This window comes from Mauremys mutica, chromosome 2 (genome assembly GCF_020497125.1).
Source record: "Mauremys mutica isolate MM-2020 ecotype Southern chromosome 2, ASM2049712v1, whole genome shotgun sequence".
Classification (NCBI taxonomy): Eukaryota; Metazoa; Chordata; order Testudines; family Geoemydidae; genus Mauremys; species Mauremys mutica.
The window spans coordinates 97686245-97758333 of record NC_059073.1 but is presented as its reverse complement, the minus strand read 5'-3'; the positions used below and the strand labels follow the sequence as shown (position 1 = coordinate 97758333).

The window sequence follows — 72089 nt, the reverse complement described above, 5'->3', positions numbered from 1 at the left end:
CGGGGAGGGGAGGGCAGTTGGCTTACAGGGAAGTAGAGTGAACCAAGGTAGTGGGTTTTCATCAAGGAGAAAGAAACAGAACTTTCACACCGTAGCCTGGCCAATCATGAAACTGGTTTTCAAAGCTTCAATGATGCACAGCGCTCTCTGCTGTGCACTTCTAACCACCCTGGTATCTGGCTGCGTGTAATCAGCAGCCAGGTGATTTGCCTCAACCTCCCACCCTGCCATAAACATTTCCTTCTTACTCTCACAGACATTGTGGAGCACACAGCAAGCAGTACTAACGATGGGAATATTGGTTTCCCTGAGGTCTAACCAAGTCAGTAAACTGTGCCAGTGAGTTTTTAAACATCCAAAGGCACATTCTACCACCATTCTGCACTTGCTCAGCCTATAGTTGAACTGCTCTTTACTACTGTCCAGGCTTCATGATCCTTGGGAGCAAGGGGTAGGCTGAGGTAAGTATGACCGTACGGTGCTTCTGACTGGGAGAGTAGCCTGAGGCAGAAGCCTCCAGCTGGCATGATATTCCAGGCAGGACTGAATCTCCATTAGATGAAACTTAAAGAAGAGAATGACCTGGAGTCACTCCCATTTTTGTCCAGGTGCCCCGACCAACCTCACCAAGGCCGTCCAGAAGCACCCACGGGACGATGATGACGGCTAGCAGTCAATTTGCACCATCTGCCGTCCGCAAGGCAAGGCAAGGAGATGCTGCTTTGTAGCACTGCAGTACTGCGTCTGCCAGCGGCACCCAGGAGACATACGGTGACAGTGAGCTGAGTGGGCTCCATGCTTGCCGTTGTATGTTGTCTGCATGGGTAACCCAGGAAAAAAGGCGAGAAATGATTTTTTGCCATTGCTTTCACAGAGGGAGGGAGGGAGGCCTGACGACATGTACCCAGAACCACCCTGTCATAAACAGACACTTAAGGGTTAATGCCTCTTTTACCTGCAAAGGGTTAAGAAGTTCACCTAGTCTAGCTGACACCTGACCAGAGGAACCAATGCGGGGACAAGATGTTTCAAGAGGAAGAAGGGACGTTTTCCTTTGTCTCAGTATTAGTTTTAGTTTTGTGTCAGAGTGAAAAGACCCAGGAATCAAACAGGGTAGTGACTTTAAAGAGAGAATAAATTAGTTTATGTTTATTTTCTTTCATGACTTGTCTTGTCCATTAAAGGGATAATCAAATTGGGTCTTCTTTTGTGTAACTAAGGTTTTGCCCAGAGGAACACCCTCTGTGTTTTGAATCTGTTGTCTGTGAGAGTAGCTTGCATGCTAATCTCACAGAGGTATTTCTTTTACCCATTTTCTTTAATTAAAAGCCTTCTTTTTAAGAACCTGATTGGTTTTTTCCTTGTTTTAAGTTCCAAGGGGTTTGGATCGGTGTTCACCAGGAAATTGGTGGAGAAGTCTCTCAAGGTTACCCAGGGAAGGGTTACAGTACTTGGGAGGAAGAGATTTGTGGGGGTGGGGTGGGGAGACAGAGTTTCTCAAATGACTCATAAACAGCTGTTTTAAATGATTTGGGTGGTGGCAGCATACTGATCTAAGCTGGTAATTAAGCTTAGGGGTTCTCATGCAGGTCCCCACATCTGTACCCTAAAGTTCAGAGTGGGGGTGAAACCTATGACATGACGAAAGAAAATAAACATAAACTAATTTATTCCTTCTTTAATATTCACTACCCTGTTTGATTCCTGGGTCTTTTTACTCCTGTACAAAACTGAAACTAACACTGAGACAAAGGAAAACTTCCCTCCTTCCTCTTGAAACATCTTGTCCCCCCCATTGGTTCCTCTGGTCAGGTGTCAGCTAGGCTAGGTGAACTTCTTAACCCTTTACAGGTAAAAGAGGCATTAACCCTTAACCCTCAAAAATGTTTTTGCCCCATCAGGCATTGGGAGCTCAACCCAGAATTCCAATGGGTGGCAGAGACTGAGGGAACTGTGGGATAGCTACCACAGTGCAATGCTCTGAAAGTCGACGCTAGCCTCGGTGCTGTGGATGCACACCACTGACTTAATGCGCTTAGTGGGGACACATACAATCGACTGTATCAAATCGATTTCTAAAAAATCAACTTCTGTTAAATTGACCTAATTTCGTAGTGTAGACATACCCTCAGTGAAGTCAATAGGACCACTCGTGACTGAAGCTGAATGTTCATTTACCAGTATATGGGTCAGGCGGGTAAATTTTTTTTTCTTTCACATGCACATTAGTTGGGTAAACGTGACACGTGATATATTTGCTGCTCAGGCTCAGAGACAGGTTATTTGCTCTGATTACAGTACAACAAATCTAATATTCCTCTGGATTCAGATGTTTGATGGTAAAACATGTGTATTTGAAAAGCTGTCTTATTTTCCTCTGGATAAGGGTCTTGCTTTGGTAATAAAAATGTTAAATCTGAAATATTTCATGAAAATGGACCTATACTCATGTTTGCCATGTTCCAAATGCTTAAAGCCTGCATTTGGAAACATGTTTTTGGAGGGTTTTTTTTTCTTTCAGAAGTATGCTTGTAACTGCGGCATGTTCTTTAAGCTTCACAAGATACAAGTGAGCCATATAGAGTGAAAAATGTAATGCAAATGGAGTAAAGAACATTATTAGTATGTCACCTCTGAGATCTCGATGAATGCTGAACACCTCCTGGGATGTGAGACTTTGTCACTTCATATATCCCCACCCACCTTTGCCATGTTCTTGTCCTTCCTCACCTTATTTCTTCTTGTTCCTATCCCTCTCTTTCTGCCTTCCATCTAATACAAGTCTGGTTTGGCCAGGCAAGGCTGTATTTTCCAACACTGCTGTAAGCTTGTGACTAGAAAGACAGGTAACAGCAATACCCTAAACATCCTGATGCTGGTAGAAGATTGTCAGGTCTCAGAGTAGTCGATAACACTGTGAGCTGAGTCCGTTTCTCCAAAGTGAAGCTGCAAGTGAGAGTCAATGTCAGAGACAGAAGCTGCATTTTCTATCTTTGCTATTTTTTTCCTCTTTCCTTTTGTGCATGTGTTTGTTTTGTTTTGCCTTTTAGGCAACGGAGTTGGTCTTCAGCAACAATAGCTCCAGGTCATTTCAACTACCTACTACTTCTTATCTTTCTGCCCCCCCCCCCCACCAAAACAATTACTTTAAATTTTAAATTTTTATTTTAATACCATTTAAAACTGTTCAATTGGTAGGGAGAAGGGGGTTCTTTAAAAAAAAAAACTTTCACCAGCTAGAGGGAAAGGAAATAAGAATGTTGTTAAAATGAAAATTTCAAATGTTTTTATAGTTTTTCCTTTTCTGTATGTTTAAATAAAAGGTTAAAAATATTTTGAATGGTGTTTATCCCATGGTACTATTCAGGCTCAGGTTTCCATATACCAAATCCTGAGCCTGGTTCAAAAATGTTTAAGGTTCCACAGTGACAGGATCATGTTAACACCTTTGGGCCTATATATTCTATCTAAATTCATACAACAGCAATTATTTCTGTGATATGACCTTACAAGTTACATAATTTTAGAAAGTGGTCCTAAAATGCCATGAACAAGAGCCTCCTCTAGTGTAAATTATAGCATTGCCAATTTTGGTTGGATGTATTCCTGGAGATTTCACCACATGACATAATATTTAATTACAGATTAATTTTTAATTCCTGGAGACTCCAGACCAATCCTGGAGGGTTGGCAGTCATAGCAAATTACTTTCAATGGAGCTACACTAATGAGACACCATGATCTAGTGCACAGGGCCTTAATTCAAGAGATATGGCTATGGCCTGCTGTGTGAACTTCACCTCTTTGTGCTTGTGTTCCTCCTCTTACCTTTTTTCTGTTTTGTCTATTAAAGCCAAGTCTATCCTACCAACTTCTGTTGGCATAGCCACGCTGGTCAGAGGTGTGGAAATTTGTAATCCCTGACCTATGTAGCAAAAGCCTAGCATAGATGCAGTGATACTACCAAGCTGCACTTTTAACTCCTATATCTTTGATTTTTCTCCTGGTTGGGTGGCTAAATACTTGTGCAAAGGATAGCTTTGCCCATCTAGCTGCATCCCCAGTAGGAGTGGTTTGCTGCTAAAATAGAACAGTATTCCTATACCAGCAAGGCACTCCCAGAATAGACATGGCCTTGATTGTAAGTTTGTTGGGGTAGGCAGTTTCTCTTAATGTGTGTTTTGTCGAGAGCATAGCTCAATGAGACCCCAGTCCTGGCTTGAGCCCTTTAGGTACTGCTATAATAAAGAGGATCTGCCCCATTGGGTATATTTATTGTTAATCATAAGTGCTCCAGCCGACTAGGCAGGAACCAGGATTTGTCATGCCAAGGAAGCTTTCTCCTTTTGTTGTTGTGTGTGGGGGCATTCTTTTTTGTGCCTTTCTCCGCAAAGAATATAAAAACAACATAAATCCAAACAGATAAATCATTCTTCTTCTTCTGTTCAGCTTTCATTCTCCAGAGGACTCATGTCACACTTCTCTCCTAAACAGCATGGTTTCCTTTTTGAATTTTTTAAAAGAAAGATCAGATTAAGAGATACCATTATAAAGAACACTCAATGCAGAGATTTTTTTTTCCTTGAAGACTCAGAAATGGTCTTTTGACCTGTTTCTATGGCTTTAAAGCCTTTCTGAATCCTGAATATTATGGGGCCAATTCTGTACACCTAGCTCAGACAAAATTCTTACTGACTTCTGTCCTATACATTAATTTAATTGGAGTTTTACCTGAGCGAAGACTGCAAGATTTAGCCAAAAATAAAGTGGTTGAGCTTTGTAAAAACTCTGCATTCAAACTTTCTTTGTACTGATAACTATCCAGTACACTGTAACTGGCATCCAGGCTTTTTCAATCCATTTGTTTCAACTGGGATGGATCTATGAAGTCGACATTTTTAGGCTGATCATTAGAAGAAAATAGACTTGCTTTCACACTGAATTCAAATAATGTTACATAAAAAATGAATCATTGGGTATGAAATCTCAAGAGATGCCATTCATAGAACTTTATAGAGTTCTATGGCAATAGAATTTACTCAGTATATAGCAAGGGTGGGGAGGGAAGCTCTCAAAGCCTACTTTCAACAAGGCACGGGATTATTTGCTTTCATTTTTAATGTTTTCATTCTGTCTGGAGACTGCTCAGAACCCATTTGATATTATATGATAAAGTAGCTCATATAGTGTGTTTTTATGCAACTCTTTTTGAGAGGGGGGAAAAATGAAATAACTCAGACTCACTAACCAAATTGACCAAATCGGCTATCAGATGTGGTTAACTACATGCTTCAGTAACAGTGTTTGATACTGACTAGTTTGTCAGTGTCTTGGGCAAAGGTAGGGGGAAAAAAACTAACCCAAACTACTCTTGTATTGTTTGAGTAGCCCTCTCACTACTTATGTTCTGCTTTTTTGTATTATTATTTTATTCTATTCTATTCTACCTCTTTCCCTTTCTGGATTCATTCCATTTTTTTCATCTTTTTTCTTGTACTACATCAAGGTGCATATTTTTTCTGAATTATCTCTCATCCCTGTGTTCCTTCTCTTTCCCTTCCCTACATATTCTGTCTCCTCTTCTTTCCTACTGCAACATAGACATGTGCCATGCTCTCACATATCCCATTAATTTCTTTTTTCTCTGCTGCCTGGCTCAACACCTAGCCATGTACTTACTCATACAGCTTATAATTTTTACCAGACCTAATGACCATAGGATTAAGCCTATTAGCCACAGTCTGATACTGAAGATTAGTGCCCTCTTATGCTGTTGTGATAACCAGTGGAGAAGCCTAACAGCTCCTAGGAAAATGGGGTGGGTACTAGGACTCCTACCAAGGTGCTTCCTCTGGATTCTGCCCAGGGCTAGATCAGGCTAATATTAGGATTGCCTATTAAAACTGAAACCCAGCCTTCTCAATGCTCTATTTCTACTGGAAAGGAGAAGAACTAGTCTCTGTCCCCCTGCATCCTTACCCACACACCTTCTAGGTATCCAAGAGTGTATGAATGGTAAGGAGGGGTCTGTGCTATTCTACCTTTCTCTCAGCCTTCTCTTCACTGTGATGGAGGGTGTGTCTCCTCTACTACATCTCCTCCTCAGCTTTTCTGCCTGTTGCAAGTAGTCATCTCCACTCTTTTACCTCTTCTCCCAAGTTTTGGAGGTTTGGTGGGAGGACTTTCTGTGACTTCTGCAGCTGCTGCTCAGTCCACAGATTGAAACTGACCAATTGTTATCAGTTTCACTGCTGTCAACGGGGATCCATGACCGCAGTATAAAAAAAGGCCAGTCAGCTTTCATTCCTCGGCAGCTAGGGATAGCTATGGGCAGCAGGAGAGGCGCTCTTGTTGCCTATCTACATGTTTGGAAGACAGCACTGCATAGGTTATCCTTTTCGTTTGGAAGGGCTTTTATTTAGCAGTTAGCATCTTTTCCTTTTAATGACACTTAGATTCCTGGTCATGCTGAATTAGGGGGTGAGTTGATTTTTTTTTATTAAGACTTGAATGTGTTATTGATGTATGTGTCTCAGTTTATTATAGTACAAGTTACAATTTATGGACAACTAAATCATTCATATTTCTGAAAGTAGTAGCACTTTTCTGACTTGTCCTACTGTTATGAATTTTATATTAATTGTAATAACTATGCTCTAATGACTCCATTTGATGCTGTATAATTAGATATAATTCATGCTTTCAAGCATAAACAATTTCCCAGCTTTCATCCTTTCTTTACCATGCAAACGTACCTTCAAAGAGGGTAGTGGGGATTCTACTAAAATATAGTTCCCTTTTATGTACACCCAGCCAGCCAGTTAGCTACAAAATCTCTATTAGTAGCTGTTTTCTAGTTGCTTTACCTGTAAAGGATTAAAAAAGTGGGCACCTGATCAAAAGAGCCAATGGAAGGGCTAGAACCTTTCAAAATTGGGGAAAAAACGTTCCCTTTGTCTGTTTTTGTTGTTCTCCAGAAAGAGGGGGAAGAGCAGAGACAAGGCTGGAGCTATGCTGTTAAAGCTGTGGGCCAGGTATGAAAAATCACCAAATCATACCTAGAAACTACTCATTTGAAAACCCCCAGATATGTAAGTAGATCAGGAAATGTCTAGGAAGACGCAATTATGTTTATCTTTAATTTCTTTATGGCTTGTGGACATCTCTGTGCTAACCCCCAAATGCTTTTGTTTTGCTTGTAACCATTGAGCTGGACCTCAAGAAAACCATTCTTGATGCTTAATTATTAGGCTATTGCTAGATTTAAAAAGAGCAAATATAAGTTCCAAATGTATTTTCTTTCTTTTTGTTTTTAATAAAATTTACCTTTTTTAAGAACAGAATTGGGTTTTTGTGTCTTAAGAGGTTTGTGCATATGTTGTTTAATTAGCTGTGGCAACAACTGATTTCCTTTGTTTTCTTCTCAGCTCTTCCCCGGAGGGGGGTGAAAAGGCTTGAGGGTACCCCACAGGGAGGAATTCCCATGTGCGCCTTCCTGGGTTCAAAGGGGTTTTTTGCATTTGGGTGGTGGCAGCATCTAGCCATCCAAGGTCAGAGAGAAGCTGTAACCTTGGGAGTTTAATACAAGCCCAGAGTGGCAAGAATTAATTTTTAGAATCCTTGCAGGCCCCCACCTTCTGCACTTGAAGTGCCAGAGTGGGGACTCAACCTTGACAATACTGTATGCAAATTTTGTAATAAAAAATCGTGCAATGAAATGTATCCATCAAAAAGGGCAGAGTTTGCTATTGCTGGGACCTTAAGTGAGAATTTACATGTGAATTTAAGAATCTCACCCTTAACTAATGTCTGTTTCTTTTTATTTTATTTTTTTGGGGGGTGGAGGGACTTCCCAGCCTCACCCCCCTAAAGGCATGGTTTGCACTTTTAGCTGAGCTGCTTTATTAAACTTACTTGGCAAAATGATAATTCTGGTGTAAAAAGTCCTTTGTCTTCTCTTGATCTCTTGCTGTACATACTGACACAGATTGTTAGGAAATGGCTTTTAGAAATCTGGATTCAAATGAGTTTGCTGGCTGGATACTACACACACATCAATAATCCCATATAAATGCATAGGTACGAATTTTCTCTTTTTTGTTTTTTAAGGACTCTATAGAAATGGCTCACTGTAGGCAGTGTACTTCTAGCAGATAATTATACTTGTGGATGACATCACTCAACCCTCCTCTTCATAATACACAGCAGTCATGCACTCTCTTGGAATGTACTACTTATCTTTATTTGTTTCTAAGTTATTATAACCATAGCTTTCTATCCTGGGGAGAGTGATAATTCCAGTCCATTTAAACCTTCCTAAACAGCATAGATTTTTTTTTCTAGAAGTTGTTGTTGTCTTATCAATTATTCTGGGTTTTTTTTTTAATTTAAAATGTTTTCTTGTTTTATGGCCCTGCTTAGATTATAGTTGGATCGCTATATTCTAGGGGATTGCTTTAGCCTGACTCAGATTCTGTTTTAAATCCTCAGAGGTGAAGAACAACTGCTAAGAAAACCATTTTTCTACCTACTGACACACAAAGTACTGTGTGATCATTCCAAAACACTGTAGGTGTCAAACCATTTATCAGAAATTTCTGAAACCATTGAATATGGAGTCTTGGAGGGTGCACACAGCATATAGTTCGAAGGAGTCAGATGTCACTTTGTTTAAACTTAGTTTCCAAGTCTTTGAACCTTTGAAAACTTTTATCAGAAGGCTGTCTCTTCTATAGAAAAGCCCAAATGGGTTAGTATTCCCATATACTCATCCAAGATAGAAGGATCTGAACTTCACCCATATAGTAAACTAGACTTTGCCTTCATGGCTGTCCATCAGACAGCAAAATGTAAGAGTAAATCATATTAAAATACAAAGGCAGTTAATGCATTGTATTGCAACATCATCCAGAATGGAGGTTACAGCCTGTATCACATTTCATTCAAATAGTGCAGGGGTAGGCAACCAATGGCACACGTGCCAAAGGTGGCACATGAGCTGATTTTCAGTGGCACTCACACTGCCTGGGTCCTGGCCACCGGTCTGGGGGGTTCTGCATTTTAATTTAATTTTAAATGAAGCTTCTTAAACATTTTAAAAACCTTATTTACTTTACATACAGCAGTAGTTTAGTTATATATTATAGACTTATAGAACGAGACCTTCTAAAAATGTTTAAATGTATTCGAGTAAATAAATGAAGTCGGCACACCACTTCTGAAAGGTTGCCAACCCCTGAACTAGTGTAACTGTTAAGCACAGAATCAACAGATATGAGTAGGCAAAGGTTTTGAATTACCCAAGAAACTCAAGTTTTAATATGGATTTAAACATTAATCCACCAGTCACCTGTTCTTCATAAATTGTGACTTATCTTTCCTGAGGTTTAATTTTCTGCTTAATATTTGGAATTTTAGCATAGGAACACAATATGTACATTAAAGGTTGACGTATAGCTCTTTATTCCATCTAGGCTCTGATTAAAGATGCGAGGGAGGGCTTTTTGTATCAATGACCAAAACATGGTCTTCCCATGTCTGGGTCACTGATACAAGGTGAATGGTAACTAAATAGAGCTGTAGGGTTGTCATTTTTTCTCCTCTCTAATTCTTAGCTTGATCATCCCCTCCCACTATGTCCTTGTCGTCGGGTACTAGGTAAAAGATCTACCCATTTATTTGTTCAGAAGAACTAGCAGACATAGATTGTAACATTTGGATGTCCAAATAGTCCTTTTAAAATAGAGATGTCTCTTATTAACCTAGAGATAGTGCTGCTTCTCATTAAAATATTGAATTACCAGTTTTTGGTTAAATAGATTTTAGAAAGAACTTTTTCTATTTTTTCCAGTCTTAACTTTCTCTGTTGTCCATTGTAGCTACACGTGGTTACAGCTTTTTTCTTCACTTCACATCCCCACTTCTCTTTTTTTTTTTGTGTGCCTTTCATGAAGCTTTCTACAAGGGTAGATGGTGCATTCAAAATTAAGAATAATTTACCCAATACACATGTAAATAACAAAGCTCTAGATCCTTGGCTGTGGCTGTGATGAGTTTGGAAGAGCTAAGAAAAAGGGTGCTGTAATCTCTCCGCCATCCTTTCAACCATGTCCCTTGAGCTGGCAGCAAGGAAGTGATGACATAGGAGTGACTATAGTGATTTGTATGCTACCCAAAGATACCCCTGCATAGGATAAATAGGCTGCAAGGCTGGTTACACTGGCAGTAGAATTACACACAGCTGTGCAGAATTGGACCCAAGAATGTTGAGACACTTTTTTCTTTTCTCTGGGAAGCTTCCGAAAATGGCCTACATATATCTAGAAAGGGTTGAGTTTCAATATCTGAATTTAAATCACTCGTCCTTCTAAGGAAAGGGCTCTCCTTATTCCCTACTCAGTCCAGGGCCAAAGTAATTTCAGCTAACACAGTTAGTCATGTTAACCTTTATTTCACCTATTTTAATTAGAAGTTTTTTATAAAGCAATAGTAAATCCTTCTTTTTGCAAACATTTGCTAGCTATGATGTATTACTGCAACTGTCTGAGGATATAACTATAAAACTTTTACTATTCTTTGTGAAAATTATTAACCAAATATTATTTCTACTGGGGCAAAGTAGAATATTGAACCCTGTAATGGTATCTGATGACTTTTGCTTCTAAATAGTTGTAATTCATCATTTTATGAAAATGTGAGTATATGACAGAAGGTCAAACCGTGAAGATCCTAACTCACTTTTGATTCAGTCCTTTCTTAGGGTGTTTGGCACAATCTAGCCTTGTGTATGATTATTTTTCAACCATGTAATTTATCATTTTCTTAGAGAAAGAAAGACTTATTTGGAAGACGATCAAAAGTATCCATTCACTTACTAAAAGTCTTAGACATTTGCTACCCTTTCTCCACCTAAGTGGCCTAACTCCTTCTCCATTCCACTGACCCCATTAAAAGCAAAGGACCCCACACATTTCCTGTTTAGGCTGGAACCTGTGTGTGGAGATACTCCCTATGAGAGATCATCTACCTGTCTAAAACTGAGGGTCAAATTCTTCAGCAGCGTTCCAGTATTTCCTGTGGGTTTTTGCTTTGCAGTTGCAAGCACTCTCTAATTCTGGGGCCCTCCGAGCCAAGTGTGGAATATTGGTAGCATGTTTTGATGAAAATGTGTGCTACAGGGGGAGATGAGTGTACGGTTTCCAAGGAGTAGCTCGATATGCCAGAGCCTTCATAGAAATGTCTTAGGCCAGGGGTTCTCAAACTGGGGGTCAGGCCCCCTCAGGAGGTCATGAGGTTATTACATGGGGGGTCATGAGCTGTCAGCCTCAACGCCAAACCTCACTTTGCCTCCAGCATTTATAATGGTGTTAAATATATTAAAAAGTGTTTTTAATTTATAAGGGGGGGTCACACTCATAGGTTTGCAATGTGAAAGGGGTCTCCAGTAAAAAAGTTTGAAAGCCTACAGATACTTTGTGATCTGTGGTAGTTAGTTCCTCATGGATGCAGGGACGACTGTGTGATTAGAAGAACACTGAGGAGATAAATCTTGCCTCCACAACTATTTGGTACCTGCTGAAGAATTTTCTTTTTACATCCTTCCCATGCCAATATTGGTGCACAGGTCAGAAACCAGTCTCTTCCATTCTTCCCTGTCACTTCCTGGTGTGGAGAAAATGAAAAAGAAAGTGTTTATTTACCCCTTCACATAACACAAGAACCAGGATTCACCCAATTAAATTAATAGGAAGCAGGTTTAAAACAAACCAAAGGACATACTTCTTCATACAATGCACAGTCAACCTGTTAAACTAATTTCTAGGGGAACTCATTGAAGGCCAAAAGTATAACGGGGCTAAAAAAAGAATAATACTTCATAGAGAATAGGCTGATCAATGGCTAGTAGACTAGATAGTCAGGGATGCATGCAAGTCCATTCTCTCGGTGTCCCTAAACCTATGACTGAAGGAAGCTGGGCCTGGATGACGGGGTGGATCATTCAATAATTTCCTTATTCTGTTCATTCCCTCAGAAGCATCTGGCACCAGACACTGTCAGAAGACAGGATACTGGGCTAGATGGACCACTAGTCTGACCTAGTAAGGCCATTCTTATGTCTTCTATCTTGATAATTGACTTTAACTAAAATGCAGTATTCTTTTGAGGACAGTGACATTTGAGAAAACAGCTGAAAATTTAGTAATGCTGTCGAAATAGCGATACAGAAGTTGGAGCTTGGAAGCCAGAAGTTAGTGTACTTTATAATTAACTACATATACTGTAAGAAAAGTGTGTTTTCTTGAAAATATTCACACACTTGTTCTGTGCATAAAAATCAACACAAATACATAGTGCTTTTCATTCATAGATGTCAGTGCATATCAGAGTATGTACAAACCTCTCTTCTGTGCCTGTACTTCTTCAATAGATGGCCTCTCTAGCTTTTTCACTAGTCCTTCCAGTGCCAGATTCACACTGTGACCCAATGGCTGAACAAACACCCATGCATGAATCTTCCTGTCTAGAAAAAGCCTTTATTATCTTATTATTTAGTGTCTAATATAGAAATGCCACTGTGACACCAATTCTCCAGGGTTAGCTTTAAGGGCTTCAGTTATCCTAGTAAATGAAATAGCATTCAACGGTTTGCTTGTTAAAACCTGCAGCCTTACAATGAGTTTCTGAGATAGTGTATATAAATGATTATCTGCCTCCACCCAAGACTGAAACACTGAGCCTCTCTATACACTACTCTCTCATCCTGCAGGATACCACTCAAACTTTGACTCCAGGAAAAAAATATTCTGTTGCTTTCTCTGCTGGGAACTTCTCTGTTTTAATCAATGGTTCTCATGTAGGAAATACTTCACAAAAACATACAAATATTTGAGTGCTGGGTAGTCATTCAATTTTTATGAAAAGAAGAACTTTGTGTTGAAACTTGGTATTGGCATGAAGCAACAGGTTTTGTTTGTGGTAGACTTTTGAAATTAAAAATTTGTTTTCTACACAAAGAGGTTGAAACTCCTCCTTGTCTTCCCCCCCCCAAAAAAAGGGGGAGAGGGAAGTGTTACGGGGTCACCCTCAACTCTGAACTTTAGGGTACAGATGTGGGGACCTGCATGAGATAACCCCTAAGCTTATTTACCATTTTAGATCTAGTAGCTGCCACCACCAAATAGTTTAAACAAATGTTTATGGGAGAGTCATTTGGAAACTCTGTCTTCCCCCCAAATATTTCCCCAGTCTTTATCCCCCTTTTCCTGGCAGGATTGAGACTGATTTACCTCCCAACAATTCCTGGTGAGCCCAGATCCAAAAAACCCTTGGATCTTAAAACAAGGAAAAATCAATCAGGTTCTTTAAAAGAAGACTTTTAATTAAGAAAAAATGGGTGACAGGAATACCTCTGTGAGATTAGCATGCAAGCTACTCTCACAGACAACAGATTCAAAACACAGAGGATGTCCCTCTGGGCAAAAACCTTAGTTACACAAAGACACCCAATTTGATTCTCCCACTATGCAAAAACGAAGTCACAAAAGAAAATAAACATAATCTAATACATTCCTTCTCTAAACACTTACTACTTTTAAGAAATGTTAGATGGCTGATTCCTGGATCCTTCACTCCGGCACAAACTTTTCTGAACAGACAAAGACTGATTTCCCTCCTCCCTCTTTGAAAACATCTTGTCCTCCCATTGGTTCCTCTGGTCAGGTGTCAGCTAGGCTATGTGAACTTCTTAACCCTTTACAGGTAAAAGAGGAATTAATCCTTAACTGTCTGTTTATGACAGGAATGGTCTGCAAATTTTAGATGGACAAAATAAATAAAGCTTGAGAATTCAGGTGCTGAGGGGGATTATGCAAATGAGCTCTGTCTCCTGGAGGCTCAGCAAATCCCAATTCTTTGAAATGCTTGGTGGGAAGACGGGCTTGCAGTGTCAACAGCCAGCAGGAGTTTCTATAGCTCTAGGGGACAGAAGCTTCCAGTTGTTTATTCCTTTATTCCTTAGAGTGCTGATGTAAAAATCAGCTTAGGAAGAACCCCACCCTGTGTTAGGAGATCAAGCATGATACCTTTATATATTCAATAATTCCCCTGTTGTATCTTTTCTGAGTCCATTGTCTGACAGCTTCAGGAAGAATATGTCCTTGCCCCAGAAAGGAGACATCTCAATCAGCCACAGAATGCCAATACCAGAATTACACAACTACTAATTTAGGGCTGGATCCTCTTTGATGATGAGCACCTTAATTTGGACTAGGACTTCAGTGGGAGTTAATGTGATCTTAGCAAGTCACAGGAAAGGCCCCCTAACAATCAGATGCAGTTTCTATGGCAAGCAGTCACTCAGGGTATGTCTGCACTGGCATTGGGAGGTATAATTCCCTACTCAGGTAAACATACTCAGGCTAGCTCTGCTCAAGCTAGTGTTGTACCAATATAATAAAAACCAGCAGGATCTTATTAAGAGGGATAAGGCAAAGATGCCACATTTATTGTAAATACCATAACAAAACAAAAGACAATGTTTTCCTACTTGTTTCTATTACTACTTATTCCTTATACACACACACACACACACATATATTCATCCACACAATCATTCATTCAGGTTCTGTATAGATGTTATAGTTACCAGCCTAGATGTTGCTCATGCCAAGTTACTGGCCAGGTATCTTGGTCATGAGGATGGAGCAGAGTCTGTGTCAGATGCATCTGATGCTCCTGGAGGCTGGCAGCAGAACCATAGACTCAAAGTCCTCAGTCTTTAGAGTCCAGTTTTATAGGGATTTTTCCCTATGTTAGTTCATAGGAGTTGCTTCATTCTGCTGTTGCTAAATCAATCAGCAGATGGCTGGCTCCATGTTATTAGATGTTTTGTTTTTCCTTCCTTTGAGGTGTGGTGGGTGGATTCCAGTTTGCCCTCCGGGGGGTCATCTGGTTGATCCCACTTGACACCTTCTTCAGCCGACACTGAATTCTTCAGGCTGGTGACTCCCTAACCATTCATTCATTGTTTAAACTAGGCATGCATTCACATACATTCTCTATCTTAATCACATCTATTTCACTGTCTCTTTACCTTTTGGGGTGTTACCAATTTATGTGAGACTCCCTGTCTTTTAACAAGCAAAGATAAAGTGAGATGAAAACTTACAGAGGGTGGGGGTCTCTATCTATACACTATAACAGCTACTGTTTTGGCTTACTTAGAGATAATTAATGTTTAACAAGTTTTATACAAAGTATTTCTTTGAGCAGGCTTTACACAGACACAGCTGGTGGCTTGCAGGTTAGAAGCTAAATGTTGGGGATCACAAATTTACTTCTAACATAAACCTTAAGTTATAAAGTATTAATTAACAATAAATCAATAAATCATTTCTCATATAAACCATGTTTAATATAAACCTTCTTTAATATCCCTACACTAGCACACTAAAAGTAGTAGTGTGGCTACTGTGGCTCAGATTTGCTGCCCAAATATAACTCCTCCTAAGATCTTCAGTACATAGCTTGAGCTGCCACCCATGCTGCTGCAGCCAAACTACTATTTTCAGTGCACTAGAGCACAAAGCTATTATGTCTACACATCTATCCAAGCTGGGAATTTGGTCTGATTTAAGTCCTATGTTTCATTACAAATGACTCCGTGGCGCCTGTGTGATTTACAAAGCTGGTTCAAACTAAAGTGAGAAAAAACAGTGAAGCAGAAAGAAGCATTTCACTAAAGATTTAAAGAAAAATTCTTTCACTGTTTAAATAGTTAAAGCCTTCTACTGGAATTCAACATTGTGCAATAGGCAACAATGAGAAAAGAGATTAAATGCTCCATAAATTTACATGGTATGCAATGTTACTTTGGTATATTGGGACAACATGCCTTATTGCTATGGATTACTTGCTAATACCCTAGCTGAATTCAAATATATGCCCAGGTTTTAGCTCTTTCAAAAAAAATAAACACTGAAAATAATTACATGAGCAGAGAAAATGCTGATATCCGAACTTAAAATTAAACAAGCTGTTTGCTACTGGCTATCAAAAGCATGGCTTACAAGGATGGGCTCTGCAACATTGGCAGTGATGGAAATAATGCCAGCAATTTTCCAAGATAGCACTGATCTTCAGTGTTAAGTATACACTCTCATGGCAAGAGGCCCCACAATATTATCTATACACCTAGAACAAAGATTTATATACTTTGAAAATTAATGTGGAAGTATGAAGTCACATATAGAAAATACAGGTATGCTGCAGACACTGAGTTGTGGGAGAATCTATCATTGTAGAAAATATGAAGTCAAGTCAAAAAAATAAAAAGCTAAGATACAAAATGTAAGACTAAAAACAATTGGAAACCCCATCTAAGTAGACTCTACATCTAGTTTGTAACCTTCTCTGGAATGCCAGAATAATTTACTGTCTTGATTACTCATTAGGTGCTTCATTATCATGAAATAACAGGTTTACCTGACAAGAGACCACTTCTGCTCGCTGTTTACAGAGAAAACCAAGGATTTGATTGCCATATTGTGCAGGATGAGATGTGGATTGATGAAAAAAATATTTTTTAGATTATGAACATGACTCTACAAAAAACAAAAATGCATTGTCAAAAGCAAACACAGGCCCTGATCCTTCAAACACTTACTTACATGCTTAATTCATGCACGTGAATATTCACATTGAAGTCAATGAGGCTACCTGTGTGAATAAATGTAAGCATGTGCAAGAATCTGTGGCACCAGAACTGGCACCCGATGCCTCCATATTGCCATTGGAAGCTTAGGCTGGATTTCTGTTGGAAGACCCTGTGAATCTAGGCACTGCAGGAAGTACCACCCAGAAAGGCATGAAGGGTGCCCCGAACCCTGGCAGTCCACCAGTCGGCTCATGCTGGTATATAAACCAGAAAGTCCTACCAGCGAGCTGGCTGAGCAATGATCCAGACTGCCCGCTTGCTTCTGCTCCAGCTCTTGCCTGCCTGTGGATCCTAGACTCCAGATGCTGACCCTGGTTCATCCTCAATTCTGCTACTTGTCCTTGTCTGTAACATACCCAGACTGTCTGGTATCATCACCTAGCTCAAGCCTGCTCCTGCTACTCATCTCCTGACTGCAACTTAGTAACTGACCAGTGCACAAAGGACCACCCATGACCCAACTCTGACAGTTTGCTCAAACTACCTTCACCTTCCACCCCATCCAACCCCTCCATATATGATGGAATGGTTGGGCTTCCCTCTGACCAGCAGTTCCCCACAAGCCCAGAACCTTCAGGGTTAAGTCATCCCTCTTCCCCTGAAACAGATGGGCAAACAAAAAACATGAACCTGGTACTGGACCAATACTTGAGGTGTTTAAGTAAGATAATTGGTCCATGCTCCTGCCATATGCAGAGTTTTCATGTAATAACATCACCCATGCCTCTAAAAGTCAGAGCTCCTTCTTCATAAATTAGGGGTTCCACCCCCATTTTTACCTGGTGCTACCAGCAGCCTCCCTGAACTCAGCTGCCACCTCTGGGTCTAACCAATCCATCTAATTCAGGAGGAGCTCAAGAACCACCTAGAGGCGGTAAAGAAGGCTTACACAAGACTCTTTGGTAACAGGAAGCTCGAATTCACCATAGGCCAGAAGAGGTGACTCACCACCAAGCATCTCCAGACCAGCTGACCCTCTCAGAAATTGGACCAGCGGTTCCTGGGAGCCTTCTAGATATGTCAAAAGAACAAGAGTACTTGTGGCACCTTAGAGACTAACGAATTTATTTGAGCATAAGCTTCCGTGGGCTACAGCCCCACTTCATGCATGTAGTGGAAAATACAGTAGGAAGATTATATACACACACAGAGAGAACATGAAACAATGGGTGTTACCATACACACTATAAAGAGAGTGATCAGTTAAGGTGAGCTATTATCAGCAGGAGAGAAAAGGAACTGTTTGTAGTGGTAATGAAAATGGCCCATTTCCAGCAATTGACAAGGAGATATAAGGGACTGGTGGGGGGAGGGGAAGTATGGGGAAATAGTTTTACTTTGTGTAATGGCCCATCCACTCCCAGTCTTTATTCAAGCCTAGTTTGATGGTGTTCAGTTTGTAAATTAAATTCCAATTCAGCAGTCTCTCGTTGGAGTCTTTTTTTGAAGTTTTTTTGTTGTAATATTGCGACTTTTAGGTCTGTAATCAAGTGGCCAGGGAGACTGAAGTTTTTGCTAACTGGTTTTTCAATGTTATAATTCCTCATGTCTGATTTGTGTCCATTTATTCTTTTATGTAGAGACTGTCAGTTACCTTTAAAGTACAGTTTCCACAATCTCTCAAAATACACTCAGTTTTTTATGTTTCCCATCTGAAGCCGTATACTAAGAACCTCTTCCCTGACTCAACCTCACCACAGCCGCCACCAGTCAAAATTCAGGGTCACAAGGAGTACAAAGTTCAGGCCCTCAATTCCTAATGGTCACATGCGCACCAGACTGTCTGGTGGACTGGAGAGGTTATGGCCCTGAGGAGCACACTTGGGAAACTGCTTCCCATGTCTGTGCCCCTGACCTGGTGGAGGAATTCCACAAGACTTGCCCTGACAAGCCTGGAGTGAGGTATTAAGAGGAGGTAGGAGATTGGGGTTACTCCCTAACCACGTTATTTTTCATGTAATCTTCAAATGCATATTTTCTTTTACCACATTGTTAATGAAATTTGGGTGATGATTGCTGGCAAGAGCTTCAAAAAATCATATAATGTTCCATTTTATATTTTGGTTTTCAAAATATCTGTCTGGTAATAAAAAAAGCAATATTCTTAATAATCATACTGGTTAAGTAAATTCAAATTTCTCCATGTTCTTTCATAGATAATTCAATTTAAAATGAAGTTTGCAAACGGACTTACCCACAGTAGGGGTAGGGCCTTACCCATTTTCATAGGACTCATTGTGAGCTGCTCCTCAACTCTTCTTTCACTTAATGTTATACTTTATCATCAATTTTAAAATTTGGCAGTTTATTATTCACTTGTAATTTAATAGATCGGTTAGCTCAACTTTACTTTTCATAACATGAGAAGGCAAATGCTGATTTAATCTAATATATTCTGACTAGGATGACCAATCAGTAAATTTGAAAAACTGGAACACTTTTTTGGTGGGGGGGGGCAGGGGGCGGGGGAGGTGAGGCATAGTTACATATATAATACAAAGCCCCTAATATTGGGACAGTCCTGATAATATCAGGACACCTGGTTACCATAATTCTGACTCACAGATTGTGTTACAGTAGCTATATTAAGGATAGAAATAGTTTTGACCCTTGGAAAATGTTTCCCTTCTCCTGGAGTTTGGTGACAAGTATTTTCATTGTCACTGTGGCTCTAATTAATACTTTTGAAGTGAAGAGTATGCAAATATTTGACTGTGAAGGTAGTTAATTTGAAACTGATTGCTGCCCTGGGGCTCTGATACTCCTGGGAGCTATAATCAGGCAATTGGAAGGCAGGATGTGTTTGTAAGTATCATTTGACTATGCTCTTACTAGTCAAATGGGAATATAATTGTCCTCTCCTTCTGTGTGTGAGCAGAGGTCCTAGCTGCCGTGGAATAGTTCTGCATGTCAGGAAGCAGGAGTTTTGGAAGGGAATGCACACCTCATAGGAGCTGTGGCAGCCAGTTCCATGGCAACATCCTCTGGTGTTGGGGAAGAAGAGCAGGAGCAGGCCTGAGCAAGAGCCACTGGCCATATTCCTTGTTCCAATTGCTTCTAGCTGCAGAATTAACTCCCTCATCTTGGTTCAAAGGGGGATAAATTTAGACATAACCTGGAGCCATTTCTTTTCTATTTTTCTTTTCTTTTCTATTTTTCTATTACAGAGAATCTGTAACTACACTGTTTTAAAGGCTAATTTTAGAAGATACCAGTGCAACTGTTGTTTTGAAAAGGGCATGTATACATTGGAGGTGGAAGGTAAGCTGCCTAGGTTGAGGAGACACACTAGCTCTGATTGACCTAACATGCGAAAACAAGAAGGGTAGCTGTGGCCAAGCGAATAGTGGGAGGGGCTAGCAACCTGAGTACCAGCCAACCCCAGACCCTAAAACTTGAGGCAGCTAGTCCCCACCTCTCCACTCATGCCACTATGGCTATACTTTGGTTTTTAGTACACTAGCTTGATCAGAGCTAGCACAGGTATATCTACTTGAGTTGGATATTACATCTTCCAGCTCCAATGCAGATGGACCCACATATCTGGCCTCCTGTGGCACCCCCGTGGGTTGTGACAAGGACCTAGACTCACCCAGATTCTGGCCTTCAATATCCAGGCAGTCACAACAACTTAGTGCTGTTGTAAGAGAGACAGCCCTCTGCCCAAGTCTGTGGAGATCCACACCCTTATGGGATTTCTCAAAGTTCAACAAGACAATTAAATCACAAATGAACTCACTTAAGGTGGTGGTAAGACTCCCTTCCTTCAGGGAGTCACTGAAAGGCCTTGTTCAACACCCATAGATAAGTCTATTACTACTATAAGGACTGGTTTGGCATTGGGACACCGACACTCTCTCCTTTTCCTTAGGAGAGAGGTCAGCAGGCATCTGAGCAGTTCTGGCATTCTACCAGGCCTTCCCTGGAGTCAAGGACTGAAGGCCTGTTCCCTCCCCAAATTGCCACCAATTAAGCTGAGCTGTTGCCTTTTAGGTCCTCCCTCCTGTCCAGCTTGCCCTTCAGATGTGGTGGGGGAGAGTGCTTTCCCAGCATAGATCCCCAACATTGGCCTGGCTGCTGAGGGGTTTGTACACCCTGTCACACTGCTATGATGCCCATAACATGCAGACTGTGAGCTCTTTATTGTATAACTTTTGTAGTACACTTTCGAATATGAAGAATATGGCTAACGTGGAAAAGAGATATGAAATTTAATCCAACATACCCATAATACTCAAAACTTCCATTTTCCATAGCAATGTAGTGGATGGATAACATTCTAGATGTCATAACAGGTCATTAAAGAGCAATCACCAACTTCTAACTGTACTACAAATGTCAAGTTCCATGTGTCTTATATAACATTATGATCTTTGAAAATGATAGTGTCAAGAATTGCATTTTATTTGGAAGCTGCAACTGAGAAAACTGCCAAGGCTAATGTAAGTAAACAGTGAACTAGGATCATTGGTAGGGATTTTTTTATAGCAGAAATAGGACATTAGTTAGAAGAGGATTCAATACCTCAATTCTGACAGAACTTGATCAGACCCGTTTAAAAAAATGATTTAAATATGGGGTTTAAAAAGAAACTAGTATTTAGAAATGAACAATCAAAGGAATCTTAATGAATACACAGAACAATGTTAGAAAAATATTAGACTATAGATGAGGACTAGGAATGAACTTTTTGAGTGTGATTGTTTTTAAATTCTCTTTATACTTCCTTCAAATGGAAACAAAACCTCAATCTTTCCTCTCCCCGCCCCCCTGGTCTGCTTTCCCTACAATAATGTTCTAGTTTCATTAATATGATAAATATGGGTGCCATGTTACACTGAGATAAATGTAGAGGATTATAAAATTATAACTTTTATTGGGCAGTCAAAAATGAGTCCCCCATGTAGTGCTACTTTTAGTAAAGGATATATGCAAATGAGTTAGCTATAAACCCATTTCAGTATTTAAAAATTACCAGTTGTTTAAAAGACTTCAAAGTTGAAACTTGGATAAAACAACATAAGCCAAGATTCAAAGGCTATTATTGTTTAATAATTTAATATAAAATATGTTTAACAAATAGCTGCAAAAAATGTACAAATATGAAGATATTTGATATTTCAATCAACTACTAGACCAAAAAATGGTTCAATTTTGAAAACTGAAAGGATCAAAGCCCTTGCCCAGCAAAGTACTTATTCATGTTCTTAATTGTAAGCACATTAGTAGACTCATTGGGACTATTCATGTGTTTAAAGTTAGACAAGTACTTAAGAGCATTGCCGGATCAGGGCTCAAATTTCGTAGTCCCTATTCAGGCAAAATTATTGTTTATTTTAATAGGTCTTTTGTAATGACTACTGACAACCAGAATTTTGTAGCATTTAGGACCCAATTCTATGAATTTCTGAGCATTTTCCAAGATAGAAATAATCAGGCTCAATTCTACTCCCTGTGAAGTAAATGAGAATTTTCTCATTAGTGTCAATGAGAACAAAATCAGATCCTCAGTTTTTAAAATCCAGTAACTTGCGCTTGGCATTTAAACCCCACCAATGGTTTAAAATTCTAGGTATAATTCCTGAAAAACTGCACACACACACACCTTGCTGACTTAGGGCTACCACCACTGCCTTCCATCTTTGACAGTCTCTTGCTGCAGTCTTAACTTCTTCCCATAACGTTCTGATAGCTTTCTATTCTGCTCTTACTGCACATTTCCATGTTATGCTTGGTCTCCTTGTCACCTCTTGCCCTGGTGCTTCCAGTCCGATGATTATTTTGTTATGTTAATGGGGTTTATCCTTCATGTATATCAGAGCCATAGTGGCAGGGTGGTAGTTGAGAAGCCCTTCAGCTCCTGCCACTCTAGCCCCAGTCAAGGGGAATAGATTGGGGCTGGGTGAATAGCCCTTGCCTGGTAACTGGCTGCACCTGCCAGTCTTAGCCCGGAGCTATAAAGGCTGGGGGGAAGCCAGAGAAGGAGGGAACAGAAAAGGAAAAGGACACCAGGAAGTGGAAGTCTCCTAGTCTGTTGCTGGCCAGGCCAGTTGTAGGCCAAGTAGCGGTGAAGCCTGTACATACAGCAACTCCTCGCTTAACATTGTAGTTATTTTCCTGGAAAATGCTACTTTAAGCGAAATGAGGTTAAGTGAATCCAATTTCCCCATAAGAATTCATGTAAATAGGGGGTTAGGTTCCAGGGAAAAATACATATATATATATATATATATATATATATATATATATATGTGTGTGTGTGTATAGTATAAGTTTTAAACATATAAAACAATTTAATACTGTACACAGCAATGATGATTGTGAAGCTTGGCTGAGGTGGTGGAGTAAGACTGTGGGATATTTCCCAGGGAATGCTTTACTGCTAAATAACAAACTAGCAGTCGGCTGAGCCCTCAAGGATTAACACACTGTTGTTAATTAAACTTCTCACTCTACAAGCCAGCGAGCCATCTCTGTCCTGAGCCCTGTTGTGTCCCCCATGCTCTGTGGAGTTGGGGTACAGGAGTGGCATCATTACAAACCGGGATTAGGGGCTATTTCTGGCATCCTTATTAATTTCACTCATGGTTGTATCATAGATAGGAACCATTTCCAAGTTCAAGATTTTGATTGTATTTTTGTGTATTATATTATTGAAGGTCGCCTCATCCAGGGGCAGAAAAGAACTGCCCCAGCTTTGGTCAACCCCCCGCCATCCCCAACAACCAAGAGTGAAATTAACAAGGATGCCAGAAATAGTCCCTAATCCCCCAGTTCAGACCCAGGAGCGAACAGCTAAGTTTAAACTGTTCCTATGCAGGCAGCAAGCTACCTGGGGAGGCTTCTCCCTCAGCCAGTCCCCCTGCTCCCTGCTACAAGCTAGAGGGGAGCCGCTGCAGCCTCTGTTGAGTGGGAGGGTCGGGGAACACGGAACCTAGCCACGTTGGGCAGCCCGGCTGGAGGAGGAAAGGGAGAGAAACAACAAACAAATGTGACAGTGAGTTTTCCCCTTCCAAGCTTTTATTAGCTTTGAGTTTGAACTTTTTGTTATGAAGCCAAAAGAGGTGAAAGTAAGCCAGTACTGAATGCTCCACTTATTTTCCAGTACACTACTGCACCTCTTTTACCGGTACTCCATACGGGGCCATACCGGCTTACTTTCAGCTTTGTATATTCTCTCAATAGGCATGACCCTGACCCTTCAAAGCAGATCTAGGCAGAACTCCACTCATTTCACTGGAGCTCTTCAGAGGTATAGGTGTCTATCCAAATGGATCAGCTTACAAGATCAGGGTCCTAAGCATTATGACAGCATTGCTCCATTGACCTCTGCTGGTAACTTATTTTTTTCATCACAAAAAGCTCTATTACAGTGAACATGTCATTTCATAATACTTATGTTAATGAAACTTACAGCAGAAGAAACTCCAAAAGAAGATAGTGGAAATAGGATAGTTCTGGAGAAGAGCAACAGAAATGTTCAGAAACATGGAAAAATGATCAGATGATGAAAAACTAAAACATTAGGGATTTGTTCAGAGACATTACTAAGAAGAGATAACATGAGAGAGAGAGAGAAATTACTTGTATAGAGGAGGTCAGTCAGGAACTCCTAAATACCCTCTTACATAATACAGGAACAAGATGGCAGCCAATGAAATTAAAAGGTTGAAAATTTAAAACCGATTAAAGAGATTTTGAACACAGTTCAATTAGCCTATGGAACTGGCTGGCATGACTGAGGCAAAAGTAGGTTTCAGAAAAGGATTAGACATTGACATAGATAATAAATATCACCTCAGTGAATTACACTATTGAAGCTAAAAAATGTACATGGGATATCAAACCTTCTGCTTGACATAAGCCAGCCACCAACCTGTGGTTAGGAAGGAACTACCCAAAATTACTACATGAATCCCATGAGGGGAGGGCAGCATTTAATTTATTTATTTTAAATATGCCTATCCCTATGCCCTGGGACACGTAGATATATTACAAAATTAAAATAAATTAGACCAGCATTCTAAAAGGGGGAAAATGTAAATTTAAATCTCAACAGATGTTTCATAACAACTTCTCTCCTTCCCTCAACCAACTAAAGTATCTGGTACTGACCACAGCTAGAAACACTCTAATGGATTGTCAAATTTGTTAGAATAATTTTACAATAGAGACTGATTAAACCAAGGATTATTTAAAAAAAAAACTGTAGGAAAGACATAGAGATTAAAATTTAAAGAAACTAAAACTTACATGGGTAGTTTATAATTTGAATATTAAAAGATATTTCATTTTATTGGATTTTCAGCTGGGATATTTAGCAGAAAGCATAAAAGGATTTATTTTTTGGTTTCATCGTTATTTATTTGGGGGTTGGGGGAGGAAATCAAATGTTTCAAATAAGGGTTTTCCCCTCTAGCCTCAGGTGCAGTTCTCCTGCCTGTAGTGTTTCCTGGAATAGAGCAGATGGATTTAATTAGCCAAGACAAATTCAGGAGAATTTCACAGTTGAATTTTGTGACCTTTGTGCTATTGTGTTTCTCGTTATTTTTCCTTCCAGCAATGATCTTTGTCCTCACGTGTTTGACGAGTGGTTCAGCAATAGACTCTAGAAGTAAATTAAAAAGACATAACTTTTTATGAAATCTTAGAACAAGGAACACTTATAACATCTCCTTAAAGATATATCTGTGCTATTACACTCCTAACTCATACTAAAGAACAATATGGAACATTTTAATAGAATTATAGCAGTGCTCATTTCTGTCATTGTTAAATAAGGACCCAGTTACTGAAGCCAGTAGCGTATCTTCCACTGAATTCAATGCTAACCAAATTGAAACCCAGGGTTTGTAAAATATACCCACTGTAAAGTATCTACCTCTTGAGGTTTTGTAACATGTTTGTTAAAGGAAGATTCAATGAAGGGGTGTGTGTGTGTATCTATATTTTATTTGATGCAATTTACTGTGAACTCCTATACAAGTAATAGAGAGAGAATCCTGAACTCCAGCTCTGAACAGTCTTGAACTTCAGGCTCTTGCCCTATCTCTATAATGGCCTGAATCAAAATGCTAGATCTAGATCTTATTTCATCCCTCTTATGTGTATTTATTATGAAAGAGGGTTTAGTTACATGATCACTCACTATTTTCCATAGTAGTCCAGCCTCCATCAGTGCAAACGATGGACACTGCATACTGAATGAGCAGCTATTACATATTTTATTTTATTCCATTCCATTCCTCAACATGTGGCCCCATGCCTTATTTACTGCACACTATGCAAGCCTTAACTAAATACAGAATTAAGTCTCATTTTTTTCTTCTACTTTTTTTTTTCCAGGCACAGTATAAGGCACATCCCTGACCCAAAGGCCAGCCTTCTGCCAAATTGCTGCTCCAGAACATGGTGTGGTAGAGCTTCTCAAAGAAAGGTTGCAGAAATATTTTAATTTTGCAAACCAATGCAATATGCCCTAACCTTGTTTGCAGAAATCAGTTAATCATTTTGAGTGACATTTCCAAAACAGTTCATTCCAAGAGAGACATTTAGCATGGAAAATTTTAGCACAAGCATTAAAAGTTTGGCACAATTATGAACAACTGAAAACTGGGTCTTCTAATGGAAAGTGTCAGGAAACTTGAATAAAAGGCAGTGCTACCAGCTCCTGCTATATACCAATTTGATGTGTAAAATCTGTCATGACAGTTGAGCAGTTAGAAAAGTTTAGACACTAACTTTTTTTAGGAGAAAGTGGAGATTTAGGATATCCTATTCTGGTGTAAATTTATTTACTAGGGATGGGCTCAAATAAAAATCCCTGATTCAGGTTTGAGTTTGCAGTTTAAATTTATCCATAGTCTGAATCCCAAAATAAAGTCTCAGCATGTCAAAATCTGGAATATTTCTGATCTAGAATTTGCTAATTAGTGTTGTGCTGGGTAGTGTTCATATCTGAATAGTTGATTGAATTCCATTCCTATTGCTTACATAGCTCCCATTAACGTTTTGAGCAGGATGGCTATGGAACAAAAGGGCAACAACCAAACCTAAAATTAACAGTACTCCAGAAGGAAATAGTGTGTGTGTGTGTGTGTGTGGAGGGGGAACTTTTTGTACTTCTCACCAACTGCTATTTTAGTATGTTTATCACATCACACCTCATCTTGTCTGGCTTATGCTCATCCGTTCCTCCATGACTCAACACCACATCATTCCATTGTGTTGCAAGCATGTTCTTTTCATTTCTGGCCAAAGAGTTTTGTCATGGGATCGGCCCAGCGTGTTTTCGGTCTGCCCAGTGGTCACTTGTGGTCTCTGGGAATCCAGTCACTAATGCAGGTTGTCAACCTGTCTTCTTGCCTGAGAACTACATGACCCATCTATCACATCTACAACACATTAATGTCTAAGTACATGGACCGAGTCTGTCATTCAAAATCATCCTCATCAGTTGATGCATGTGTCATTCAAAGTCACCTTTGACCTGAAGGCTGAAGCAACATGTTTGTGGTTCAGATGAAAAGGAGCCATTTACTGTTCAACAGAACCCAGACCTACATCATTAAATTTCAAAGGAATATCAGTGAGACAACAGAGGTCTCTTTCTTTATTGCAGTAACTGGCAGTGTCAAAAAATTCTAATACATTGGTGAGACAATGGTTCCCCTTTGCAAAAGCCATGTTAACTCTTTCCCAGCATATTTTGTTAATCTATGTGCTGGATAATTCTGTTCTTGACTAAAGTTTCAACTAATTTGCCTGGTGTTGAAGTTAGGTTAACTGGTCTGTAATTGCCAGGATCACCTCTGGAGCCCTTTTAAATCAGAGTTGTATTAGTTATCCAACAGTCATCTGGTACAGAGGTTGACCTAAATGATAGGTTACATACAGCAGATAGTAATTCTGCAATTTCATATTTTACTTCCTTCAGAACTCTAGAATGAATGCCATCTGGTTCTAGTGATTTATTATTGTTTAATTTATCAATTTGGGACAGTTCCTCAGATTTGTCACCTAAAAAGTATGTCTCAGTTGTGTGAATCTCCATCACATCCTCTGCAGTGAACACCAACACAAAGAATTCATTTAGCTTCTTCACAACAGCCTTGTTTTCCTTCAGTGCTCTTTTTTGGTAACCTCAGTTGTGTAGTGATCCCATTGATTGATTGATTGTTTGGCAGGGTTCCTGCTTCTGATGTACTTTTTGTTTGTTTGTGTCTTTTTCTGGTTCCTCTTCAAATTCTCTTTTGGCCTGCCTAATTACACTTTTACACTTGACTTTCCAGAGTTTATGCTCCTTTTTGTTTTCCTTAGTATAACTTGACTTTTTTTTTGTCCTCTTACTGTTTTTGTTCATTTATTTGCAGTCTACATTTAGTTTGAGCATCTATTCTGGTATTTTTTTAAAGGTCTTCATGAAGCTTGCAGGCATTTCACTCTTGTCACTGTTCATTTTAATTTCCATTTAAATAGCTTCCTCATTTTTGTGTATTCCCCTTTTTGAAGTTAAATGTGCTGTGATGTGTTTCTTTGGTATTCTCCCCCCTACAAAGATGTTAAATTTAATTACACTATGGCTGCTATTACTGAGTGGTTCAGCTCTATTCACCTCTTTGACCAGACTTCACTGTGCTTCACTTAGGACTAAATCAAGGATTGTCTCTCCCCTTGCAGGTTCCAGCCCTAGGTACTCTAAGAATGGTGTCTAGAAATTTTATCTCTGCCTCCCATCCTGAGGTGACATATATCCAGTCAATATGGGGATAGTTGAAATCCCCCATTATTATTGGGTTTCCTGTTTGTGTAGTCCCTCTAATCTCCCTGAGCATTTTACAGTCACTGTTACCTTCCTGGTCTAGTGGTCAGTAGTATATTCCTACTGCTATACTTTTGTTATTCAAGCATGGAATTTCTATCCATAGAGATTTTGTGGTACAGTTTGATTCATTTAAGATTTTTACTATATTTGATTCTATGCTGTCTTTCAGGTATAGTGCCACTGCCGCACTAGCACAACCTACTCTGTCATTCCTATATATTTTTCTACCCTGGAATTACTGTGTCCCATTGATGATCATTGCTCAATCAAGTTTCTGATTCCAAGAGCAGATACCAAGGTTTAAAATAACTACTAGATTACAATTTTAAGACGCTACAGAGATACTGAAATATAGATATAGAAGATAGATAAGACCTGTAAATGTATTACATTGTGGCTGCTTTCTTGGATGGTAAAGCAAACATATAATTAGATAATTATTTTAACTGAGTCTTCAGATAATTCAGTTCCCTTCCAGTAAGTGTTGTTCTTCTGGTGTATTGCCTATGCAGCTCAATTTTTGCACAACTGGGGCCTCAGTTTCATTAACTGTACCTCTCAGTATTCTAGCATCTGTGGTCTTGCCAATGAGGCTGTCCTTCTCCTTCTCAAAGGGGAATCAAGCAGCTCCTTAAGGCTTGGGAAGGTGTGCCACAGAAGGACTTCATTAAAAGTTGAAATGAAAGACATTTTTATTAGAAGTTATCAGCAATGGTTTATCTCAGCAAAGTGAAATGAAATTTGACATAAACGGTTAACTAAAAAGCTATAACTTATACCTCTGCAGATTATCCATTTCAGCAGTTTCTCCTCCTAAAAAGTAAATTAGTTAAACAAACACTTGAATGACACAATAAGTAACATATTATTTTACTATCCATCCTGGGACTAGATCCGTGGAAATCCTTGAGTGTAATAGGTTTTCTTGTAGCAGAAGATCTGTAATCAGCTAGATAACTGTAGAGCTGCTTAGTTCAGCAAGTGTCATACCTCCAAATTCTGAGTTGTTCCTGACCAACATTTTGGCATATGAGAGCACATCATGTAAGCAAACTTTTTTAGGTTTTTTTTGTTTTAACCCTTTTTCCTGCTATTTAATAAGAGTAGAAGAAGATAGAATATTAGGGTTGGAAGACACCTCTGGAAGTCATCTAGTCCAACCCCTTGCTCAAAGCAGGACCAACACCAACTAAATCATCCCAGTCAGGGCTTTGTCAAGTCAGGCCTTAAAAACTTTTAAGGATGGAGATTCCACCACCTCCCTAGGTAACTCATTCCAGTGCTTCACCACTCTCCTAATGAAATAGTTTTTTCCTAATATCACCCCCACCAACACTGCAACTTGAGACCCTTGTTCTGTCATCTGCCACCACTGGAACAGCCAAGCTCCATCCTCTTTGGAACACCCCTTCACTTAGTTGAAGGGTGCTATCAAATCCCCCCCCCCCCACACTCTTCTTCTGCAGACTAAACAAGCCCAGTTCCCTCAGCCTCTCCTCGCAAGTCATGTGCCCCAGCCCCTGATCATTTTTGTTGCCCTCTGCTGGACTCTCTCCAATTTGTTCACATCCTTTCTGTAGTGGGGGGCCCAAAACTGGATGCAATACTCCAGATGTGGCCTCACCAGTGCCGAATAGAGGGGAATAATCACTTCCCTCGATCTGCTGGCAATGCTTCTACTAATGCAGCCCAATATGCCGTTAGCCTTCTTGGCAACCAGGGCACACTGCTGACTCATATCCTGATTCTCATCCACTGTAATCCTCAGGTCCTTTTCTGCAGTAATAATAAAGATTATGTCACAGGATCTTAAAATGCTTATATGTGCTGTGATGGGGCAAGGCCAAATGGCTATAGTACAGTAGTGAGGAACAGGTATGTTAGCCCCAGGCTAAACAAATCCCTGGTACTATGGTAACCAAATGGCAGTTGCTCCAGGTTAATCAAGACACTTGGGGCCCATTAAGATCCTTCTAGAAAGCAGTGGAGAGAGCTAGGTTGATGGGACACCTGAAGCCAATCAAAGGCTGGCTGGAACTAGTTAAAAGCCTCCCAGTTAGTCAGTGAGGCACACATACCAGGAGCTGTAGGAGGAAGCCATGCTGTTGGAGAAACTAAGCAGTACAAATCCATATCAGGCACAAGGAAGGAGGCCCTGAGGTAATGGTGAAGGAGATATTGAGTGGGGACTTCTGAGGGGAAGTGGCCCGAGCAATTGTACATGTCCTATTTCCAAAAAGTCAGCTATCATAGCTGCTACTATTAGGATCCCTGGACTGGAGCCCGCAGTAGAGGGCGGGCCTGGACTCCCCCCTCCCCTCCCCGATCAATCACTGAGACTGGGACACAACAGAGACTGTGCAAGGGAGGGTTGCTTCTCCTCACCTACCTCACTGGTTTATGATTAAAATGGCTTAGTAAGCTGTGACCCTTGCCTTCTAGAGAGAGAAGGGCTATGTGGAGGGTCACAGTGAGCCTCTGAGGCTAGCGAAATCCACCAGGAAACGCGGGACCCACGGAGACAAAGACAGAGTTTTGTCACAGTGCTTACACAAGAGAAGGTCGTTATTAATATTATCTGTCAAATACATATGGAGAAACGAAATCACAGATAGGCAATGTGATTCTCCGCCCCCCCCAATCACCCAGCATGTCAGTGACAGAGCTGATAATAGGACTGAGGAGCCTTAATGCCCCAGTCTTTTGCAATGACCATAAAAATATCTCTCCCTATTTGTACTTAGTGTTTTTCTTTTATTTTCTTTCTTTTCCTCCTTTCAGTTTCAGATTCCTTTTTGAGAGTATTTGGGAGAGGAAGGGTCTGTATTTGCTACTTCATCAGAGGTTTAATTTGGAAAGAGGGTGGAGACTCAGGTCTTGTCTTTAATTTCTCTGATTCAGTTCACCCATCCCTAGTTGAGATCACCAGCTCACCTCACTTAGGGCATAGAGCAGATGTTGGATGATAGTGATTTCCCATCACTGTCACAGTATGCCATGTATGAACAAGAGACCTAGGCCTTTTGCTTTTAAACACTAGACTCAAAAAAGGTGGGGTTTTTTTGTTTTTGTTTTTTTTAGCGATTTTACTTTATGTGAAGCTGCTAATTAGTTACAAAGGAGAACAAATTACCGTTAAACAAGCTTGTTTCACTGTATGGATTAATTGTGAATTGTGGTGTTGACATAATTTTCCCACTGGTCTACTTTCAATTTCCATTCTAATGAAAGCACATTTTTAAAAAGACTCACAATTAAGAAAGGAAACTCTCTCGCTTTTCTAAAGCTTCTGGTAGCAGAGGTGATGTCCTGTCTATAACATGTAAAGAAAATAACTTCACTGTCTCTACAAATTTATTTTTTCTGTAACTTATACCATTGAAACAGGGGATCCAGAAGAAATGGGAGAATTGTGGAAAAGAGAACAAATTAACAAGCAAACATGCAAATTTTGGGAAGGCAATGTGGTCTAATACTGAAATTGGAAATCAGGAGACCTGGATTCTGTTTCCAGATCTGCCACTGACTTCTTGTTGCTTCTGTTTCCCCTGCCACTCTTTGTACCGTATTTATCGGCGTATAACACGCACTTTTTTCCCCTGAAAATAGGGGGCAAATGATGTGTGCGTGTTATACGCCGATATAACCACCCCAGGCAGAAAAGAAAAGCGCCGCCCCCCCCCCAGCGGCACGGAGCGGCGCCCTAGCCCCTGCCCCACTCCCGAGCAGCGCGGCCCTCGCCCCCCCCCCCGCGGCCCGAGCCCCCGCCCTCTCCCCCCCCCCAGCGGCGGGGCCTGAGCCCCGAGCCCCGGCCTGCGCGAGCCCCCACCTCCCGAGCGGCGCGGCCCGGCCCTAGCTCCCTCCCGAGCGGCCCGGCCCGAGCTGCCTTAGCCCCCGCGCCCCTCCAGAGCGGCCCGAGACCCCGTCCTCCCTCCCTCCCCCGAGCGGCCCTGGCCCTAGCCCCCGCCCCCCTCCCGAGCGGCCCGGCCAGAGCCGCCTTAGCCCCCGCCCCCCTCCCGAGCGGCCCGAGACCCCCCCCCGTCCCCCCCCCCGAGCGGCCCTAACCCGCGGAGCACCGCCCTAGCCCCCGCCCCCCTCCCGAGCGGCGCGGCCCGGCCCGGCCCGAGCCCCCGAGCGGCCTTAGTCCCCGACCCCCTCCCGAGCGGCCCGAGATCCCGTCCCCCCTCCCCCCCGAGCGGCCCTAGCCCCTGCCCCCCTCCCGAGCGGCGTGGCCCGACCCGGCCCGAGCCCCGCCCCCCTCCCGAGCGGCCCGGCCCGAGCCCCCCTCCCCGCGAACGGCGCGGCCCGCCCGCCGCCCCCTCCCAAGGCGCCGCACCCTGAAATTTTTCCTGAAATTTCCCCCTTAAAATGAAGGTGCGTGTTATACGCCTGTGCGTGTTATACGCCGATAAATACGGTATGTCTTGTCTAGTTAGCTTGTAACCTCTTTGGGTCAAGGAATATGTGTAGATTGCCTAGTCCAATGGAGGCCTGAGCACAGTTACAGCCTGTAGGTGCTACTATATTACCAATTATACTACAGATGTTCACAGAACTACAAACATTTTTAATAATCAAAATATCTTTGATTATTAAATGTTAATTTATTATGATCTTAAATTACTTAAAGATAAATTAAAGGGATTAATTATGCATTATTATGCAGAGTTCATTAGACAGCACTATTAGTCTTGCAAGTTACTTTTCTTAGGCTTTGTTTACACTACCAAGTTTTGGTGACAAAACTTGTGTTGACACCCAAAAGTCGACAAACCAAAATTCGTCAAAGGGTGTTCATACTTGCTTCCTCTGAAGACAGATCATGTCCACAGTGTGGGTACCATCATCAACAGTGTGAGCAATGCACTGTGTATTCCACAGTACAGTGTTGTAGGAAGGCGGAGCTGATTCCTGCGCATCTTGGGAGGATTCCCTCTGAGTTCTCCCACAGCCTCCTCAACTGCTGGGAGCAGCATCATGAGTAATTCTGAGCACTCCACGCTGAGGAATGTCAGAACAGCACAACAGTCTCTCCTCCCTGCCTCCCTGTGACAGCAGTCTTCCTGCAACTGTGTTCCCTAGTGCAGGGCAGAACAGGAGCATTCCAATGGTTTGCTCTTGGTTCCCCAAATGGAGCAGCACACTCGGCTGTCAGATACTTCCTGCAGCTTTAAAAGGGGAGGGGTGCATGCCTGCAGGGCAGCAGAGATGAAAACGCTGAGCAGAGCAATTAGGGCAGGCATTGTGGGATAGTGGCGGAAGCCAGTTCTGTTATTAAATTAAACAGCAGTGTCTACACTGGCTCTTTGTCGACAATAGAGGGAGGGAGGAAAGAAAAAAGTCTCTCATGGGGTAGAAGTTTTTGTTGCCAAAACAAGGTATTTTTCCCAAGAATAGTCTCATTGCAGTGTGTATGCTTTCACTGTTTTGTTGCCAAAAGGCAGTTTTTTGGTGACAAAACTTGGTAATGTAGACAAAGCCTTAGAGTGTGAGCAAGTCTTTAGTCTCGGAAGAAATGCTGTGTTGGTGTTGACTTTCTGATTTAGTTTCTTTGGGGGAGCTGTGGAAAGCATCAGGCAGTTTGCTCTCTGTCTTAATCTCTCCAACTAGAGACCATCCTAGAGGCAGAGTTGCTCCCTAAGATCCATAAGTTAGTGTTAGGGCTGAGAACTCTCAAATAAGGGATTTACATGAGTGCTATTTGTGACCACCTGTGTTCCAGGACTAGTATGTGTACAATGTAAATAAAATGAGGTACACCAAGAATACCCCCAGATTCCCCAGCATTATTCCTCCAATGGGATGTTCACTTGCAAGGCCTTGATATCTGCTACCATGCAGCAGAAAGGCAACAATATTAAAGTTTTAAAATGGATCAGAAACCTGTATTTTAAATGTTATTCAAAGGTTGACTAACAAAGGTGTTCTGTTTCCCTTTCCAAGGGACTGAAAAACATATCTAATTTTAGAGAAATCCTGATTCTATAGAAATACATTTGACTACATATATTTACTTTTAAATCTACTGGAGATATAGCCATGGCTTTGACACTGAAACCCAGTATCTCTCTATCACATTTAATTAATGTGAAGAGAAGTGTTTTTTTTATGGCATGCTATTCTGGACTTTGTTAAAGCAGAACTGTGGGTTCTGATATTCAGACATGCTTTATTAACTTGTACTGTCCATTGGTGGCAATTCTTTATGAATATTTTGTGTGAGGACAGAATAGCAATGCTCTGTGCTTTCAAACAACTCCTTTTAGATTATTTAACTTGGTGAAAGATTAATCTTTGGGTTAAATATTTGGAAAGTACTGTTGTTTACTAAATAATACTTTACATGATCCCTACCCCTGCCCCTTATTTTTTTTAGAACTTCCAGCCCTTTCATCAGTCTAATACTAGTGATTTTAAACTGTTTATACAATGGAGCTAACCAATAAGTTGAATAACAACTACCTAGTGAATAGACTTTTGAATAAGTAAAAGCTCCATTGTGAATAGAGCAGACAATTTTTTAAAGGAGGAAAAACTTGGATTTTTGGCCTATTACTGACATGAAAAACTTGTGAACTTCATCATACTTTATATTTTGTCATTAAATATGAAAAGTAAAACAATGTTATAGCTATGAAGTAAGTCAGCAATTTAGAGAAAATTCATCAGAGCATTGACCAATAAATGAAAATGTCCACAACTTGGTGCTGGCTGGTTTCTGAAAGACTGCCAAAACCAAGACACAAAGGAAAAAAGATACTATAGACATGCGTCTATAGTATACTATAGACATGTGTGTCATAAAGCATACAATATATTCTTCAGACAACATATCCATAATATTCCCATTACACTGCCTAGGCAACAAACAGTAGATCGATGATGGTATTCTCTATCTAGATTTCAGAAGTCAACTTTTCTGACAAGAAGGCTTTATTTACAATAAACATGCCAGTCCTGGGACAGAGGTGGTCACACGGGATGGAAAACAATTGGATTTCGGGGGTTTGGAGTTATTTTTTATTTCACCTATTTTCTCTAGTGTATATAAGAAGGGTAGCCCTGTGTGGTGTACAGAGAAGGGAAGAGGGTGCAAAGGTCTTCCCCATGTGAAAGGGAAAGGCTAATAGCAATTGAAGTACATCTACCAGAGATCCAAGTGCTGCCAGCAGCACTAGATGTGCCTCAACCCCAGCAGAGATAAGACGGGGGCGGGGGAAGGTGTGTGGGTGAGTCTGACTGGACTCTTGACTATAACTTAACAGCAGCCAATGGAACTGGCCCAGCAAAAGGAGAGGAGAATATATGCTATATGGGTGCCCTCACAACTCAGCCAGAATACCAGAGGGTATAATCTATTTCCTTTGCTAAAACATTCACAAGTAAAGCTGATTAAATAAGCACCCTCTTTATCCTCTGGAAATAACATAATTATTGTTTAATATCTGACAGACATCATATAGCTAAATGAATAGTTCCATCAGACTGGAAATAATATAAAAATGTAGATCTGAGGAATTAGTTGGGGATACCTATAGATGGGTTACCATGTATTCTTCAGGAAAGACAATCTCCTAACTTCAAACTGAACTAGATACTGGATGAATGTGACTTCTATTGTGAAGGAAGCCACTGGGGTTTTTAATCTCTCAGCGAGAGGAAAAAGGATATGAATTTATGTCATGAATACCATAGTGATCATAGCATAAAGGAACTGCATGTGTCTGTTCAGCCCTTGTTGCAAAGGGGTGGTCAGATTTTGTGTTCCGCATTTAAGAGAACTCTGCTAGGAGATTTTGTGATGCTATCCCCCAATGTGTCAACTAGAGTCCTGCACCCTGTATAAAATACAGCATTCAGATATGAATAGTCAAGGGTGAGATCTTAACATTCATTTTCCTCAAGCATTGATGTGAGAAAAACTTGATCATTTGAATGTCCAGTGAAAGGAATTACCAAAGTGATACAAGCATGGCCTAAGTGACTTCAGTTTTAAATTCATGGGGAATTTTTTCCTTCCATTTGCTCAGCAGAGTATAAACCGGTTTAATCTAAACTCCCTGTTGTTCTAGTTTTCATTTACCTTTCCTGACAGCAGTGTGTTCCACATCCCCATGCCCATTCAAACCTCTGGTTTTTTTCCCCAAATGTTTCAGAGCTCTGAAAATCATGGTGTGTGTGTGTATATATGGATACAATTGCATAATATTATATAGTTGTGGTGACCTTACTGGTCTGCTGTTTGATCCATGAATGGGAACAACTATCTAATGGTTTTGGTAGAGCTTTTGTGTTTCCAATTACACACTCTCTCTCTCTCTCTCTCTCACACACACACATGCCTTCATATAACTGTTTACTAATATGACGTGTTTGAGAATTTCACCTTTCCTTCTAATTAATCTTGCTCTGCTGACTACATTATAACAACTGTATGTGCACCCAGAAAATCATTGTTCTGAAAATTTACCTTTAGTTGCCAGCAGCTGTAAAGTAAGGCACAAAACTACCAAAATGTGATAGATTTTTCTTCTATGCTTAAAAAAAGAAGGCATATTTATACTATGGCCATCCAAATTTTCTCATGTTGCATGTTCTCAAACTGTCTTGTTGCAGTAGATATTTTTCTGGATCATGTGTTGCTTTGGCTCTTGCCAAATTGACCTACTGGAGCGGGACATCCTTAGTATCTACAGTATATCATAAGTGGTGGACAAGATGGTGGACAAGTTAGTCTTTGTTAGTGGCATTTTTTCTCTGTATCCTTAATATCAGTCAGATAACTTCACTTACCATGTGAGATCAACATCATTAGATACATTCATACTTTGAAGATGAATGTGAAGACTTTAAGGTGCTTGAAGGCTTGTAAAATGTCTCTTGACCATCAATTATTAACATATTTATTTCACTGGTGAAAAGACGTCACCCTCAGCCTGACATGACATGGATGGTCTCATTGAACACCTTTGTTTACATGCCAACTTTGGTACCCTTTGTAAGGAATATTAATGGCAATTGGCAATACTTCTAAGCAGCACACACATAGTTATTTCATATGGAATGTGCAAATAGTTTTGTAAATGTACAGTCTGTATAATGAGAAATGTACAGATGAGTCTATTTATTTTTTTAAAAGCTCAAGTAACTGTGCAGAAGTAACCTGTACTGTAAACAAATCAGATTTTTGGAGGTGAACAACCTCCAGTCCCTGTGCAGCTCCCAGCATGTGAGGGGAAGAAACTTATCAGTGGATACAAAGTATATTGCACTGGGGTCGCTTACATTAGTTTACCACCCTTCAAGCATCTATACAACCCCTTTTTCCTCTTTCAGCCCCAGGTCCACCTGCCCAGAGGCAGGTTAATTCAGAGGACATACTGTATATAAAGCTTTGTGGAAAGTCACAAACAATAAAATTAAAATAGTGCCTAGGAACAACAATACATGCAAAAATAAGTTTGTAATTGATCCAAAGGGCTTTAGTAAGAACTGTGAAGAGCAAACTTGAATTTTGCAGATTGATACTACAGAATTATTTCATTTTCAGGACCATTAAAAAGAACAGTTCTGTCACCCTTTGGAATCAAATAGTAAATCCATTAAGTATGACTAACTTTTCATTTCCTCATTTAACTTTCTACCATCAGACGTAACTTTTAGTAAGCATCAGAGGTTAAAAATGAGGCATGCTCATGGTTCTGAATCAACAACATCAGAAAAAATGGTTTAATTGTAGCGGGCCATGTTCTTAGCAAAATAAATATTTGACTCTGCCTTATCTTTCCTTCTGGCTACTTTGCTTGGATTGTGGGTATGGTACTACTACCAGCAAGGGTAGAATAGATAATGTAATACTCAGTGGACCTAAAGATTTGAGAGTGACTGGGAGTTGAATGTTTTAATTTAATCCCATATATTTAAAATTAACATAATTAAAAGATGTAGCATATGTCTTGCATACCAAATTATTGCATTCTGTGAGCAAATATATGGAGGGTCTTAGAGTCTTGTCAGGCTATTCCTTCCGAAACAGGCTGCTTAGAGATGAAACCATTGTAATACAATTAGTGTCCTAGAATACTGATGTTTTCTGGTAAATATTTTATCATTTTATTATTTTTTTGCAGCTGCCCTACCAAAATCACTTCTTCCTCTCTCCCATGGGCAGCAGATAGCTGTCAACAAACAGATTTTTTTAAAGTGGCCTCTCTGCCACATCATAACATTTGTATACATTAATGGTTGTAAAGGGTGTCTGCCAAGTGTGCCTGCCTCCATCCCTGTTCTCATGTCAACTCAGTAAGCATGACTTTGCTTTCATTTATACCATTGTAAAGCTGGGAAATACAATTTGTGTTTGGCTATTAATCTCTGGTGACTGTTGGTAAATATTGCGTTTTTCATTGTAACAACTGGTAATGTGGAAAATATAGTAGTTGTGATATTGGCAGATCATGTGCCCTCTAATGCCAAGATCTTCATGTCTCAACTGACCAATGACATATATAGCTGGAATCAATCTGGCTCACCTGTGTGTTAGTATTGTTAAAATAAGTATTAGAATTTTAACAATGGATTTAGACTTTATTAAATGCTTGTAACTTGATTCATACATTAATTTCATTTATAACATCTGTATCCCATGTTGCAAGGCAATAGCTGAGCTGTTCTATTGTGAGCTCCTGTGACCTGTGTGAACCACCAGACAAGAGAGAGACATTAACTGGCGTGAAGTGCTGATCTCCAGCAGAGGGTGTTATGTTCTGCCAAATGGAAGAGGTCCATTGACACCAGAGGGACTATTGTGGGATGTTAAAGAGGAGGATGATGGTGGTGGTTCTGCTCTCCTTCCCATGAAGATGAGTCATGCATGTGGATTCCTCCTGTCTGCTGAGCTTGCAGCTCAGAGCACAATGGCTGAGGGATATAAAAACCCGTAACAAGAAGGAACTGATGCTTGGACTCTGGCGGGTAAGGTTACAAGGCATAAGCTAGAGATCCCCAATGCTTAGCCTGTGTTAGCCCTAAAATTCACATAGAGCTTGCTTATTATAGAAGCTTCTATTGCAATCTTAAGTCTCAAAATAACTTATTTGTATGTTTAACCTTGTAAATAACTCTCATTTCCTTTTCCTATTAAAATCTTTATATGGTTTATTATAGGACCTGCTACAAGTGTGGTATTTGGTGTGAGATCTAAGGTGAAATTGATCTGGGGTAAGTGACTGGCCCTTTGGGACTGAGGGTAGTCTGAATATTGCTGTGATTCTTGGTGTAAGGGACCATTTATCATACAGGTATGCTCATCTGAGTGACTAGGCAGATCAAAGTACCCAAGGCGATTGTCTGTAGCTCCCTGTTTAGTACCTGTAGAGTTAACACTTGATTGTTGGTGAAATCTAAATATCCCAAATATTCTATTTCTATAAGTGCCCTGAGGTTGCTACTCCATGCTCTTGAGTCACTGCAAGCAGCTTTACAGTAGTATTCAAAAATGTAATTGCAGCTCTATCACAGTTGGGTTGTGCTACATTTTGGCAACCTATACTTTGTGCTGTGATTCCTACATCTGGTGGTGGTACATGTGACCTATCCTTCTGTAAGCGTGTGGACTCACCCCTCCGGCGCCTCCTGCTGGTCTCTGTCAGGAATTAGGTCATCCAGCTTTCAGAGTGCCCTCTGCAGGCTGGTGATCCACCTTACTGCTGGCCCCCATGTCCCTCCCAGGACCCCAATAACCCTTTCTCTGGGGTGCTGCCCCTCTGGGAGTAACTCCTCAGTCTCAGGGTCTCCCCACCCAGGGTAACCCCCAGCCCCGCCCTCTATCCCCACTTTGCCTCATTGTAAGGCTACTGCCAGTCACCAACTAGCCCCCGTTCCCTGGGGCAGACTGCAGTGTATGCCACTCATCACTGGCAAGGGGGGTTTGGGCCTGCAACACAATACCTCTATGGGGCCTTGGACAAGGCCCTGCAGCCTAGGGAGTTGCCAGTCTGGAGCTCCCCAGCCCCTCTGGCCTTTCCCCGACCCTGCCTTACTCTTGGTACCCTGAGCTTCCCAGCAGCCAGGCCCTGCTCTCTCCCAGCCTGGAGAGAGACCGTGTGTGCCTTTACTCCTGGCTCAAGCCTTTATAGAGCCGGCTGGGTCCTGATTGGGGTGTGGCCCCCAGCTGAGGCTGTTTCCCCCAATCAGCCTCACTGCTTTTCTCCTCCCACAATCCTCCTCCAGGGCTGTTTTAAACTCCCCAGGGCAGGAGTGGGTGTTCACCCCACTACACCTTCCGTCACCCCCCCTCCACCCCACCTCCCAAAAAACGATACCCTTTCATTTTCTCCCTTCCAAAGTCTTTCCATCCCTACCCATCTTGACAGCTGTGTTCTCTAGGAAGCATCCCTACCTGGCAGCTGTTTTTCACAGCAGTGTTGTTGATGTTAAATGAGTGACCTGCAACTTCTGTTGCCACTGTCATTGGCAGATGAGTCACTCATGGTCTCTGGCTGTGGGGATGCTGGTTGGGTGGGAAGTTGGTTGAATGGTGGAGTGGATCTCCCCCTGTCTGGGCTGGGAATCTATGTGGACCAGATCTGGCTGATGGATGGTATGGAGTGGCGGAAAACATATCCCACTGTTTGGTGGACCATCTGGGAAGAATTCTGTATCCCTGTGGCTCACAGATGTTCTGGGTGGTGAAACATGTTCATGGCTGGTGGATGGTCATAGGATGGTGGGGGGGATGCCTCTCTTGGCTGACAACCACTTTTGAAAATATAAGATTATTTATTTTTCAAACTGACAATAGCTAAATACCCTGGTTTTGTTTTGCTCTTTTGCTTCCCTTTCCATTAAAACTGTTTCCAGTTTCATTTATCACTTGCTTTAACTGCTTTAGTATCAGCATGCAAGAGATCCATTTCCCTTCTCAATTACTGAAACCACTTCTAACTCAGTCTGCCTAAGCAAACATGCTGTTTATGGACAGAATGTAAAGTACATGGGCTTATAACATTATAGCTGACTTAACAAAAGCTTATAAACTCCACTATGTCCTCAGCAGTTGGATGATTTAAAATTCATATGTTTTTAACTCTGCCCAGCACAGTAAAAACCAAAATGCCTTTAGGCAAACATTAAAATAAAATAAAATGTAATTGCACATACAGAGCAGCTCAAATTTGTGATTGCTTTATGAAAATCCATTCAGAATAGGCCGGAGCAGGCAGAATGTATGAACAGTAAAAATAAGCATTATAACACATCCTTAGGAAAGAGCACCATCAAACCCAGTCCAGTTCTGTGGCTGTAGGAACAGGATGTGCAGACTCAGCACTCCTGCTCTGTAGGTTAAACTCCATTCATTGAAGAAATGATATATCATCCTCTCTCCCAGCTTGGAGTTAAGGAACACTGGTGACCAGTTAGCAAAAGGAGAAAGGAATAAATAAATAAAGTGAATTGATCCTTCTCTTCTTTCTTTCCTCTTACGTCTGTTTCATGAACCTGAGATGGTAAAAAGAAACCAGTGAAATCATTTGATTCTATTTTAGTCTCATATATCCCTATAATTTCTAGCCTTATTTTCTCTTGGAAGTCACATTGTGTAAGGTTCTACAGGGATGGGACTGAAATCCAGGTCTGCAAGATGGCCAATGACTCCGCAGCACTACCTAGCAGCCATAGTAGGGCCACATGCACTACCACCTAGACTCTATGGAGATAAATATCACAGGAAGTACCACCTCAGAAGGCTGGGTTCACAGTTTTCCCTCACGGTCCCTGATTGGTCCAGGCACCCTATTTAAGCCTAGGAACAGTTCTAGGACATGACCAGGCACTGAAATGGACTCCCCTGCCAACTGTAGTGACTGACCTGTCTCTCAGTTTGTTCTCAGACTCCTGACTCTTGGCTCTGACCTCTAGCGCTATTTCTGGTCTCCAACTGCCACTGCTCTGACCACAAGCTTGGTCGTGACACATTGTACATGCTAGATGTACAGGATTGGGATGTTTCTGATAAATAAGGCTGGGAACTTTTCCTAGGTGCTTAAGGAAGTTAAGTGCCCAACTTCCATCTGACTGTATCATTTTGACTTTAATACAATACATATCATGCATTCTATATACAGTCTATAGAATACAATGTATAAATAATAAAGTCTCTAAAATAAAGTGCTTCAATAAATTTTCAAACTCAATACCTTCACATGTAACTTCAATTCTGTAGAATCAATATTTTCAGATGAAACATTTCTGAGTCAGAAAAAATGTAACTAGTTCTAGTGTATCCTTCCCATAGGGGAGTGGTGGAAGACTTTCAATTAGAAATAAGGATTTTATATATGTAGTGTGATACTTCCTTTTCTGACCCATATCTGCAACCATCGTGTCTCTTTGCACTTCTTCCTCAGCCTTCCTGTCATGGTGGGTGTTCTGTGTTCTGGCTGAGAGTCTGTGGTGGCTGGCGAACTGATCTGCCTTGTTCTTTTCTTTACTTCATGTTGGTTCATACTATTGAATGATCTCCGTTGTAGTCACAGCACTTCTTTTCACAAATCTCCTTTCATTTCTCTATCTTTCATGATATTTATGACTCTGTGACTTGCACCATGTTGGTACTCTTTAACTTCATCTGTGTGCACTACCAAATACAACATCTGCCTTGATATTGGAGTACCTTTTGGGAGGCAGAGTGGATTTTTGAGTTACCATGAAGCAAGCCTCATCTTACCTACTCCACCCCTAATTTGCATAAATCACAGCCTGTTCTGGTGATCTTCAACCCTCACTCAGACAACATGCTACACCATTTATTTTCTACCACTTTTTTTTTGGCGGGGGAGGGGCTTTTATGCATTTCCACACACCTCTGCAGCCCTCACTTTACCTTTCCTCCCGTTACATATGTGAGTGAACAATGTCTGAGTTTTGCCCTTTGTCACCATGCTGACAATTCAGCCAGTTTACTCCCATGAGCTCACCCTTAATTAAATTAGAAGTTGTTTTACATCACATATTTATAGATTGATTTATGAAAAAGGAGCCAGCAGGATAACTAATGGCAACAGTTATCAAGAAAACAAACAAAAACTGAGGAAAGGTGTCAGAAATGCCTTTTACTTTGTACATCAGCATTTAACACACAGCCTGCATCCAAGACCTCTTTTAATTCTTTTGAATTTCATCATGCTAGATAAATACTGAAGTTGTTTATCACATCAAATTCCACAATAATTTGCACAAACATTAAGCAGAATTTATTTAATATTCTATACTACATAATAAACATATTTTAATGACCGTTAATTTAACCTGCAACAAATTGATAAATCTATTGATAAATGCAGCCAGATCTGTAATTTGTGTGCAGATTTATTTGAATGACTTCCTGTGAAAATATAAATATCTAGTTTTATAGTTTTTGTTTTCTTTCAACCAGTTACATATTGGAATTGTCATGTAATAGTTGTGACTACAGTTAATAATGCAATTTGTTCTTTCTATATGAATATCTTTTTTTCTTTTTTTTTTAGAATTAGGATCTTCCCACTACAGGTTAGAAAAAGGTACATTTTAGGAACTACATATACTTTGTGAATAATCTCTGTGGATCATCAGTTACTTTGCTAAAGTGTTTCTGCATTTGTATTAAAGACTTTAGTGTTCAGATACTTCAGCTGATATTTCTATCTTGGATATAGTGAGAGTGCACTGGGTTGCATAATGTTAATGTAATGGATAGTAGGCATATGGACTGTCTTCATTCCTCAGAACCTTGAAAGAGTACTGACAATTTATGTCCCTCTCTAGCATTGCCTATATATCACATGAATCAAATGGAACTGTTGCATTTCCATATACCTAATTAGTCAGATCATATACTTTGAATAAAACTAAATTACTTTAATTGTATAAGGGAAAAGAACAACCAAGGTCTGAAACAGTGTGAGAAGCTTTAACAGCTTCCATCTAGCCCACTTCCAGAACAATGTCTACCTTATAGCCATTTAGTCTTCACTTCTTCTCAACCAATAAGCGTTGAACTCTGCCACCTAGAGAGAGAATTTCAGCACTGAAAAGTGCACTTACAACAAAAATAAGTGTTTAAGTTGCATACACTGCAGGAATGCATGCTGTACTTTTGTCATATGAACAAAGGGACTTTACTATGCACTTAAATCTCTGGTGAACAGGAAATTGTAGTTTTTGAGTTCTCGTCACAAATTCAAATGAGCAGATTTAGAAATATTTTTGTTCTGTGAGTGTACAGCACCTAAGACAATGGGGTATTTGTATATGACTGGGGCTCCTAGGTGCTACTAGGTATAGAAATTAATATAACTTTGTCAAGGTGAGAATACAAGCTCCGTTCTTTAACGTTAAAAAGGCTTCTTTGAATAAATTATGTTTAGTAGTCCAACAAATTTGGACAGCACTAAAGAAAGTAAATAGCTTATAGCATACTTTAAAAATATTTGCAAAATAGCATATGCTTTAAAGGGTACAATAGCTTCATTTAGCCTATGGTCATCAATTATATGTACAGCATATTATGAATTCATATTTTGTTGACATTATACAAATTGGTCTGGCACAGACTTGTTAATAATACCACTAGTTTATAATTGTGGGGAGTGCTGTCTGAAGGGAAAACAAAGTAGCCGTGAATCTAGTAACCCTGCTTGTCTAAACCTGTGTGTGTGTGTGTGTGTGTGTGTGTTCACCAAGAGGGAGAGGAGATTTATCACTGTACCATTTTTATTGTTGACCTATTTGTTAGATTTCATATTTCTGTCTGATTTCCTGCTCATCAGGTTTTCATGCTACTGGAACTGTCCTAAAGGGATAACTTGATCTTTAACATGTAGTTGGGTGATATTTTTTCTGGAAGCGCTGTTGGTATAGGAAACACCATCTGACTTATTATTGCTTATTCTCTGTCACGGAATGTAACTGTACAATACACTAACTTCATTGTCAGTGCAATTTAACACTCCCCAGCTCCTCTCCATTGTTTTTTCTCATTATTTTCACATGAGCTAGAAACAAAAGCCTCAGGCAGAGCATCTTTCCCAAGCCTTCTCCCTCTAGAGGTAATCTACCAAGTCTAACAAAAGCTAAGTGCAAGAACAAATTATTGCTAATACCACATGGTTGTCAATGGCTAGTTCATTAGAAGATTCTGAGCATTTGGTCTGTCTCCCCCCACCCCCCCGGTGACTCCTGTGTACCTTTCTAAAAATCCACATAGAGAGGCATCTGCAGGGAAAGTGGACGGGGCTATGAGTGGGGAGGGAGAGTCAGTTAGCCAATGTGTAAAAGGCTGACTGTAATGTGTGAGCATAAGGTGGACAGTGTGTACAAGGGGTGGTGAGAGTGAAACAAAGTAGTGTGTGCTGAATGTTGCCAGGGACCTCCACAAGAGCTTCTTGGGTACACAGTTCAGTGGCTAGCAGAGGAGCTTACAATTGTACATCATATTATGCCCACAGTAATGACTACATTCACAAAATCTTGTCCCAGCATGCACAAGTCTCCTTCAGAAACATGGGAAAGATTATCTGGGGCAGTTGGTTCACTGATAGTTTAAATATTCTAATAAAGCACCAAGAGGGGAATTATTCAACAAACCCACTTGCAGAAACTGTAGCATTGTAATGTGCCCATATTTCACAATATGCCTGTCTGTGTACAGATAGAACAACTGGTACAGTGTACTGATTGTGACACTGAAATAAAATCCACAGAGTATTGATTTTAATGATTACTGGTAACAATGATTAATTATTAGAGTCCAAGGCCAGAAGAGACCAGTGTGTTCATCTCGTTTCACTTCTCTGTATAACGCAGGCTGTAGGACTTTTCTGAGTTAATTCCTGTTTTCAACTAGGACATATCTTCTAGGTAAAAGAACCCATCAATCTTGATGCAGTTGATTCAGAAAAATTCAAAGTAGTTTTCACAACAAATAAATATCCTTCTCCCTCCCTCTTCTTCCTCTCTTCCTAAGCAGCATTTTCAGCACTGCCCTCCCTAAGCATTCAAAAATCATGAGTCGAAACCACAAAATTAGATTGACTTAGGTTGTTTTTTTTAATAAATATGAATTTGGTTTGGTAAGTATTAATTTGCTATATGGTTTTTGAGCCTTTAAGAGTGCATGTTTTGAAGATTTTTCTCTGCAACCATGAGGGGTAGAAACTTAAAAAATGAATGTTGATTCTCCCATAATTACATGACACCAAAGTTTGTGAGACTTGTGATAAAACAATCAGTTTTAGCAACAATTGGCTGCAGTTGGGGGAGTTTCACCCTGAGAGGGCTGGATTTGTCCCTGTGTGTACAAAATCATGTGGTTGCTATGGGAATCACCACTTAGAACCTCCTGACACTTTTACATTAATAGTCTCATATGTAACATTTCAATACAGTTTTTTGCACTTGGTTTACTTTATATTTATTTAAGAAAAGAAGTGGGAAAAGGAACCAAGGTGCCAGTGTGTTTATCTGCCTTTGCTTGTTAGACTATCTAACTCAGCAATCAATGTTCACTTCAAATTTAGCACCCTTAGCACTTGACAAATTGAACCAGAAGGACCATGGTAGTATCAAGAAGGCTGAAGACCTAGACTCCTTCTGACATTGTCTTTAAGGGTATGGTTGATGGAGGGAATTCAGATTGCAATGCAGGGACGATCCTGTGCATGAATTCAGTCTGTTAGAAAATTCCTGTGCTGTGCATGTGGAGCAGCTATTCCCATTCAATTTATTATTGGCATGGCAAGTTACAAAATATAAACTCCTCAGAGTTAGGTGCTTTGAAAAGGAACATGTAAGCTGACGTACTGGATGTGACCATGAGAGTAACAGTGCAAGAAAACCCACTGTTGATAGATGGGAGGTAGTCTGCCCCCAGGAAGGTCTCATCATAAATATTTTAGAGATTGGCTAAACCCTCTGAATCATGAGGCTTTTTTATACCTTTTTGAAAAAAAAATTGCATAGTTTATTCATTTTAACCATTTTCCCCCCAAAAGGAAAGAGTTAATCCTCACTGAGGGCTATATACATGCCAAGACTGAAGATTTAAATCAAACTCTGCAACACTACTATATTTATATAATATTTGAAAATGGGGCTTTGTAAGAGTCATGTTGATTGCAGTTGTGTTGCAAGCCAAATTTTATCAACGGAATAAAAATGCAGTGTTAATCATTGCTGATGTTGGATAAACTATTTAAATGCATAAACACTATGAATGTTTGAAAGAAATCTAACAGAATATAGAGTTGTTGTAGCCATCTTGATCCCAGAATATTAGAGAGACAAGTCAGGTGAGACAATGTCTTTTATTGGACAAACTTCTGTTGGTGAGAGAGACAAGCTTTCCGGAGCTCTTCTTCAGGTCTGGGAAATGCACTTAGAATGTCACAAATAAATATTATCTGTTCCACCTTGTATTTAGTTGTGTCTTCCAGAGCATCTTTCCCAGACCTGAAGAAGAATTCCGTGTAAGCTGGAAAGCTTGTCTCTGTCACCAGCCGAAGTTGGTCCTCTAAAGATATTACTTCATCCAAATGGACTCTCAGAAATGTAACAGTGCAGACGCTGCCACCTATTGACAAAGTACATTATTGTAATATAAACAAATACATCTGGAAACTAAACCTGAAAAAAAGATGGATTTAGTAATAGATGCAAACTGATAATGTCTGCTAACTCAGCTAGAACACTTTCTGGTAAGTTTTGAAACCTATTGTTTTAATTCTGCTGCTATAAGGAATACATCCCTACTTTGGGCTTTGGTCATGACTAAGCATCTTTTATAATATAATTTAAATGACAATAGTTGAAACTGTCATCTTGTGGACCAGCTGGCACAGAGCATTGCCAATGAGACACAGGAATCATTTTTCTTTACTGGCCAAATCTGACCTAATGTAGGTCAGTAGGCCAGTAACAAATGCTAGTTAGGATATGACAGCAGAATGGCAATCCATGAGAAAGAATTCACGGTCTCATGGTAGTGGGCCGGTGTTCAGATTTTTAGAGTACATCATCATCATCATCATCATCACTGGCCACCTTGATGGCAATATCAGCCAAGGACTGAAAGTGAGGACTGAATGGGCATGGACACAGAACTACTCTCTAGCCTGAGCACTAACACTACTGCATTACATAGCCAGTGATGGTCTGCCAATATTTCAGAGAGGCTCCCCTGTACCTGTTTTCCTTAGTCTATGATAAACCCTGTGTTCTAGTATTGAATGAACTTGCATTTAGAAGGGATAAGAAAATGATGAATCCATTCGGTTATTTTCACATTTAAACAAAAAATGTTCTCTCATAATTATAACTGAAGAGGGGACAGCAACATTTAGCAATTATACTTCTATTAATCTGGCCTTACTGGAAATATTTCTACTTGTATTCCTGAAAAATAAACTTTGTGTATTGATAGCATAGCACAGCACTCAACTTTTTTAGCCTGAGCATTAAGTACATTTGTAGACCAGTGCTCTGTGAACTCTATAGCCTTCCATTGCCCTTCCAGGTATTGTTGCAGGTGCTGGTTTTAATCTACAAAGCCCTAAGTGGTTAGGGACCTGGTTACCTAAGAGATGTTCTCTCCCTCTGAGACATACTTCCACAGTTATCACTGTTAACATGAGCAGAGGTGCTGAAGCTTGGGCTCTAGGAACAATCAGACCCAATAAAACTGTATTTCCAATGTGATTTAGATAGTCTTATTCTATATGCTGATTTGCGAGCTAGGAACTTCTTTGGGTTTTGTTTTTTGTTAGTGAAGAGCAAGGAATGTGTCTGAAAGGATGTTCAGCATGAAATAACTGACTTTTCCTGGCGGGTATTTGCCTTAACTACATCTATGTTAAACAGTATCAGAACATGTGACACTTTAACGGTCATGTATCAAATCAGGATTTATCCTAGTCCTAACTATAAACTGTTTGTAAAACTGGTTGGAAAACCATTCCCAGAGAGTAGTTATTAGTGGTTTGCAGTCAAGCTGGAGGGCATAACAAGTGTGGTCATAGAATCCTAGAAGATTAGGGTTGGAAGAGACCTCAGGAGGTCATCTAGTCCAACCCTCTGCTCGAAGCAAGACCAACCCCAACTAAATCATCCCAGCCAGAGCTTTGTCAAGCTCGCCCTTAAAAACCTCTAAGGAAGGAGATTTCACCACCTCCCTAGGTAACCCATTCCAGTGCTTCACCACCCTCCTAGTGAAATAGTTTTTCCTACTATCCAACCTAGACCTCCCACACTGCAACTTGAGACCATTGATCCTTGTTCTGTCATCTGCCACCATTTTGAACAACCTAGCTCCATCCTCTTTGGAACCCCCCTTCAGGTAGTTGAGGGCTGCTATCAAATCCCCCCTCACTCTTCTCTTCCCAGTTCCCTCAGCCTCTCCTCATAGGTTATGTGCCCCAGCCCCCTAATCATTTTTGTTGCCCTCTGCTGGAATCTCTCCAATTTGTCCACATCCTTTCTGTAGTGGGGGCAGGAGGCTGGCACAAAACTGGACACAATACTCCAGATGTGGCCTCACCAGTGCTGAATAATCACTTCCCTCAATTTGCTGGCAGTGCTCCTACTAATGCAGCCCAATATGCCATTAGCCTTCTTGGCAACAAGGACACACTGTTGACTCATATCCAGCTTCTCATCCACTGTAATCCCCAGGTCCTTTTCTGCAGAACTGCCACTTAGCCAGTCGGTCCCCAGCCTCTAGCAGTGCATGGGATTCTTCTGGCCTAAGTGCAGGACTCTGCACTTATCCTTGTTGAACCTCCATCAGACTTCTTTTAGCCCAATCCTCCAATTTGTCTAGGTCACTCTGGACCCTATTCCTACTTTCCAGCATATCTACCTTTCCCCACATCTTAGTGTCATCCGCAGACTTGCTGAGGGTGCAGTCCATCCCATCATTCACATCATTAATGAAGATGTTTAACAAAACTGGACAGACCCTTGGGGCACTCTGCTTGATACTGGCTGCCAACTAGACATCGAGCCATTGATCACTACCTATTGAGCCTGACGATCTAGCGAGCTTTCATGCAATCCATACTTTTTTAACTTACTGGCAAGAATACTGTTGGAGACTATATCAAAAGCTTTGCTAAAGTCAAGACACATCACATCCACTGAAGGAAGTGCTGGCCGTCCTTCCCACAGCCCCCATGGGCCTGGAGCAGAGAACCATGGCCAGTGGGAGCCACGATCGGCCGAACCTGCGGATGTGGCAGGTAAATAAACTGGCCCGGCCCGCCAGGGGCTTTCCCTGAACAAGCAGCAGACTGGCTTTGAGAAGCACTTTAGATAATGGCATAGATAGTACACTTATAAAGTTTGCAGATGATACCAAACTAGGAGGGGTTATGAGTGGTTTGGAGAATAGGATTAAAATTCAAAATGATCTGAACAAACTGGAGACATAGTCTGAAGTAAATAGTATGAAATTCAAGAAGGACAAATGCAAAGTACTCCACTTAGGAAGGAACAATCAAGACAAAATGGGAAATGACTGCTTTGGAAGGAGTACTGTAGAAATGCATCTTGCCGTTATAGTGGGTCACAAGATATATATGAGCCAACGGTGTAATGGTGTTGCCAAAAAAGCAAACATAATTCTGGGGTATATTAGTAAGAGTTTTGTAAGCAAGACATGAGAAGTAATTCTTCCACTCTACTCCTTGCTGATAAGGCTTCAGCTGGAGTGTTGTGTCCAGTTCTGGATGCCACATTTCAGGAAAGATGTGGACAAAATGGAGAATGTCCAGAGGAGAGCAACAAAAATGATTAAATATCTAGAAAACATAACCTATGATGAAAAATTGGGGCGGAAAAAAAGTGTTTGTTTGGTTTTCAGAAGAGAAGACTGGGGATGGGAGGGCATGATAACAAGGACATAAAATGTTATTACAAGGAGGAGGGAGAAAAATTGTTCTCATTAACCTCTGAGGGTAGGACAAGAAGCAGTGGGTTTAAATTGCAATAAGGGAGGTTTAGGTTGCACAGTCAGAAAAGTTTCCCAATTGTCAGGCCCCAACTCCTACCTAGATCTCCTGGGCAAACTCCAGCTCCCAGCCGGTTCCAACTTCAGGCAGCACTAGGTGAGTCCTGTTTCAAGTGCGGGGGGGGGGGGGAGGGCTGGGGCCCTGCAGTGTTGAGAGAGGGGAGTCCACCATGGGTGAAGTTTGGGGGTGGGGGGTCATGCAGTGTCACTGCCACTGCCTTCCCCCATTTCTGCCAGTGCCGAGCTGCTCTGCTCTGCCTAGATGGGGAAATGTCTGTCCTCAGAGGTGCCATTTATGGGAGGAAGGGGGGGAACTGTCCTGGCCCCCCAGGATAGTATAAATCCGGGGGCAAATTTGTCTCTTTCATCCCTCCCTTGAACCCATGCATCCTTTATCCAAAATACTCATTTGACACTGAAGTTAAATAGGTGTTAACAAAATCAGACAAAACAGCTTTTCAAAGTGGTATTTAAAATCCCTTCCTTTCTCCATTGCTCAATTTTCTGTCTCTTGTCTTGTGATGTTATCATTTCATAGTTCTTCTGTTATCATGGGCTTTGTCTGGATTAGCATTTGTCCTCCTGTTGTAATTGATTGCCAATTGCTTGTTATGTGACTATAGATGCAAACATTTGCAAAGTATCAGGACATGGTGGCTCAGCCTCAGGCAAACCGCAAAACTTTGTGCCCCAGAACAAACATTTGTGAAGAACCTCAGTTATCAACACAATTAACATTTATGATCAATTAGCTCAAATTATAACAGGACCACCAACTCTAGTCTAGACAAAGCCAAAGCATGAGTCCCCCATGTTAGACAGGACCTGGATTTTTAATATAAAAGGAGGCAACATAAATGTGTCTTCCCTCCCCAAATCAAACAAAAACAAACATACAAACAAACAAAAATGCATAGGCCCCCAAATCTTTGTGCCTTCTTTACACATCAGAAGAAAATCAAACAAAAGCACAGTCTCAGTTATTGCCCCTTTACAGGTTTCAGAGTGGTAGCTGTGTTAGTCTGCATCAGCAAAAACAATGCAGAGTCCTTGTGGCACCTTAGAGAATAACAAATGTATTTGGGCATTAGCTTTCGTGGGCTAGAACCCACTTCATCAGATGCATGGAGTGGAAAATACAGGAGCAGGCATAAAAAAATGAAAAGATGTGATTTGCCTTACCAAGTGTGAGGTCAGTCTAACGAGACAATTCAATTGACAGCAGGATACCCAGGGAGGAAAAATAACTTTTGAAGAGGTAATGAGAGTGGCCCATTTCAGACGGTTGACAAGAAGGTGTGAGTAACAGTAGGAGGAAATTAGTATTGGGGAAATTAGGTTTAGGTTTTGTAATGACCCATTCACTCCCAGTCTTTATTCAGGCCTAATTTGATGGTGTCCAGTTTGCAAATTAATTCCAGTTCTGCAGTTTCACGTTGGAGTCTGTTTTGGAAGTTTTTTGTTGAAGAATTGCCACTTTCAGTTGAGTGACTGGGGAGACTGAAGTGTTCTCTTACTGGTTTTTGAATGTTATGATTCCTGATGTCAGATTTGTGTCCATTTATTCTTATGTGTAGAGATTGTTCGGTTTGGCCAATGTACATGGCAGAGGGGCATTGCTGGCACATGATGGCATATACACCTCTACCTCAATATAACGCGGTCTTCAGGAGACGAAAAAATCTCACCGCGGTATAGGTGAGGCCGCGTTATATCAAACTTGATTTGCCCCCCCATTCCTTGTTCCCTGACTGCCCCTCCAGATACCCTCATCCCTAATAACCCCCAGTATCCCACCCAACCCCCCTGCTTCTTGTCCCCTGACTGCTCCGACCCCTATTTCCCGCCTCCCCCACCCCCCCGCAGGCACTCACTGGCAGCATCAGGAAGCAGAGCAGGCTAGTGGCATTCTGTTACTTTCTTTATTGGGCCTGTCTTGTAGTACGTGACTTCTGGGTACTCTTCTTGCTCTGTCAATCTGTTTCTTCATTTCACCAGGTGGGTATTGTAGTTTTAAGAACGCTTGATAGAGATCCTGTAGGTGTTTGTCTCTGTCTGAGGGATTGGAGCAAATGCGGTTGTATCTTAGAGCTTAGCTGTAGACAATGGATCGTGTAACGTAGTCTGGATGAAAGCTGGAGACATGTAAGTATGTATAGAGGTCAATAGGCTTCCAGTATAGGATGGTGTTTATGTGAACATCACTTATTAGCACTGTAGTGTCTAGGAAGTGGACCTCTTGTGTGGACTGGTCCAGTCTGAGGTTGATGGTGGGGTGGAAATTGTTTAAATCTTGGTGGTGAAGATGTCATCAATGTACAGCAAGTAGAGTAGGGGTGTTAGGGGATGAGAGCTGAGGAAGCATTGTTCTAAGTCAGCCATAAAAATGTTGGCATACTGTGGGGCCATGCGGGTACCATACCAGTCCCACTGACTTGAAGGTATAAATTGTCTCCAAATCTAAAATAGTTGTGGGTGAGGACAAAGTCACAAAGTTCAGCCACCAGGTTTGCCGTGATGGTATCGGGGATGCTATTCCTGATGGCTTGTAGTCCATCTTTGTGTGAAATGTTCGTGTAGAGAGCTTCTACATCCATACTGGCTAGGATGGTGTCTTCTGGAAGATAACCAAAGGATTATAGTTTCCTCGGGATGTCAGTGGTATCTCAAAGATAGCTGGGAGTGCTGGTAGCGTAGGGCCTGAGGAGAGAGTCTGCATAGCCAGATAATCCTGTTGTCAGGGTGCCAATGCCTGAGATGATGGGGCATCCAGAATTTCAGGTTTATGGATTTTGGGTAGCAGATAGAATACCCCTGGTCGGGGCTCTAGGGGTGTGTCAGTGTAGATTTGTTCCTGTGCTCCTTTAGGGCATTTCTTGAGCAGATGTAGTTTCTTTTGGCAATCCTCAGTGGGGTCAGAGGGTAATGGCCTGTAGAATGTGGTGTCAGAGAGTTGTCTAGCAGCCTCTTGTTCATATTCCAACCTATTCATGATGACTACATGAGTAGGTCACGATGACTACATGAATAGGGATCAATCTTAGATAATTTTCACCACTCACTTCCCTTTTGGGGAAGTAATAATTAAAAAGCTATTCTGGGACTGGGGTAGAATTTATGGTGCAAATTTAGGTCATTTGATCAAGAGGTTCACAATATATGTCCTCCCTCTGCATTATGAATTTTTTAATTTTAAAGTACTCTAAAATCCACATGCATAATAAGATTATCTAGGATATTGGTATGCCACAACAGGGCAATATATACCTCAGTTACTGTCCCCCCCCAATAAGAAGAAAATTTTAATTTACAGTTGCTCTAAAACTGATATGCACAGTGAGATTACCTTGAACAATGGTATTCCACAACTGAAGCTGAGGTAGAGGGGAACTTCCATTGAAATGAATGGATCATTTCACACCAACCAGTGCTATTGTGTTAGACTGTTCATCTCTTTGGAGCATCCTAATTCATCTGAGCACACCCCACTGGGGTGAATGGGCCATTCCACACATCAACAGTATTCCTGTACTGCAGAGGGTGTGCAGAGCTCCTTCTTTTACACTAGCTCCCTGAAGTAAATATGAAGTCTGCAGCTCCCTGCTACTCCTCTTGCTGCCTCCAGCTGGTAAACGTGCTCCTCGCAGCCCATCAGTTACCATCCTCCTCTCTTTCCAATGCTCTTCCAGCCCTACTGGAGGCATGGTGGACCCAGGAGGAGAGCAGAGCTGACAGCCAAAGTGGCAGATCATTCCCCTCCCACAGGTGCCCTCCAATCATGCCCCCTCACTAACACCTCTTTCTCAAGAAACAAGGAAATTAACTGCCCAAAAACATGGTTAATGCAGGTCTTGTTCACAGCCTTTTCCAGTATAGCTATGCCAGTTAGACTCACTCCTACTTAGTACCCTCTTCAACTCATGAAGTGTGTTTCAGATTCCTGCTGGCACTGACAGTCTGACGTGCCTTCTTTGGCTTGTCAGATTGGGTTTATATCTGGTGGTGAACCATAGTGCCATTCATTAGACTGCTTCACAGGCTGGTGAACCACCTGTGGTTCATTAATTTTATACCAGTGTAACTCCACTGATTTCATTGGGGTTACTCCTGATTTACACTGCTACAAGTGAGGAGAGAATCAGGCATAGGCACTGACTCCATGGATGCTCCAGGGCTCAAGCACCCATGGAAAAAAATAGTGGGAGTGATCAACACCCACCAGCCACAGTTGTTCAGCTGGACCACCATTCAGCTGTTCAGCAGCTGGCATGGGACCTCGAGGGAGGGGGTGGAGCAGGGACAGGAAGAGGTGGAGCGAGGATGGGGTCTTGAGGGAGGGGATGGAGTGTGGTGGGGCCTTGGGGAAAAGTGGGTGTGGAGCATCCACCAGGAAAAATAAAAGTTAGTGCCTATGAAGAAACTAATTCATTAATGAATAGATAGATAATTAATTGAGACTAGGAGCCAAATTCTGCCCTGCTTTGTACCTAATGCAATGGTGTTGATATCATTGGCATGAAAAGAAGTACAAGAATTTGGCCCCTAATAAACATATAAGACAGTAAGTAAATTAAACTAGTCAAGTAATTTAAACCTAAACTACACAAGCATGGTTTAAAAAAAAATTGTCAAAACTGTTTTTGATAGAAAACTGGGTTTTTAACTAAACAAAGTTTTGAACAGAAAGTGACTGTTTTTTCTTGAAACCCAACAGAACAAATTTTTCTTTGTTTTTATCTTTTGACTAAATGTCAAAATTTCTAATGCGGGGAGGGGGGAACCTTCATTTTTCACCCAGTTCTAGGTAAGGGTAATTTCAGATACTCCTGAGGCCTCCTGCCCTGACAGGTTTTATAGTTTCATAATTACTATCTTCTTGCCCCTGGAGAGGGAGAATATGTTTTTCTTCTCCCTTTTTGCAGTATGGGAAGCCTGTACAACCAACAAGATACTCAGGCTCTGATCCTTCAAAAAGTTCCTTTTGATAGGTCTATTCCCATGTCTAATGGTCAGCATGGGCATAACTCTTTGTAGGATCAAGGCCAAACTGTTAACTTCAGGGAAAATAGTAAAAATGACTCTACAAAAAGTGCTATCAAATGCACAAAGTCAGCAAACATATTGAAACTGGGAAAGACATTTTTTTTTCTTAACTACATGTTGGTTAGAGAAAAGTTTCCTGTTACTTGTAACTACTGTGTTTTTAAAAATCAGACAGAAGTGTGTGTTTGAAGTTGATTCTGGCCTTTTAGAAAACAAAACAAAACAAATTATCTTAAATTTTGCAGGCATTCAAGAATATAGTCAATAGAAAATTAGCATATTATTAATACCTAATATCTTAACTAGTAATCATTGTTTTCACTGGGGCGTAAACATTCCTTACCATTTAATGCATCATAAAAAGCTCAATTGCCTATTAATTGCTAATGCAATTTGAAGCTAACTACATGATAATACATTATCTCTTGCAAGCCTCTTCAATCTTAATTGTGTCCTTTAATAATAAACCAATGTGCACTGAACATGCAGCCACTAAATCAAATGTCTATACGAGACAATTAAAGGAATTTGCAGTGTTGTTGTAGCAGTGTTCATCCTAGGACATTAGAGAGACAAGATGGGTGAGGTAACATATTTTATTGGACCAACTTCTGTGGATGAAAAAGACAAGCTTTCAAGCAGCACAGAGCTCTTTTTCAGGCTTTAAAAAAGATATTACCTTATCTACCTTGTCTCTCTAAGTAAAGGAATATCATTTAAGTGTTATATAAAGCACACATAGCTACATAATATTCTGCTAGTGATAATCTTGTGTCACATCCCTTTCTAATGAGTCCTTTGTTGAAATGGAGATCAATCACTTATGTTTTTGGTCAGGTACTGGTAAGCCTCTGTGTGGTCCTTGGCCCGGTGTGGTTTTATCCACAGTCTGCTTTACAGGAATTTTAGGGAAAGCAATTCTGGTCTTTGAATTCATGACATTTCTGTGTGCACTGTGGTCTGGCCTTGAAAAGGGCTGTCTTTCCTCCAGTGTATTATAGATTACAGTATCAGGGTTCTCTAAGACCCCCATGTGGGGAACCATGTGGATAGCATTGACAGCTCATATTAGTGAAATGCCAGCTGCTCTTTGTGCCTTGCTTGCTCGCATGTTGGTTTGCTCTTACCAGGAGGAAACTCTCAGTGAGAAGCAAAAAGGTTGTGTTTCAGCTATTTTTTTAAAATCCATTCTAATTGCTTTTTTTACATTCCTATTGTTGGATCATATTGGTTTGCTTCTGGCAGAACACTCTAATTGGTGTTGCCAGTCTTCAGATTTTGATCTTGTGTCTGATATTATATTTTGTTTAATACATGCTATTAAGCAAGAATTAATGAGACAGCTGAATGTCAGTGTGAGAATGGACCTTGATAAGATCCAGTTGCTTTCACTGCAACTGACTGAAAACTTATTCTTTTTTAAGTGATATACTTTCTTAAATTTTATACACAACTACAGCTTTATAATTGTACCTCTTATTCTTCCTCTCTATCTGAGGTTTTACTGGAAAAAATCTCAGTGCCCTGAGTGGGAATTTTGCTAGGATGATGCCTGCTGCATTAGGGCCATCATAACGCTCAAAAACTTCTCTGCCTATTAATTTCACACCAGTCTCAACTGGGCCTTTTCACAAATTAATCTCCTTCTGTTCCCTCATATGTACACAGGGGTGGCTAGTGTGATGTCAGATTTGATTTGAAGAAATGTGGGACATCTGATTTCTTTATAAAGAGAATTTATTTTAGAAAATACTTTAATACTGGGGCAGATTTTCATATGCATGATTTAAATACCCATTTATCTTATGTTTTTTTCATAATTTTACTTATTTTATTCTAATTCTGTTTGTTTCATATGAATACATTAGGTGACAGATCTAGAGGAAATGTAACAATTATGAAAGCCAGAAAATACTATAAAATAATATTTTTCATTTACCCTTAAATATCTTCAGTTTCATATCCAGAGAGTAGACTATAATACAGTGTAATATTATCTGGAGCCACAGCAAGAGGGGGAAAATGATATAACCATTACAAGAATTTTAAAAAGCCACTTAAATAGAAAAAATTTCCCAGTAGACTATCACAGTAGGTTGCAGCATATAAAATCCCAACTCAGACTAGAAGAAGATAAACATAACTAAACCCAAGGGCCAAACAACCCTTGTTAGGTTTTTCTAAACAAACACAGATGTCCCATAATATTCCAGCAATGTCTGTTTTAACGTTATCCAGAAGCAAAGGGGAGACAATCTTAAAAAAAAAAAAAAAAGAAAAAAAAAAGAGGTAAACTTTCAACCATCAATTAAGAGAAAAGAAAGAAAAAAGGTAAGAACTCTGAAGTAAATCTTCCTCGTTTCCATTCAGGATCAAATCTGTTTAACATTGCTTCCATCCTTTCTTTTGCACATCTGAGGGCTATCAGAAACTGCTCACATCCTGTCAATAATTGTCCCTCCAGGGAACATGGACCCTCTGACTCCAGTTCCACTTATCATGAGACATACATTTAAATTAGGCTCAGGAGCCTGAGATTTGGGTATTTTACTACTATGCTATAAAGCAGAGGTTCTCAACCTGTGGTCTACGGACAACCAGTGGTCCACAAACTCCATTCAGGTTGTCCCTCTAAGGTGCAGTCGCATATGAGAGAATGAAGGGCTACCCACCTAATTAGGTGCCTGGACCCCAGGGGCGCTCTAGGCATTTTGCCGCCCCAAGCACGGCAGGCAGGCTGCCTTCGGCGGCTTGCCTGTGGAGGGTCTGCTGGTCCCGCGGCTTCGGCGCGTGGCGTGCTGGGGCCTGGAGTTGCCCCTGCTGGACCCTGGAGCAGATGTACATGTAAGGTGAGGTGGTGGCATTGGGGGGAATAGATGGGAAGGGGCAGTGGGGTGACAAGAGGGAGGGGGGTAAATTTGGGATGTGCAGGGCTGCAGAGGCCAGAGAATGAGGCAACTTTCCCCTGCTCCAGGGCCGTAGCTGCCAGGGATAGATGGCCCTCCTTCCCAGCCCCAGCTCAGGGGCTGCTGCAGCAGGGGAGAGAGGACACATCCATTGCATTAGAAAGGTAAGATTATTGATATTAAAATATGAGTGGTGTGCTCTTTTTTGTAGAACAAAAAAAGTGTATTATTATTAAGGTATTTTTTAAGTAGCACTTTTATCCAAAGTGCTTTACAATAGTTAGCTAACAGTATAAACAACATTTGGAAAGCTCATTAAGTGGTTTGCTAAGACCCCCCAGCAATTTTCAAGTGGTCCATGGAAAAAAAAAGTTTGAGAATCACTGTTATAAAGCTTTAAGTTCTGCATTATCAGTGTGGGTCTAGTGAAATCAACAAAATCACATCAATGTAAAACTAGAGTTACACAGTAGGGAATCGGGTCCTTAACTTTATATGATAGAAATCTTACTGTAAAACTCAAAACAAATGTAAGATTTTAACTTCTGAGTCGACTGTGCATTATTTTATTTATCTGTCAAAAGTACCCTAAATTTTCTTTTTATTTTTCCCAGTCACAGACAAAGACTAAATCTTTTGTCCTTAATATCCTGCAGAATGTTTCTCATGAGATGTCTGCAGATGAGATACCTTCCAGGATCCCAATATTTGCTACAACAACTTGAATACCCGAGGTTCCTATCACTAACATATAACACTGATAAAGTGTCACCATCCAGCCCCAGTTCACGGAGGCATATGCCTGACTCTGAGTACATTGTTAGCACCACTGAGATAAGATTAAGGGCCTAATTCAGCACTATGTTACTCCAGTTTTATGCTGGCGTCATGTCCTTGATAAGACTTTTTGTATGTTTTAAGTTTGGCATATTGTTATATACCCGGCTTGAATAGGTTATAGTCACTACTGAGGAGCCTCCTTTATTGTGTCCTATTGTTGTCTCCTTCCTACACTGTATAACGGTGCATATCCAATCTTTTAATATAAAACAGCATGGAAAGTGAGGTCTTGCCTATTAAACACAAAAAAAAGTCAACACCAGGGATTAGAGGAGCACAGAGTTTCACTGTAAGTTTTCCTCCATGATGAGGGTCCATTGAGGGTACAGAACAAGCAAAGTAATGTGACCTGCTCAATATCTGAGGCCTGCAGGTCAAAGGGGAGATTGGGTATAAACATCTGCTTAGAGCTGGCAAAAATATTTCAAATTTCAAAAAACACACACAAAAATCAGGAGCAAATAAGTCATGTCTTCTATGCATGTGTTTGAAATACAAACAATGAATGATGGTATGTCATGCTGTGACATAAATAATTTATTAGTGCTCATATGAGTGCCCTGCCTAATGCTTGACTGACAAAGCCCAAATAAGTACAGATAAAATGTTTACCATTGTGTATTTTATGTTGCAGGACAAACTGTTTTGGAAATGTGTTAAGAAGTTCTAAAGGATTTTATTAGAACTAGTTTTTATATCCCTCATTTGTAAAACCAGGTACCTTAATTACCATGAGTTCAACTGCACAAGGCACAAAGACAGCGATAAAAATAATCCCTAAAATGGTGTTGTATATGTGCAGCTGAGATGTTTTTAAAGTCTGTTATCTTGGGACTTACCATGACTCAAAGCAAGTGGTATGTTTCCCATTGAAAAGGGGGTAATTGAATGTCCAGCTGAATGATATGCCTCTCTCTAGCCCTGCTCTCGCATGAGATAAGACCTTAAAGTTCTAACATTATGATGTACAGCTGTCATTGGCCATGGGCTGAATATTGCAAGGGTGAATTTTTGGGAGAATATTCCAAATTTTGGGAGAGAAGACTGAAACATTTCTGGCTGGCTGATTTAAAATGTAGTGGCTCAGACATTCGCAATGTTAAAAAAAGCCTTGTCCGGATGTATCAGAAGTAGGCAGATGAGGTGCTTAAAACTACATGATGCATTTATTCATTGCATTATTGTAGGTTTTTGTATAAATAGCACCTCAATATGTAGGGAATAAAATTTGTTAGCAATATTATAGGTATAATAATGCTTTATTTGCACGTTGGTTTAATATGATCCTTTGGGAATACTCTTTTGAACATATGTATTATTTCACTTAATCCATTTCATTTTAATTAGGATCAACCCAAGATTACAGCTGAGCATGAGGCATCAGCACAGACTACAGTGAAATTACAAAGTCTGAATAGCCATGGAGGTCTCATGGATTGACATTGCCTACTCTGTTTTGAGTCAAGTGCAGTATGATCTTTAAGCTGTTCCATAAACTGTCTCTAAGCAAGCTTTTGCATGTCAGTTTTCAGATTTACTAGTTTCATCTTCAAAGTCATCATAAAAAAATAATACCTATTTGATTTGTGAACAGCATGCATACTATGATTCCTGAATAGAGCCAATGTATTATGCAATCTCAGTAACTGTGTATATAAGTTATATTGTGGTGTATGTTTTTGTTACCCCTTTTTGACGTGAGTGGATAGTCAAAGATTGGGGCTCTGGGAATGTCTCAGTTGGGAGTAGACATTGATGACTGAGTCAGGTATTTTCTTTGATGTAATCTTGTTTATTTACAAGGAATATACAAAGTCCTGCTTCTCCAAATGCAGGAGGAACCAAAGGCAAAAAGAGCACTTTCTTAGTTTACTGGCTTGGTACCCCAGAACCAGTCTCAGGATCACACAATTATTATAGGCTTCTGTTTAGATTTCTTCAAGTTGTCTCTCTGGTATACACTTGGTTGGGGGATAGTGCTAACTTATTCTTAGAGTTATATTAATTGAAGGTTACATTCACAATCATCAATCTCAATAAGGCTTTAATTCAATTGACAATAAGGATTCAGCCACTTCATAACATTACATTGTGCATCACAGGACAGGTTTGTGCTTTTCGCTATCTATGTAATAGGAATTTATGGGTTGTAGAAGTGTGCAGCAAATCAGATACCTATCTGTGATTCACTTTAATAATAATAATTAGGGGTTGTGCGTCAAATATTTGGCCTGATTCATCATTGATCTTAACAGATTTGCACTAGCATAAAACGGGAATAAAACAGTGCATTGTTGTTAAAAACCGGCAGTCTCCTCAGCATTTGATAGATATCCTTAAATTTTGCTAATGAACTGAATTTTGAGATGTCTGCAATATCCAATGCACTGACTACCCCTGTCAAATTCAAATAGGTTTATTAAGCTATTGTTTCTCTGGAGAATGGGAATAGAAGGTGGCAGGGCCGCCCAGAGAATTCAGGGGGCCTGGGGCAAAGAAATTTTAGGGGCCCCTTCTATAAAAAAATTGCAATACTATATTCTCCTGGGGGCCCCTGTGGGGCCCACGGCAAATTGCCCCACTTGCTCCCCTCCACAGGCATCCCTGGGAAAAATAAACCTTCCGCATTTCAGCACAAACCCAGTTTTGAGAAAACTTCTTTACAAGGTATCACTGGTTCTCAGCATCAGCTAGTGCTAAAAGGCATAAAGCTCATTAAAAGGGTTGGACAAATATTTTCCATCAAAACTTTTTCTGGATCGAAAACTAGGGGTTTTTAAAAAGCAGAAAAAAATCACGGACAATGTCTGCTTTCCTTCAAAATTTGTTGTGGTTTTTTTAATTGAAAAGCTGAAATTAGTCTGCCAAAACCTGAATATGGTTTGAGGTTTCAGAAGTGTGTGGCCAAATATTTGCTGCTTGCTGTGTTTGATTGTTTAAAGAAACAATAAAAAAATTCTGCTTAAAAAAAAATCCAAAACTTTTGAACCACCTCAGCTTGTATCCAAACACCTGAGCCCATCCAGGCAGAGATTTTTCCAGGTTTCTGATACTCTGCTGGCTTCCTTGACTCATATCTGTCTCCATAACTTTGGGTTCATTTAGGTTAGAACATAAGAACAGCCATACTGGGTCAAACCAAAGGCCATCCTGCCCAGTATCCTGTCTGCTGACAATGGCCAATGCCAAGTGCCCCAGAGGGAGTGAACCTATCAGGTAATGATCAAGCGATCTTGCTCCTGCCATCCATTTCCACTCTCTGAGAAACAGAGGCTAGGGACACCATTCCTTACCCATCCTGGCTAATAGCCATTCATGGACTTAATCTCCATGCATTTATCTGTTTCCTAGAGACTGGATCCATGTGGTCCCTCACAAACTGGAGACAGTTACTGTGGGTTTTTCTTTACTATAGCTTATGTACATACTCCACAAACTGAGCATTTGAGCTTGTTCCAGAATCTGGGATGAGCCTATGTTGTCAAAACTGAAATGCTCAAAATAGCACATGCATGTGAATGGACACAGGGTGCTAAAATTAAATTAACCCAGGGGTTCTCAAACTGGAGGTCGGGACCCCTCAGGGGGTCACGAGGTTATTACTGGGGGTTGTGAGCTGTCAGCCTCCACCTCAAACCCTGCTTTGCCTCCAGCATTTATAATAGTGTTAAATATATAAAAAAGTGTTTTCAATTTATAAAGGGGGGGGTCACATCAGAGGTTTGCTATGTGAAAGGGTCACCAGGACAAAAGTTTGAGAACCACTGAATTAACCCCTCTGAAGCCTCAGGGAATGCAGGGGAGGGAGGTCTCCCTTGGTAGGGTTGGGAAGGATATTGCTCTTCTCATGTGATCCCTCCCCCAGTGGCTAATTTTAAATGAAGCTACCCTCCCCTGACATGAATCTCCCTATGGCACTGAAATTACATGTAGACTATAATTTTGCATTTGAGAAGTGAAAGGGATGGTAGCCCTAATGGAAGAGCTAACAGCTTGGCTCTTCTGCAAGCCTCAAACTGCTGAATGAGCTTTAGGGTAGGGAAGGCTGTGCCTCCCAAACAGCCTGGCCCTGCCCCCTATCTGACCTCCACCCACTTCCTGCCCCCGACTGCCTCCCTCAGAATCCCTGACCCATCCTGCTCCTTGTCCCCTCACCATCCCCCAGAGCCCCACCACCACCACCATGGGACCCCACCCCTGTGCCCTGTCTGCCCCAACCCCTGACCACCCCCCCAACCTCTGCCCTCTCCTTGTGCCCGGGACTCCCTGCCCCTTAGCCAACCCCAGCCTCTTACCCCTGGCTCCCTCCTCACCCAGAGCCTCAGTTCCTCGCTGAACAGCTGCAGTGTGTCTCCGGCGGGGCCTGAGCTCCGCCCCGCTCAGAGCCACGTGGGGAAGGGGCGGGGCTGTGAGCTCACGCCGAGCGGAGGGAACTGAGCTGAGCCTGGAGCTCGCAGCCCCGCCCCGCCCCACCCCCCTCACCACGCGGCTCGGAGCAGGGCGGGGCTCAGGGGCCCCGCCGGAGACACGCCGCTTGATGTGCTAAGGCTCCAGGAGAGGGGCGGAGGCAGGAGCCTCAGCTGTTCTCTTGGGGGCCCCAGCGGAGCCCGGGGCAAATTGCCCCCTTTGCCCCCCCCCCTCTGGGCGGCCCTGAGAGGTGGTGAGAACATCATTTTGCAGTTTGTTTAAAAGTCTCAACCTGGCATCATCTGGGTAACCTGTGCAACTAATGAAGTCCCCAAAGTATGAGAATGTTATATTAAACTTGGCATCTGCCTGTTCTAGATTTGTTCTCTTTTACCCTCCAAATTAAAAATACAAAAGCACAGATGAATCCAATGAATTAACAATAAGCAGCTCATTTGGAGTCCAAATGCAGTCACTATCAGTAATAAATTTCACAAGTAATTAGGAGAATGTATTTGTGCTAGTTTGAAGGTAATTGGTTGTTATGGTTTTAATATGTCTCACCACTTTTTATTTTTACTGCATTTTACCTCCAGCTGCTGTCATATTAATCCACATAAACACCTTGCTAAGAGGAAAATGAAAGCAACAGTTACTTGTGGAAATGCTGTTTTCAGTCAAAAAATTTGTTTTTATATGTGATCATCTCTGAACTCTTCTTCAGTTGAATACATTTTCCAAATCACAGAGATCCATCCCCATCAGCTCAGAGAGCACAACATTACCCAGACAATGCAGTTTAGTCCCCTCATTCTCCAAGAAGTCACCCACAAGGAAGTAGAGGAGGATGTTTTTTAAGTACTGGAAAGCAAAGTGTGAGATATGGATTTAACTCTCAGCTTAGCCATAGACTTGCTGTGTGACCTTGGGATAGTCAAATCTCTCTGGCCAAGAGCCATAAAGGGTATTTCTACACTGCAGCTGGGAGCTTGGCTCCTGGCCCAGGCAGACAGACTTGAACTACTTCGACTCAAGCTAGCATGCTAAAAATATCAGTGTGGATGTTGCAGGGGAGAGTCAGGTGGGCTTGGAATTGATCGGATAGCTCAGGCCGCTGCCCATGCCGCAATGTCCACATTGATATTTGTAGCATGCTATCTTGAGCAGAGCTAGCAAAAATGTCTGTCTGTCTGAGATGGGAGCCATGATCCTACCTGCAGTGTAAACATAACCTTAGGTGCCTAAGTCCCAGTTTTGGTTCATTGTGATAAACAAAATCCCCCCTCCCACCCCAATCCTCTAGGAACCTAAACTCACTCAGCATTTATATTTTCAGAGTAAAAGTTTCCTAGGCACCTAAGTTTCTGCCTGTGGGTATGCACAGGGCTGCCTCACTATAATTGTCCAGGTGCCTATCTCCCACCTAAGCTCCAGAACAATCCATGGGAAGATAGGCAGAGGAATGCTTCCCTCACCTGTGGGGCCCAAGCCAATAGGTAGCCTCTGAGTATGCCTACTGGATTGGTCCCATTCAAAACTGGGGGCAGTGATGATGTGCCTACCTTTTATATATTTTAACTGAATGGTTAGAGCATTCACCTGGGATGTAGAAGACCTGGGCTCAATTTCCCTCTCCTCCTGATGGGGAGAAAGACCCTCTTGTCAAATCCTGCCATTCTTTTTAAGAGAGTGCTCTAACCACTGAGCTATGGGATATTCTGTGAGGCTCCCTCAGTCTCTCCTGTTGAATCTTTCCACTTTGTATAAAATAAGTAGTCATTGAAGCAGCATGACTGGATCCTGGTTTCCTGCCTTCAGGATGGGTGCTGTCACCACCAGGCTATAGAATCAGACCCTATGTGAAAAAGGTTCAAAGGAAAGATTAAGGGGGGCCCTACAACAAAACATCCCATTGCTCAAAGCAATCTTCTGAGAGGAGCTGGAGATCCCTGGTCAAACTCTTTCTCCACCTCAAAAAGACATAGTGGAAGTGAACCTGGGCCTTCTCCATCCCATACAAGTTATCTAATCACTGGGCTAAAGGTGGGCACTACCTCCACCACCACCTTCAGTTCTCCGCTAGTGACTCTGTGTGGAGTGAAGAAGGGCCCTTACTCTTTCACACAAAAAATGTCTTAGGCACCTAAATCTCATGACTCCAAGAAAAAGTTTCTGTCTGTGGATCGCTAGCACAGATAAATGCCTCCTTGCAGCCCAGATTTAGGCATCCACTTCTGGGGAAATAAGTGGGACTTAAAACATACCCTTCTTGCCAGCATCTCCCATAGGCTAGTTTAGGTGGCACCCCAGCTAGCATGCTGTCTTTTGTGGATTGGTTTATTAAGCACCTATCTCTCCACATATTTTTTTGTACAGGGAGCCTAGGCACCTTTCACAGACTTTCTGGACCACAGAGTTGTTCCTGTGACCTTCTAGACCTAAATTCCCTTTGTGCATCTGGGCCTCAGTTCCCTGGCCCTGGGTCAAGGAAAGGACCCAGAAGAGGGTTTGCCACACCAATTAGTGAAAGACCTGACTGGGGATACCTGTTGTGTAGGAAGCAGGAAAACCCTTTTGAGGTAAAGGTATAAGGTGGGGCCAGATGACAGGACCTGGTTGGCCTGTCTTGATTGCTGTTGAACCATCTTTGAACAATAAATGTATCCCTGGGGAAAAGGAATGAAATACTGAAAGTGGGGGAAACTTCATCTGAAACAGTGGTAGGTGAGCAAGCCTACCAGCTTACATGAGTGGGGAAAGTGAATCAGAGACAGCCTCCAGTACTAGGTTGGGGAGAGCATGATACAAATGTTCTGACCCAAACTGGTACAAGGGTAGTCTGCCTCTGGGGGAACTGGACTATAATTGAAAGTGGTTCTAGGATAGGAAGGAAGACCAGGAAGCCAACCACAGTTTGACAGTGCAAGGGATGTGGACTGCCTAATACTGCAGGCAGCAACATTTACTGACAAAGATATGTGGCTAGGCAGCTGTGCCCCCACTATCCGCAGGTAACACAGGATGAACACAGGCTAAACCCTTCCTAGAAATGTAGCAAGTCAAACTGACTACAATGTTCCCTAACTGCCCGATGGAATTAAGATTTCCAAAGCCCTAGTGCATGTTGAAAGCCTCACCTCTTCACTCAGGTTTAAAACAAACAAAAGGAATATTTCTTTACAAAGCGCACAATCAACCTGTGGAACTCTTTGTGAAGGCCAAGACTATAACAGGATCCAAAAAATAACTAGATAAATTCATGGAGGATAGGTCCATCAATGGCTATTAGATAGACTTGGCAGGGATGGGGATCCTAGCTTTGGTTTTGCCAGAAGCTGGGAGTGGGTGATAGGATGGATCACTTGATGATTACCTGTTCTGTTCATTCCCTCTGAAGCACCTAGTATTGGCCTAGTACTGGGCTAGGTGGACCTTTGGTCTGACCCAGTAGGGCTGTTCTTATATTTCATTACTGCACAGTTCATAAAATCCTAATTTTGATCTTGAATACAAATTAACTTATGTACAGTGATTAGTATACCAATTTTCTACTGACTGTATGTAAGGATTCCTTCTTCTCACTCTTGTCAGCCTTCTGCTGAAATCAGTAGAATGGACTTCCATTAGCTAATGAACTAGCCTCTTGTTTTGGGAGATGTTTTATTCTTGTCTCTATATAATCTGTTTCACAATAGTGGGTCTGTTTATCAAATGTAAAAATGTTACCATCAATGGAATAGTCTAAGAACAAGAACACAGAAGAGGATTTAAAATTAGAATGGGCTGAGGAGAGGGTCATTAGATCCACATTTGGGAGTTGAAGCTAGTGTTTGCGTTTAAGGCTGAATCAAGACTATGGTTTGTGTTTATACTGAAAACTCATGAACTGTTCCCAAAAAATAGCAGAAATCCCATACGTTCAACTACTTTTGCAGGATTTCAGATATAACTAGAAAATAGCTGGTCCAGATGCCAAGTAATATTACCTGCAACCAAAACTGTAAGGGGGATAGAATCTTTGTACTAGAATCCAGATTCTCTCTTTCTGAAATCACAGAGTTTAAATTAGGACAGGGGTAGGCAACCTGCGGCACGTGTGCCAAAGGCGGCACATGAGCTGATTTTCAGTGGCACTCACACTGTCTAAGGTCCTGGCCACCGGTCTGGGGGGGCTCTGCATTTTAATTTAATTTTAAATGAAGCTTCTTAAACATTTTAAAAACCTTATTTACTTTATTAATTAATTAGTAAATTAGTACATTAACTACATTAGTAATTTAGTTATATATTATAGACTTATAGAAAGAGACCTTCTAAAACATTAAAATGTATTATTGGCACATGAAACCTTAAGTTAGAGTGAATAAATGAAGACTCGGCACACCACTTCTGAAAGGTTGCTGACCCCTGAATAAGGACCGTCAATACTCATAACTTAAAGAGATTAAAACTGGAATCATTCAGGAAACCTATCTTTCATTGATTCAGCTAGGGAAAATAATAATAAAAAAAAGATGTCAGCTGTTTTGATTCTTGAGAGACATGAAAATGAAACATTGTGCCATCCTTATACATAAATCATTAAACTTTTTTATACCAAGATCATAACACATACAGAGAGAAATCCCTATAGGTAAAGAAAAACATGACTAATTTGCCAGTCACTTGAGAAGTGTTTATAGTCTTGAATTCTTGAATTTGGAAGATTTGAGTCTATACTAAAAGCAGGGGATTTTTAGTTGCCTAATGTAGCCTGATAAACACTGATTGGGAAGAAGCACACACAAGGCAAAAAACTATTTGTGTGTGTGTGATGGGGCAGAGCAGTCCCTCACTGGTACAGCAGGAGTTAACCCTTCCTTCCTGGCAGAGGAAGCCATGCCCTGGAAGCTCTGCTGGAGATCAGATATAAAAGCCTGCAGATCAGCTCAGTCTGGGCTGACCGCCGGAGGGGAAGGATGCATGCCGCTAGCTCCTGCAGAGGGAGAGCCTGCGAGCCAGGATCCGGGAGTCAGCCAAGCCGAGGCACTACCCGAGACCCTGACGGAGGATGGCCCAGGGGAGGAACAGACCGGAGGACCCCTCGCCGCAGAGGTACTGTCGTTCCCCTGAAGTGACCCAGGGGAACTATAGAGATAAACGGCGTTAAAGCTGTCTTGATTCTCAGCATGTCGTGAGCGGATCCTTGCCGAATGAATGGCAAGGAAAGCTTGCCACTACCAGGACCCTGGGTTGCGGCTCGGTGGAGAGGGCGGGCCTGAGCCCTGCTACCCCTTCACCCCCAAACCGTGAGGGTTTATATGGACTCTGGCCACTAGGCCATGCTACCCTGCTCGAAAGGGGGTTCATATGGACTCTGGCTGCTAGGCCACGCTACACCACTCGAAAGGGGGTTCATATGGACTCTGGCTGCTAGGCCACGCTACCCCGCTCGAAAGGGGGTTTATATGGACTCTGGCCACTAGGCTGTACTACTGCTCCAGATAGGGGGACAGTAGAGAAGAAGGCAGAGAGGCCGTAACAGGCCACCCTCTGAGGGGCGGCCACAAGGATGGGAGAGTAGTAAGGCGCGGACAGCCCATCCTACCCCCTGCTACAAGGGGGCGCTGCGGTGACAGGCCCGCCACACTGTGGAACTTAGAAACATTACTGGAGGCAATGATTTTGTCCTCTGGTGAGAAATGAACCCAACTGCCAGTGAATAAGCTACTTGCAGAAGAACTGTTTCTCAAATTCTGGGATTATATCTCTCACATTAGAATCAGCAAAATCAAAGTAAACGTGATCTGAAATATTGAATTTTTATTTTTCCATCTAGGAAGGCAAGCCCCAAGTTGAACAGATGAAGATCTAAGGATTAAAACAAAAAAGATTGATACAAAGTTGGACTGAAGAAAGCATAAAGGCCTTAGTTCAGTAAAGCACCTAAGCCCATGCTTAAGTATTTTGCCGAATCAGAACCTAACTGATTACATAAATCTCTAACTGATAACAAAAAAAGATGAGATTTAAGTTTGTGTACTTTGGGATGCTGCCAAAGCCAGACTGAGAGAGCCTGTAATTGGTTTGGCACCTGAAAATAAAAAGGAAACAATAGTCAGTTTACCCTAGAAAGGAGACAAGTAAGGGGGACATGATAAATGTACATATAAAATATTCAGTGGTGGAGAGAAAATAGATTAGGAACTTCTGTTCTTCCTGTGTCAATGCAAGAACCTTGGGACTGGATGGATTCTCCATCACTTAAAGTCTTAAATCAAGTTGTGATGTCTTTTTAAAAGATATGCTATAACCCAACAGAAGGGCTGGATGCAAAAATTACTGGATGAAATTCTGTGGCCAGTGTTCTGCAAGAAGTCACGCTAGATGGTCTTTTCTGGCCTTGAAATCTATGAAAGAACAGGGAACAATGAAATTAAAAGATGACAAATTCTAAACTAATAAAAGGAAATACTTTCTTCACACAACATACAATAACTGTGGAACTAATTGCCAGGGGAAGTTATCGAGGCCAATAATTTAGCAAGATTCAAAAAGGGATTGGACATTTACATAGACACTAAGAGCATCCAGAGTTATCTTAATTAAAGGTAACAAAAACATGAAAGGAATATTAAACCTTGAGTTTTCAGCTTTAAACTCTCACTATTAGCAACCAGAATGAGCCCTATGTAGGGGCAGATTATCCCACCTCTACCTACTCAAACGTTTTTACAGCTTCCTCTGAAATATAGTAGAGGCCACTGTTTGAGAAAGGATATGGACTAGATGGACCTCAGGTCTGATACCGTAAGACAATTCCTGTATTCCTATAGCAAAACTGTTCATCTTGGGGGCAGAATAGTCAGATTACAAATAGAACATAGACATAAAGCCCTGTTATTTAAACAAAATTAACTATAGAATTAGGCTAGAATTAGTCTGAACACAATCTATAATAAAAGAATGGAATCTTTAATTAGCAATCAATTAGTCAGCAAGACTAAAAAGCCAGAGACCTGGCTAGCCAAGCTTTTATGACAACAAGCTTTAAAAAAAGCCATTAAACAAATGAAGAGGGAACAGGGATTTAACAGAGCAAACCACAAGTAATTGTAGAAACATTTACACTTTCATTTCCAATATAATAAAAACCCCCGACGACAACAACCAAGCAACTTTACACCTTAGAGACAGGCAAGCACATTTACAATATTTTTTTCTAGATAAATTTACACTTTGCCCCAAAGAGCAGCCACAGAAGTGTGTACTGCAACATCTAAAATATAGGAAGCTATAAAGTGCTCTTTCTCTAACAAGGTTATATCAGAC

The 72089-nt window shown here is 41.1% G+C and overlaps 1 long non-coding RNA gene across 1 annotated transcript; it reads left to right on the top strand.

Moving 5' to 3' along the window:
* The first annotated feature begins 30536 nt into the window (after positions 1-30536).
* LOC123362845 lies at positions 30537-59676 on the top strand. The gene is made up of 5 exons (XR_006576599.1): positions 30537-30698; positions 39194-39512; positions 39705-39758; positions 44069-44101; positions 59600-59676. It is a non-coding gene; the product is annotated as an uncharacterized LOC123362845 (long non-coding RNA).
* Positions 59677-72089: the final 12413 nt, after the last annotated feature.